Consider the following 53,257-nt stretch of genomic DNA (forward strand, 5'->3'; position numbering starts at 1 on the left):
CTCTCTCTGTCACACACAGCCAATGCAACAACTGACATACTGTACGAGACCTCTACTGAGACCTCGTTCATTACTTAGTATTATATTGTTCCAAACAGTTTTTTTTAAATTAAAGTCAAGTTTCCTAAGTGTGTCATCAATACAAACATTGAGGATGAATTTGATGACATCATGCATAAACCAGCATTTCACAAGGACATGGGCACATTTTCATTTTATAATTGGTAACAGGCAGAAAATACCGAATGTTAATATTGAAAATAAACACATAAAACACACTTAAAACCACCACTAAGGCATCTATCCTTTTATTAGTAATGTGGCAGCTCAAGAAAATATTCCCTAGTAACAAATACCTTGGCACTGAGTTTAAATAATTTCATTTCGATGACAGAAAGCAGATGGATTATATGAATGTGGGCTATTTGGTAAAAAAGGCCCTTTTCTTTCTTCCTTCATTTTCCTAGTTTTACCTAAATCAAAAGATAAACACAGAACACAAACCTTCTTCAGCAGTAACACAATATATAATACCATTACTATAATAAATAACATATAGTGTTCCTTTAATGTATCCGTTTAATTTAAAAATGACTTACTGAGATTAAGGTATATCTTCACATTTATGACTGAAAACCAAAAACATCTAATGTTGGAAATCACAAAACCACATCATTAACAATATTTAATCAAAATTCAACCAACTTTCAGTTCTTTTTGCAATGTCCGGTTGAGAGACAGGAAAACAAAGAAACACAGACACAGAGACAGAGAATCTGCTAGTTACTTCAGATTTCTCTGTGTCAAAGTGTCAAGTGTGAAGAAAATGTCACCCAGGTTAAAATTAGAGTCAGAGTTTTGGTATCGCTATAGGTTATCTGGCTTGAAACTTTTTTCTCATTAATTCCAATTTCCTTAGAAAATGTCAAAACAACAATGGCTCTTCCTGCACAGGGTCAGGCTTTGGCCTTCAATACACACACACAATTCTCCTGTGCATGCAAATTTTTAAGGTCATGTACTCATTCGCACAGAATCTCTGCCATGCACACATAGCTAATGAAAAACCCCAACTGTGCTCACAGATGAGTCTGAGTACACAATGGAGCCAGAGGACAGAGATCTCAACCGAGATTTAACAGGAAAACAGCATGCCAGCGCGTTGGCCAGCCAGTAGAGATCTTACTAAGAAAACAGTCCCGTATTATTCCAAATCAGAAGGGGCTGTATTGGCCATTTTGCCTGTTCCACAGCAAGACCCTTTTAGTCTTTGACTGATTTTACAGTAACTACTACTGTCTGTGGTCTACAATAACCACACCACCCATGCTTTCATTGGACATGAATGAAAGTAGTGACTTCACTGCATTCGACTGGACCACCCTTAAGTGAAAGCTCCCAGAGAAAAAGTGTCAGAGTTTGACGCATATATGAAACAAATCCCACTGTCAGGCACCTATGTGGAGATTTCCCATACTGGAACACTGTTTCGAGCCGAGGTGGGGAGGCGCAGCTGCAGAACATCCGAGCGCTTATGTTTATAAGTGAACCTGGAATTCCAGCAGAGTTCTGTCACTACTTTTAACAAGCCTCTGCAGAACACACCACACGTGCAAACACATAAACACACGCAGCACCACAAAAACATACACAAGCAGTATGCACACAACTATTCCAACATGCACAGAGGGACAGAAATGACGACACTGCAAAACTGTCCAAGTGACCTAGACCTGCAAATACTAGCAGTTCTCTCAACACAACACATTTATTTATGAAAAAAACTACTTATTTTCCTACTGCAGTCATTTCCTCTCAAAGAAAATTGCACTGAAATCAAAATGGAATTCATCCATCTATGTCTCAGGAGCTCTTGTTAATAAATACAGCCGGGGTATGGTTTGAGAACTGTAAAGAGAAAAGAGTGTGTGCTGGCATTAGACTGCATGTGCTTGATAGATATTAACTATAAGAGAAAATGTAATGCTTGTAGTCCTGCTTGTAATGCATGCAGCTTTGTTGTGTTTGCAGGAGTGTTTGTTGCCCAGAGGACAAGTAGAAGGCACCCAGTTCCAAATGACTCTCTCTCTCTCTCTCCCTCCCTCTCTCTCTGCGTTGGTGTGCTGGCTCAGCAGGCTTTGAGTCCGCTTCATTCTGCTCCCTGATTACATTGGCCTTCTGTCCACCTACCCATTGATTCCCATGCTCTAGCCAAGCACTTTTCTGTTTGCCTTGCTCTCCTCTCAATACCTACAACCAATGCTGCCTCAATACTGGTATTACCAGAGTCTTACCTGCATTAGTGGCTAGGTCAACGGGTTTGAGAGGGGACGGTTCATCTGTAGCGGAAGATGCATGGATCCTGGCTTAGGGAACTTGACATCATGACTTACACCCTGCTGCAATGGTAAAACAAAGAGCGGCTTGAACAATCCCAAAGGTCAGGAGGTGCTGTTTCATCATTCCGCTTAAGAGGTCTATCAGTTTGACTTAAGTTCAATTATTGGTACTTGAAGTCCTGTGAGGAAATTCTTCAAAAAAGGTTAAAGGGAATACAGGTAAAGTACATAAAAGCCATTGTCCATCTGTCCTAAACATCAAGGATGAACCCTTAGTTGCTTAAATATCTATTTCACTAAGAACCCCACATCACTCTCAGCTGCAACTGTCCCTCTCTAGCACTGGATCAAAATCATGTGAAGTGAACCTACTGTGAAACTGATATTGGCTTTAAAGCAGAGCTTTGCAGGCAGGCAAAAATACAGTGGGCACATTGTATTTTTAAATAGCTCTTTTTCTTATGAGCGTGTCTTTGATAATAATCTGTTCATTTGTACAATGAAGACATTTCAAGACTGTAATGTGCACTGTCTATGACATGGGGAGATTTGATCTGGCTCCTCCACCGGAGTTTCAGTATGAGTAACCTTGCATTAGCGCTGCCCTGTCATTCATGCTCAGCTACGAGGGAGGTTTCATAATGGATGGAAACATGAAACCGGACGCAGAGGTGGGAATGTTCGCAGACACAAAATATTCTCCAAAAACACCATGGCATGCAAGTCAAGCCTTTGAAGATTTGAAACCTAAGGAGTCTGATAATATTCTCTGACAGGTGAGTTTTCAAAGAAAAACGTTTTTTAAAACAATTGTCTCTTTTATAGGAGCAGACTGCAATCACCTGTATGATTTGATTGGAGATCACTTAATGGGCACTGACTTCCCAAATTATAAACCATGAGAAAAAGAGACAAGGAACAATACAAAGAGAGAAGGGACAGGGGAAAAAGACAGAGATGGTGTGAAAGTGCAGACAGTCTGACCTAAAGAATTCCTCTTAATGAATTCACTCTTTATGCGGCTAGGCGCTTTAATGAAAATCAATAGTGTAATTTTCTACTTAGATAACCCAATCCCTCTAAACTGATTCCCTCATTTCCTCCCGGTGCATGTTCGATTATTCAATCAAGGAGCCGACCCCAACAGCACCTTGGTACGGAGATTATAGTTTTAAAGTCAGTCAACTCCAGTCCTTGGGTCAATCTACCACAAAGTTCATGGCAATGTTTCCCGCCCACTTCAAACGCTAAAATTCAGTAGCTGTTTGTAGTATAATTCCTCTTAGTGAGACATGGCTCTATTTATGACTTAATCAATACAGACCCTCAGACCTGGAGCTGGAGGCCAATCAATATGATTACAGGGACTGTTAAAAATCTGTAAAGACTTGCCAAGTTCCAATTCAATTGTGCTGATTGGGCAGCTTGAGAAGGTGCCAAGAGGTTGTCGAGGTCCCCCACTTGTAGTGTTTAGGGATTTTGCAGAAGGCTAATCAGAGGGAACCTGACATGGTTGTACACGTTAAACCAGAATCACAAAATGTGTCTTATTGAATTCATAACTAACCAAGCCTGACTCCTCACTCTAAGTGTCTGTGTTTTCCCTTGAGAGACATTTTAAGACCTTTAGCGCTAAGCAACGCTAAACCTCTGGTTCGCCTTTTGTGTTGTATTCTTTTTCTCACATTGTGAAACTGTTTAGATTTGGGTGGGCCCAGTTGTTTTGGGCTGATTTCATTGTGCCACGCTGTTGAGTTGGCATTTCAACACTTGTTTCATGCCAGGAAAATGCTAATGCTAGTTGTAAATGCAAGGTACTGCAAACAATTATTAAATGTGTCTAGACTCATAAAATGTCATTAAAAGAGAAAAGGATAGATTGTGGAAATAGTCACACAGTGAAATGAAACCTTATACATTTTAGAATGGTGTATATGTGGTTTTAATGCCAATTCAATATGACCAATTCGAGCATATTTAGTATTTCTCGCATATTGTAGCACTGGCCATGGAAAAAAATAGATTTGCGGATGGTGAAAATAGACTAATAAACCAAATAATCTTTTAATGATATTTATGAAATCAACCCCTGTCTATATTTCTCAATCTGTACACCTGTCAAAACCTATAAATCAACTTTTTTATGTGCTGGAACTTCATAAATCTCAATATGTACATGAAAGAGGGGCCCCGGCTGATGCCGTGCCAAAAGCGATTCAGAATCTCATGAAAAGGAATCTGCATCCAGATGCAGTTAGCATGGGGTTTCTGTTTTGTATTTACTTTGTGATCCGATTTGGGACTGAGGTAAGCGTGAGCTGATCGCTACCAACAGCTGCTATGTGCTCATTTTCATTGTCTGGATCATCTGTCTCTTTTGGACAGGCAGAGAAATGGGGCTTATAAAGTGGACATGTAAAGTGTCTCACTGGGAGAAGATGGAAAGACAGAAGGTAAAACAGGAAAAGTAAGAAGGAGAGAGAACAAGTGAGAATATGGAGAAACAAAAAGAGATAAAGACAGACAGACAGAGAGGCTGGGTCTCATAATACCTGATCAAACAGCTTGACAGTGTGTCACACACATCTGGAGCTGATATGCCGCCTCCTTCCATATATGAAACTAACTCCTCCCCTCCGCCTCATTTCCTTGATACATGGTGATTCTATTAAAATGAGAAAATAAACTTGATATCAGTGCAGTCATACTTAATTAAAATAAATACTGATCAAGAAAAGGACTGACCAAGAGGACAGAAATAAAGCTAAAGTATGTTAATTACATAAGAATTTAACTTCTGGAAAGACTCCTTATAGTCTGTGAGTACTTGGCACAGATTCCACTCCTTTTATTCTCTTGTTTGGTCTTGGCAGCCCTCACTTGTTTTTATGAACTGGCCCTTTAATCCTGTTCAACCACAATTGATGCAAACAACACGGGGCATTGGAGTATACACCAGGCAATTGCACAACACAAACATGTCCTAACATTTACAGCTATGATTGAAGTCGAGGCCTGAAACCTTGGGAGAATCAGCATGAGCCCTTTTCCCAAGGGCAAGCAGAGTACATGTGCGTGGGGTTGAGGAGTGACCATGTTTGATTCGAGGCAAGTTCTGGGCATTATTCTTGGCGTGTGGACACATCGCATCTGATATTACTTACGTACCGTAATAATAAACCTCTTCATCTCTCGGAAAGGATGGATAGAGTGTTCTGGAAGGTACAGCCCTTCCTGAAATTGCATACCAGATGCTGAGGGTATCTCTCCTGATATGTACAGAAATGAAAGCCAATAGTAATGAATGTGCCCTGTGCCATATGCCTTCAGCAGCCCACTCACTTTCCCAGATACAGTGCCTCGAACTGGTTTCAAATGAGGACAAAAATTGACACAGACAGAATAAAATGTTAGTTTGTGACACATTAAAGTGGAGGGGAAAAAACACGATTTAATCAAATGAGTCATAGTCACATTGTGGATGACTAAATAATGTTTTCCTACACAGCTGTTTGCTGATTTAGTTGTACACATGGTATGAAGAATTCACAGAAACAGAAACAGATATAATTGCTCTATCGCACAGGCACACAAACACACACAAACAAACCGTCTTGAAAGCCTCTGTGACATAACCGTGTGTGTGATTATTAAGTGAGTGTGGCAGGTTGTTTTTGCCCAGACTGCCCTCTCTGCATCTGTTCCCCATAGTGCCTCATTAGTGGAATTCCTATGGGAGATGATGGGCAGGGCAGGAAGAGGGTCCCAGACCTCCGTTGTCTGTGAATCTGACAGAGCTGATAACATTCAGATCTAGACAGGACACAAAAGTGGGGGGTGCTAATCCAGAGCCCCTGACCTCTCTGCCCATGATCTGATGAGAAGGTGGGGCTGAAGAGGCCCATGGATAAGGCATCCCAGCATGAAACCTCAGCTCCTTGTTGCTTACCATCAAATGTTTGCTGCCATATCCTCAAGTCTATAGTTATTGTGAGCATAGGTAGATGATCTGGCTGAATTATTAAAGGGTCAGTTGATCCAAATAACTAAAATATTATCTTGGTTTTATGTGCTGAGACTTTGAAATATCTATGCTACCAACACAATATTATTGAGGTGAAAGGAATGTTGTTTGCAGTGTTCATAGCATTGAAAAAAATGCATTTGAATTTTAATAGCAACAAGTCTTTTACTGAAAAAAAAGCCTTTGGAAAGTCCACAGACCACACTGTCAACAGTTTTCATTGGAGGAACTGCTTTGAGCACCACAAACAACATTCCATTTAATTCCATTTTATTTGGGTTGTGGCAGAAATGCTTTGAAGGATTTCACAAAAAATCAGCAGATAAAACAAAAACTATATGGGTAATTTCCCTGAATCTGTGTTGAGCTATTTCCTTTTTTCCTTACCATTTATTTCTCCAGTCTTTACTGTTGAATACTTTTCTCTCACTGGCTCGCCCTCTATCACCGGCTCACCATTCCTTGATAGTATTCACGTAATCAGTGTGAGTAACAGATAAATATCAGTAAACACTGTTTGACGTCTCCCAGCTGTTTTTGACTTTTCTGCTGTCTTAGGAGATCAGTCAGCGTCTTACACCGGATCACAGAATCTGAACATGATACTTCTCAAATCCCAGTAGACCACTGGGGTTTGACCACCGCTGTCAATGAATTACATGCTTTCATGAATGCACATTTATGAACACTAAAACACACACCTTCATACTCACGGTCAATACCTCAGAGAAACTAATGGTGTGCATGTGCATTGAAACATATGTGCACATAAAGAGATAAAAGTGCTTCCAAACAAATCAAAAATCAACACTTATTTTGAGAGACAGTATCTGTGAATACACATATATCATATTCTTTGGTTACTCAGTACTCAGTACATGTTACAAAACATGACAGTTGTGTCAGCATATATTCTTTTCCATATTAGAAGGATGTTCACCTGAAGTCAAACCGTTTATTTAAAGTCAATGGAGTTGCATTCTTTAGCTCTCTAGTCCCAGGGTTAGAGGAAGTTCACAGCCCATCAATGCAAATGAACAGCTTTCACAAGCAATTTAACTCTGAGCTTACTCACAAAGCAAACTGAGTAGCCATAGGCTTCTGTGAGGCCGTGTGCCCCATTCTGTGAGACTTGGAGTCAAAGTAACTTTGCATCAACATAAGTTTGACCTACTGGGGGCCCAACATTACCAAATAATGAGATAATTCCATAATAAATCTGAGTATTAATGCTTATGTAAGATCATTCTACATCTAAATTTTCAGCCTAGAAAAAAAAACTACAGATGGGAAGCAGGCCCTGAAGATTGATTTGTATATTTTAAACTGGTCAGAATAAAACCTGGGCAAAACTATAATAGTAAGATTATCCTTTAGATTCTTTGCACTCTGATCACATATCAGATAATTATGCAAATACATTACAAAAAGCCTGAGTGAAATAACCTTTTTTTACTGTTATATGTGTCAGTCTACCCTATTTTTTCTCTTTTGTTCCCTCTAGTAAAATATATGAAATTGTATAGTAAAACAGTCCTCATTTGTTTAAGGTTGCAATGAAATATTTCTATTTCCATTCATAACTTGAGTTCAGTGAATAATATTATTGTTTCTCATACAAATTTGTGCAAAACATCAAATTTAATGAGGTACTTTAAACTATGCTACAAGTTACCACTAACTGCATGGTAAATGGAGTGTTTCAGATTTTTAATGGCCAAAAATATTCCCTTTTTTTTAACCCAGTTCACTTTCAACTATTGATAAAATGTGAAGCTAATAGGTCATGGCTAGCCTTACATAGCAAACAAATGCCAAGCCTTAATTGAGGATCACAGTCTGCGTTTACCGTAACCAAGCCCCATCCAGAGTGTTGCATAGAAACTAGTCAACCCTCTTACCTTATTCTTTGCATGCTGTACACATACCTTATATGTGCTGTTTCCCCATTGCATCACTCACAAAGAGTGTAGTTAACAATTGGCAGGTACTCCAAAATCTGGTTGCATTTAATGAAATGTGACTGCCTATTTTAAACAGGCTTCCAATATGAAACTGTGCTCCCTCCACCTATTCCCACAAGGTTACGAATATCCATATAAATATGTCACATTTGTCTAAATCCACAGATTTGACAGCCAACAGTACAAGCAATCGTTTACGGCTGACAGATACCATGGTGCACTCAAAAATAAATAAAGGGAGAAAATAAGTTCCATTTTACAATTTTATCTTCTTTCCATTTTGGTCACATCTCTCTGCTTCCCCCAGCCTGAGGATTTTCAGTAGAATTTCTCAGCATCAGCTTAAAGGGGAATTGCATCCAGATGTGGCCTGAGCCCAGCTCACGGTCAGTCAGGCTTGGAGACACAGAATGGATGAATGCGGTAAGGGGTACAAGGAGGCACCACGTGGTTTGTGGCACACTCCAAGATGCACTGAATAAACATGACCTGGCAGTGACCCTTACAAGCCAGCCTCGCCCTCAAGGGGCTTCTGCAGGTCCATTAAACCTGTTCAGATATCTTGAGGCTGACCTGCCCTATTTCAAACTCAATCAGTGTCCCACAGGAGATCTTTTATATTGTTGTACTGCTACAACACAGCCACTAAACCACACTAAGGCCTTCTACTGCTAGAGTGAACCCATATACCTACAGGAAAGACTCTGGCTCCTCTAAAGGAAAACAATTCAAGCGCTAAATTGGTTTTTGATTCTTTTTCCTAACAATAACCAGCACACACACAATGGAGGCGTGGAGATAGTCCCAGAGGATAACATGCATGGCTTCTAAAAGGTTATTTTTCATCTATGCATCGTACAGCCATGTCTAAAATCAGCCTCTCCTTCCCTGTAATGGATTCCTGTGGCTGCACTTGGCCGTCATGCTCAAGTTGGCAGGTTGCATCATGAAAACACTTTGAGGAATCAGACTTGAATGTCTGTGTGTTTAGCTGACATCCTGTCGCTCTGTCAAGTATAAAACAAAACAGATACATGGCATCAATGTTGAAGAGCCTAATCACAAAGTAGCCAAAATCTGCATTCACTAATACCACCCATGGGTGTGTAAACGTTGGGGAATTTTAGATGACGGCTGGCACATTGTTCAGTCCGACATCATCCCTCACCCGTGAGTCACCCACTCTGGAGGATGGAGCAGCCCATGGCCATATGAAGGATGCACATTTGACCAATTTTCTATTCAACCAAAGAGAAAACAAAAAAGGCTTTCACTGTCTTGGGCCAAAAAAACTCCCCACAATGTTCGGGCATTTTACCCCAGCAAACTACAGTTCATGAAGTCTTCATGAAGAGACAAATAAATCAGATTTAAACACTGAACAGGAAAATTAATAAGTGCAATTAAAACATTGTCTCAGTTTTTCTTCCACTCCATAATGTGGTGGAATACAGTATTATCACGGTCAGCAGCTCTTCTTCACATCTTAAGTCTGTAACCTACTTTTGTTCCAGAGCTAGCGGTGAGTCTGCAGGCATTAACAGCTCCTTTTAACACCAACACTCGCAGCACTGGAATCAGCACTGCAGGCACTCATTTTCACATGCTAAAGAGTAATTAAAGAACGCTTGCAACTCATTGGCGTTCTCCCTGTACCATACTGTAATTATCTTTTCGTGCATTGAATTCCAAGGAAAAGTGTATCGATTCCAGCTGCGAAGGGGGCTCAGAGCACTGAAGAACCAGCAGAAAAAGACAAAACGCATTTAATATTTGATTAACAGAATCCTCATTAACCATTAAACTCATAAAATAGATTTTTTATTACTTTAAGAGCCGGCTGATGAACAGAACATTTATTATATTTGTGACACTGGTAATGGGGTGACTTTAATTCATTAATTACATTCGTTAATTATTTGTCAACTATGTTATAAGAGAGTATTTGCACTGCAAATTCTATAGCACTTATTGAAGGCTGATTAGTTTATGTTATTTCTCTGAATACAAAATTAGGAAAATTAAGAGTACACTAATATAAAGTCAAAAGGCTTCACAATATGGAGACATATCACTTAATAATATTCCCACAACCATATAGTACATTTAAGGACATGGAAGTATAGCAACTTCCATTTTTCTGTAGCCTGAGAGGTACTTTTAAAAAAGTACCACAGAGGACAAATTAAACATGAGGCCTAAAACAACAATAAATTGAGACACAATTGCTTTTTAAATCTTGAAAAGACAAGTCTGCAGTCTGACAATGTCCATATTCTGCTGATGCTGTTTAACTTCTCATCTTGCATAAATTAATCATAGTGTCAAAATAATTTGCTCTTGGAATTCGATTAAAAACAACCTGACAGGAGGAAGCAATCTAAATGTTTGGTGCTTAGACGTTACATTGTTGTATAGAAGAAAATGTTTACATTTCCCATGGCTCATCACTGACTGTGATTGGTTAATCACACGAGGGGCATGAAATCAACAATTGGACATCCCTGCTTCTCCGTACCAGATTTCACCAAGTAGAGAAGTAATTCTGTGTCTGCCACAAGACTATTTGGATGCTTGTCAAGGCTTTAAATTGAAAACCACAAGCATTCGGAGAGGCTTAATCCAAACCCTTGACTAATCAGACTGGAGACTTGGAGTACAGTGAGATGTTTTCTCACAGGTACCGGAGCAGCAATGAACCCCCAGAAAGTGGGTCTTACTCATTCACAAGTGACCTTTTTCTACAAAATCCATGCATCTGCCAGAAAGTATCCCAGTCACTGGCTTTCTGCTGTTTCACATACCATTCTGTGCTGAAAAAGAAGCCCTTAAAGCTCATTGTGGATGTGTTGCAAGTTTATACTAACCACTATGGGACTGCTTAACTATGTTGAGAGAGTAATAAAAAAGAAATGGCTGGCTTTTCAATACCAGCTCTGCCCACATATAAAACATCTACAAAAATGTCACAAGGTTATTGGGTAAATGGATCTCAACAGCCTAGAAATAACTAAACTCATCATCATATTATCATCACTACTAACTTAACTTTTTGGGCACAATAAATCTGTTTGGAATGTTTTGGTTAATCAGCATTATTTAATAAGATCAAGTAAACAAAACTTGAGCACATGTTCACTCAGTGTGCTACATTTAAATGTATACTCTACTGTTTGTTCATCATTGCAGCAAAAACAAATCTGCCTTATAGGTGCAGTGTGTCGAATTTTGTGGCATCTAGCGGAACGGACTTGGTGATTGCGGGGTATTTGCTAGGAATGTTTTACACAACTCAAGTCCAAGCTCAGTGCCTACTGCCCTTCATAGTTTAAATTCTGGGTTGGAGGTGATAAGTTACCCTTTAAAGAGTTCTTGTATGTTTCTATGAGGGTGAGCCCACAAAGACCAAGCAACACAGATTAAAACAAAAAAATAGTGACTGCATCTGCACAAGGGATTGATGGATGACCTGATGGCTGAGTTGATTCCGGCTTGTCTGTTTCTGTCATTTGGGCAGATTTTCATGGCATCCAGCCCGCACTAAGCCTGCTGGACATACTGTGGCTCTTCACATAACACACTGAAAATAAGCAGAATACTATTTTAAAATGTGTCTTCATCTTTAACTGGTTATCCTGTTGTAATGTAGATGAAGAAACATGAAGCCCATTATTGTGCTCCACTAACTTAACACTGCTTCCCTGCCCCATCAGCCAAAACCACTAATTGGGCTACCACAGACACTCATGCCAGCGTCCCAAAAACCAGCAACTTGATCAACCTCTGAGAGTCATTCAGCCAAACAAGGACTACAACGAACAATGCCTAGTTGCTGTCAGAGGTCATTGAAATTATCTGTCTAGAAATTACTTTGTGGGCTCATGGTAATGTGAGGCCTAAAGCAGAGTGGGTAGGGAGCAGCAAATTCAACTCTCATGGATAATGTAGAGTTGGTCTGATCCCAGGAAAGCATCATCGCAGTTCAGATGATCTCTCTGCGATCCTAACCGCTGACATAAAGGAAAAATGCATCACGGCAAAACACCGGATACACAGCCACAGCTCTAATATCAGATTCCTTACATAGTTTGTGTTATTGAAACATAGCCAGATGGAAATGATACAGCTGGTCCTTTGTCGTGTTGTGATTTAAGGTGGATTTACACTGAATTTTTTACTTATTTTCAGGCTGTGAACATCCATCCAGCACTGACGCTAACATTTAATAGTCCTCCTACTGACAGAATTTTGTCCTTGCGGGTCTATCAAACTTTTCCTGACTGAGTCTAAATCCAAAGCTGTAGTTCTAACAAGTTTTAATATAGAAATCTACAGTGTGACGTGTTTGCTGACATGTCAACACCTGTGTCATCAGCAAGTCAGCAGGTGTTTACCCCGTCTGTTCCTTAAAAAACAAGACCAGCACTATTCTCCCACCAAAGACACTGACCTACAGTGAAAGTTCAACCATCCTCCACCCTTAAGGCACTTAAGGTCGTACAAGTAGGCCACAGGTGGCAAAGTAATAACTATTAAGTGAGGACTGAGTTGGGGCTAGGGGGAGCCAGGCGCATGAGAAGAAGAGCTGGTTTCCCCTCAGACAAACAGGGTCATTAGCACTTTCGGAGGGAGTCCCAGTAGGGGGTCAGGACTTTAGGAGTTTGATCTCAGTGAGAGTGTCTGAAGCCGTGAAATGTGGGGGCAAACCCAAACCATGGGGAAGGGCACAAATGGTAGAGCGATCACAGGGCTGCAAGCGGAGCTCCGCTTTAAAAGAGGTCAGGTGGCTTTTTCATCTCTGCTAAAGGCGCTTGGCAAAAGTGACGTGATGCACAAAGGACAGGCACTGTGTTGATTGACAGACACTAGAGGACGGGGTTAATGCTATTCTGCATACATCCATACAGCCTGAACAAAGGACAGCAAAGCAGAAATAACAAGAGAAAGTAAAGCAGCCGGACTAAGCTCTGAGTTCGCCTTGAGACAGGAGGATGAGAAATTGGACACATTAAGTGATGGATGTTAAACTGTCAGTTCTATTAGGCTGCAAGGCAGTAGCACTGTACTGCTGCTTCAGGAGTCCAGGAGAGAACAGTCCAATGATCAACACAAGGGAGCCAATTAAAAACCAGACTTTGGCAGCCAACTGCATTAAACTGACCCTCATGTGACGCTGGAAACACATCAGAATCCATGGAGAGGGTTTTTTATTTTATTTTCATTTTTGCAAAAAACCTACCCAGCATTTCCAGTCTTCACACTACAGGCTATTATCGATTTGTGGTCTCCTGTTAAATCACTGAGCCTCCACTTTAATTATTTCTAACTGACTGGCTGCAGGAGAGTCTGGTTTCACCCCTTGTTATGGTGAAAAGGGATGAGTGCTGACATCATTCCCCTCTCTGATAAGATGGAGAGCCAAATGACAAGGTCACTGAGGTGGAGGAGGTGAGGCTGCACTCCATTCTGAAGATAACACATTTCGGTGAAGGTTTCTTTATACTGTTGCCTGCAGAGATCAAACACGGAGGCTGCTTTTTTCAGGCTACGATTGAATTTGTCTCAGTTCTCTGAGTTAGGTTGTTTTTCTCTCACTAATTGGAGAGAAGACTCACAGACGGATGCAGGAGAAAGCTGGAACTGTGGAAGGTCACTGATATGAAGTTCCTCTTTTTCTTTCAAATGCTTTGAAATGTTTCAAAAGTGCCATGTTTTTTCATAAATTCCCAAGAGACAGCAAAGTGCTATTGAACTGAGAGAAATCTGCCAGGTGACCACACGTAAGCAGGAAACATGTTGGCAAAAGAAATGTGTTCTAAATACAGTGGAGTTATTTCTGTATGGGAACTTCGACACTGAAAGAGTAATTATGCAGGGAGCAACTAATTATATGTTGTGCAATCAATCTTCAGCCAATCAAAGCAAAGTTACGGCAAACAAACAGCTTTTTAACTCTTGTGATTAGAATAATTTTACAAAGCAAACAGAGTCAATAAAATTCGACTATTCAAAGCCTGCACCTTCATTAATTTATGAGAGGATACCGCACATGGAAAATACATCAGAGGAAATTCACAACATATGGACAGGCCCTTACAAGAAAATGCTTGTTGAGACATGCCAAAAGTGTGTCTTCAATGCTCTGATATCTTTCCTCTGAAATAAAGCTGAATACTGTGTGAACAAAATCTAAAATTGACTCAGTGTAACTGGACCAAATTGTAATGTCTCCACATCCTAGAAGAAACATTAGCGGACTTGGTGACAGAGATAGTGAGTGCAGAGTGTCAAAGATGTTTGAGGGTGTCCATCCGACCCTGTATCGTAACTGCCAGGGAGGGCGAGGCTGTCTGGAAATAGCACTTCTCAACAAGCCTTTGGTATCTCCTCATTTTACACTTGTATGACCGACGGTTCCACCTGACAGTCACAGTGTTAATATACAGTCACTGAATACAAATAAAAAAGCTCACTAAAATATTGAGCGGGTCACGGGTTTAAGGTCTTGTGGTTTTTACTATAAAGGTGCCACAGTCAGTCATCCTTGTCAAACAGAGGTGATTCTTTGCATTGTTGCGGTTCATCAGCCGAGGGAAGCAGCCGGTTCATCTATCACCATCCCTCCCCAGCGGACTTCCACTGTCATGCTGTAACATCTGTCGAGCACTATGTGAAATATCTTAAAGAATGATCGTATGTCACATCTGCGCCGTTCACAATAACTGTAACTCATCTGTTTGAAGATCGGTATATGAAACACATGTCTGTCATTCAAGCCTCAGAAACAGGGAGAGTTACAACCTGCTGCTGAGGGACTGGGATCAGTTGAGTTAAAAAGCAGCATCAACGAACACTTCCTGCAACCAACACACATCCTAACCCTAACCCCAAAAAGGAGGTCAATGTTACTAAACCTAGTATCCCAGATATGGGAGAGTGGGGTCAAGGTTCAAAAAGTCAAAGGGCAACTGTCAATCGACACATCTGTCAGGAAATGTTTTCTGTCCCTACATCTTCATCTGGTGTTTGGAGTTAAGAGGGTCTCTGGTACAGTGGAAATACAAACACAGCTCACATGCACTGGAATCCGAACAAAGATTTAACAGGTCATCGCACTATTAAAGAGCCTCTCAATCACCAGTCATAAAGTTCAAACACATTGGAGAGGTTCATGTTTGGTAAACATTCATGCAAATGTGTCCAACAGACCTTTTCAATTACTGACCACATTGGATTGAAATGTGGGCTTATTGTTAACTGCACTAGACTGTCTGATCCAGCTAAATCAAAAACTGTTGTCTTATGATTGGTGACCTTTTGCTTTTGGTCAAAATATTCCAACACGGTTTGAATTGTCTGTATTAATCTATGTCTTTTGGAGTTATGGCTTGTGGGTGGCGGGAAACTTCTCACCCACACTATTTTTGGATTGGTCTGGGACACTGTGCAGACAAGAGTCATCTTTCCAGTCGGGGGAATTTCAGGCCGCCTGGGTGAATTCCTTTTCCCTAGTTTGGGGATTGACTCCCTGCCCTTTGCCCCACAAATCATCAGGTCCACAGGTCCTTTACTGTTGGAGTCCAGGATGACCATCCATTGGCGTCATGCCCCATTGGAAGAGACAAAAGAGAGGCCCGCATTCCCTCAGTCATGTTCATGTGTGATTCTATAAACAGGAACCTGTTACGCTGCCATGATGCTATTTGCCATGTTGCCCCCTGCCGTTTGCGTTCGAACGTGGTCCTTTGAATGAATTACTACATTTTTAGAAAAAAAATATGATCAATTCTCAGTTTCTAAAATATAGATTGTATAGAGTACAGATTTTCCTAAAACAAACTCCAAACGCTGTTCAGCAGCAAAGGATTTATATATGTTGCTGACTTCATCTACTTAAAGTAGTAGTTTTCTCCTGGTTCTTCAGATATGTCTACTGTTTACATCAAATACATAATTGGGCTGAAACAAATTATTATTTTGATTGATCTGTTGACTAGTCTTCTAATTGAACAAGTAATCTTTAAGTCTATAAAATGTAAGAAAATGCTTCGTAAAAGTGAAAAATGCTTATCAAACCTCGTGAAAAGCAGCAAATGTTCACATTTGAGAAGATAAAACAAGAAAATGCTTACCATTTTTACTTGATAAATGATTTCAATAATTAACCAATTGTAAAAATAGTTGCTGATTAAGTTTCTGTTGATCAAATTATCAAAACATCACATATAACTATGTATCATTTCAGCTGCTTTCCATGATTCAGCTTTTGTTGCACAGTCATGAGAAGCTTAATAATTCATGTGAGACAAATAAAATACCAACAGAAAACAAGTACGGTGAAATACGTCATGCAAAGGTACATCTGTTTATAAATTTACTCTGGTCTGCTTTGTTATCCATTGCCTCCCTTCACGATTGTACACAGGGACATTCATCAAAACAAGATCTTTTGCTTTTTACCTATACCTCTCACTCTCAATTTAACTCTTGCAAACCCTCCCACCTCATTCTATCACTGTGTCTCCTCTCTCTCTGTCCTTCACAAGCTGCTGCAGTCAAGAGGATGAAATCACTCCATCGGTGAGTGGCGCCTCCACTGTCACTGGCATCAGACAGCTCCAGAGAAGGCCGTAATTAAACAACTCAAGCTCTGGTAATTACCCTACAGTGGCCCTAATTACCCCATTCTCAGGGTGATTACAGCCTACAAGGGGAGGGGACCAACTACAAAAAAGCCCTCCCTGCCTGGGAGAAGGAGGAGTAGGAATGACGGCAGGCGGGAAATCGCAGGGCTTTAATCCAGCGGTGTCACTGTGGAAATGCTGGAAATGAGCAGGTACATAGAAACAAAAGGACTATCTTGTTCTTGAAGGGACATGGACAGGAAAAGAAGCCGATTCAACATGGAGAGCAGGTAGTGTTAGAATAAGCCACATGATATACATATCCTTGAGTGAGAAAGAAGAGAAGAAGAATGCAGCTGTTTGGACTGACAGAATAAAGGTTTTGGGCCATCCATACACAGATTACAAATTGACAACAAGATTGAAATCTGTTCACACTGATGTACCTTGAAACTTTGCCAAAAGGTTACGGTCTATCGCGTCCATCATGCAGCGTTCAGGAGTGTATCTTACACAGATCAGCGCATCTCCTGTCTGTCTCAGCATTTTTGGTACAAGAGGGGCTATGCTGCTCTAAGCATATCACTCTCTCCACCCCCCACCCCCCACCCCTCCTGAGGACATGCTGACTGGGGGAGGGATCGATGCTCCGCTCCAACACACACTGCTGTGTCGATTCAGCACCTGGCCAGAGGGACATGGTAAAAGGGAATGAATAAAGTGACATCTCGACTAACTCTGATGAACTTGTGGGATCCTTTGTGAAGGTGAATCATTTTACGGCTCGCAGGAGCCCTTGGGAGCATCGCAGACAGGTCCTGTCCTTTGTTGGAACAATGCAGTAGGGTGAGCCATGCCAGGATATGTGCAGCACCGCACAGCCAAAATGCATCCAGCACTTGGAGTGTGGATGATGAGGCATTAATTCACAATTTAAGATTGTTTTGTTTGTTACTGATTGTAATCAATCTCCTTTTTTTAAAGTGGAAATACTGACATATTTACAATGCGTAATGTTTAACCACTAATCTTAATCATCCACCCACTAATTCCCATCAACAATTGAACAAACCACAGAATGCTTTTATTCTGAGTCAACACATTTAGTAATAGCAGTAACACATTAATCAATAATGACAGTGAGCTGGTTGGATAAAAAGCAGAAGAAGGCAGTCATTTATTTGAGTTTGGCCAAATCAAGGTAGATAACACCTTTTACTGTGTCATTCCTGTCCTACAGAAAATGACTATTTCCTTCTGCCCCAGTATCACAGACAGAGTTGCTCATGTTAGAGTACAACACAGGTGTCTCAGTTGTAAGGAGAAGTAGATATTTTGAACATGAACTTGCCAGTTATTTCATCTTAAAGCAAATGCATTCCCAACCCTTTCATCAAGTCTTAATCAAATAAGTTTTAATGTGCAGCGGGAGTTGCACATTAAGTTGTTCTCCTACTTGATGTAATAAAACACTCAACCCTGTCAACAACCAATTCAGTCAACCAATATCAGAAATTGTCATCAGTAACAGTTAAGTGGAGACTACACTAAAAATGTTTTAGAGGAAACAATGAAAGCTGCTCGTAAAACAGAATTGAACAGGATGCAGGAACACGCCCAACACCTTGCAGCCATTTGTAGCCATAATGGGGATTTGTTTTGCCAAAGCAACAGACCAACGTCATTAGCATGCATTTGGCATTATTTATACGTGTGCTGGAGGATCAGAGTGGGACATCTGCTATGTGTTGAGTGAGTGAGGAGGGCCATTTGAGTGAGCGTGCTGAGGACCCTGATTGATGTCGCACACAGCGGAAAGTCCCGGCGGTCCCATTAGCAGCTACAGTCTGCATTACTGTCACACCCGTCAGCCATGATGGAGGATTGCTTGGCTGATACAACCATCAGTAACCTGCCCTGTCTATGAAACAACACACTGGGACAAATGAATCGAATGCCGCACTTCCCAAATGAACGCTGGTTGAAACTCGAGACACACTGTGCTTTAATGCAGCCCTCAGCCCTTGTGAAATTGCTCCCATTTCCAGCAGCGCGCATTTGGCATTCATCAAAATCGATATCACCTTTCAAGCTCATTGTTGCCTCTGTGGCCTGTTCTCAGCCATAACCATCCACTTGGGGTTAATAACAGAAGAATACTGTCGGATTACTTGAAAATATTTACATGACAACATAATATGGTATTATATATGTGCAGCAGACACAGTGCTTTGTTTTGTTAGAATGGTCCAGATGCAGGATTTCATTACTTCCCCTTTCTCTTGGGTGAGTAATGATATTGGCCTTATTCACAGGTGCGACACGGATAAGATATGAATCACCACACAAGTGTTACTTTTAATGTCACACTAACATATATGTCTCCTGCACAAGAGTATAATACCCAAACTAAAATAAAGTTCTACAAAGAAAAGATATGTCAGTGTTGAACATTCCTGATTGCCAATTCCCATGGCCTCTGGCATGTCTGCATTACCCACAAAGCCCTAAGGACCATGCCATATGTCATACCAGTGCTCTTAAAATCACATCAAATGTCGCTGGCTGTTTAAACAGCTCAGTGTTTGACTACACATGACAACACAGTAAGACAAAAGACTTCTTGTACCCAAGTACCAAGTCTTTTTCCCCCAAAACAATTAGCTTCATACATGACAACAGCACTCTGATGGGTTTGTAGAAAAATAATTTACCCTTTCAATCTAATTACCCTGATCCCTCCTGCCCCCAAAGGCTTCCAACTCACAATGGAGCTGTTTGTAGAACGCTGAATGGGGATTTTTAGTTGACATAATTGTGATGAATATGTAACTCAACCAAGACAAACAACCATGGATATTCAACAATAACTGAATTAAGACATGACTAGATGTATCTTGTGTTCTGGCATGTTCCCTACCAGAAGCCTCAGGTACTGGGAATCAACAGACCAGGCTACGTCAGTGTGGGTTCATGTGCACAAACGTGCGTAAGTGCTTGTGTTTTGTGTGTCTTCCCTGCATCGGACTATCTGCAGGCCAAAGCACACACACATATAGGCTCATTGTACAAGCATTTTGCAATGCAAATGTACAGTATATCCATATGTTGCTGTGTGTGGTTGGACGTTTGAGCATATAAACAAATACGTGTGTATGTGTAAATCATAAGCAATTACTCACTATATGACACAGATGACTTCTTGAAATCTCTGGGGAACAGAATATAATCAGTAGGACTCTGCTTGCTTCAGACAACTTCAAAGAAGAAGGAGGAATGTTGGGGTTGATGATTATCTGAACTCCACAGGACTTGACTGAAGAAGCACAAAAGGCCACTAAAGTCATGCATTTCATGTTCCTTGCATGTTTTGGATGAAACTGCATGTCTTGACATTAATGCTTGCTCTAGTTTTCCTGCACTTTTATGAATGTAAACAGTGTTGCAGATACTGTGCAACAACTATGCAAATATGTTATTATATATATATAAACTGTAGGTTTTGCATATTAGATATTCTGTAATGGACAGACTAAATGTGAACATGTTTTAGTTTTAGTTCAAGTAAAAGGAATGTAACAGAGACTAAGTTCTAACAGCAATACTCTTGCAAATGCAACTGCACAGGTTCATCATCGCCTACTGAAGGCATGTCTCAAGTTCAGCCAAAGGCTGCACAATAAAAACACAAATTCCACTGTAGGAACATGGCAATTTAAATCCTGCTTTCAACACTATTACTAATCCACTCCTAACAACTCCTCTGACTTGTCTTCTCTGCAGTGTTTCAGCCTCTGCTGGTCAACAAGGTGAAAGCAGCGACGGCAGTGGACAGCAGTGTCAGTAATGAGAATGGATAGCAGCTTGGCTACACTGTCTCAGCCCCAATTGATCAAATGGCTGTGAAGAGTGATGGACCTCGGTGTGGGGAGAGAGCACTGTGCATGTTCTTATTCTTTTCACATCCATTCTAATTTGGCTCTGTATTGATAACTTCTCGCCCTTTGTAGCAATGTACGGTGCATGTTTGGGTGCAGAATAGAGAAAGCATTCTTTTACAGCCGTGGAGCAATATTCATCATTCTGCTGAAAGAATGAAGAATATAACTGAAGACATTTGTGGATTCATGATTGCTGTGTGTGTGTGTGTATGTTCAAGTGCAGTGATCACTTCTAACTGAAGGCTATGTCGATGCATGTATTAATGGTTGCTCTGAGCAAATAGCTGAGAGACAAATTATTTAATTAAGTTACTTTAACACTCGGCTGGCCCTGAGTTTGTCGACATCAATCAGAATGACCACTAGCATCTCCCCAGATGATGCTGAGGCGGCAGATGCGAGGCTGGCTCATTGTCATGGTGACTCCATTTTGGGTGAGGACTTCATTGTACACATACTGTAGATGTGTCTTCTTTTTCTTTCTTTCAAACATACATTGTTGTTCATTCTGTCTCTCTAAAGGCCTCCTCTGAAGTGGTGGTGTGCATCGACACAGGGTCACATTTGATCCAATACCATAACCCAGTACAATTTCCCCTTCTTCCATCTTTAACTACATTCCATGCCTCATAAATGTCATCCCAGTCTGTCTAAGCATTAATCTCTATGAAGCTGGGGCCCAGTGACTCTCCAAAACAAACCAGTCTTGTTGAACTGCTCCCCTGCTGAATAGTAGAAGCTTGGCAGAGCATGAGGAAACAGAGAAGTATGGATTGAGAGGGAGGAGGGGCGCTTCTGTCCATTTTTTTTTTTTCGGATGCAGGGGAGTGCAGCAGCAGCAGCAGCAGCAACAGTGGGGTCTCCAGTGGGAAAAATATCAGCAGCATTATGGAGTGGGGTTGAGCCTGCCATCACTATCAATGAGAGGAAGAGGCCTGTCAGAGCGCACAAAAGAGAAAAAGACACAATCCGAGACAAAGAAACGGGAGGGATGGAGGGAAGAAGAGAGGAGAAGAGGGAGAGAGAGAGGGAACACATGAGGAAGCGAGAGACAGACAAAGAGAGGGATTAAAAAGCATTCCAATTAGAAATGGAGGAGCCAGCGCAGGAAAGAGCTATAGAGAGCACTGATGAGAGACTTAGATAAACCACCACAAACAAATTGGCAAATTGAAAGAGATGGAGAAAAGATAGTGAGCGAGAGAGAGGAAGAAAAAGAGGCAAAGACAAAGAACGAGCAAGAGTGAGCAAAAAAAGGCATGGGCCAAAGAGAAATTAATTAATGACTCTGACAAGAATGAGGCGAAGAGGAACAATAGGGAAAAAATAGACAATAGGAGACAAAATTAGATGAAAGGGAGAGAAACGTCCTGTCACAATGGCACATCAGAGCCTGCATGTGGCACCACTTGATAAGAAGCGTCTTTGCCACCTTCCATGCTGGCACCCGAGTCCTCCTCCTCTCCCTTCCCCAACCATCTGTGCCATACAAACACACCAAGCTGTCCGTCAGGGCCTCTAGCTCACAACACGCCAGTTTTGTGACATCAGCCCGGAGTCCGGCTCCTGATGATAACTAGGGGCCCCCAGATCGGTGACATCATCAACCCACAAGCAGAAGGTGCCAAACAGTTAGCTACCACAGAGGGAGTTTTGAGTCATGTGAGCTGGGATTCCAACCACTTAATGGTTATTCTGGACAGGGCACAGAGACACGCAAAAAGAGGGAGAGAGTTAACGGGACTTTTGGGAAGATGATCGACTTCACGACTTTTGAGTTATGCTCTCTTCTTCCTTTACTTTCCACTCTGCCTGTGCCTTTCCATCTAAAATGTCTGTGAACAGCTGTGGGTATTTGAGTTCGGCTTACACACCACCCAGCAGGGTAGCACCCGCTGGCCAAGAATGACTGACATCTGACAAAGAAGAGATAGGCGTGGAACACAGCGTGGCAAAGTTCGACACGAGGATGAATGACAAGTAGAAATCCGCTCACCGAGAATAGAACCACATGTCCTCAATGTTGCCCATTGACACCTCGAAGGAAATGTGTGAAATTATGTTAAAGAACTAGGTTGTATTACATTAATTCTGCCCAATAGTGTTCATCTGGATCGACAATTAACAATTATTTTCAGTATAGTTTCAGTATATCTTTCAGTATTATTTTCAGTATATCTGTGACAATTATTTGATTAATTTATCAATCAATCATTCAGTAATGAAAAATGTTCATCATGTTTTCTCAGAGCTCATGGTGATGTCTATAAATGGCTTATTTTGTCCAACCAGCATTGAAAAACCAGAAGACATTTGGATAAAATAGAGTTTATAATTGTACAAAACAAATGAAATCAGCAGATTCTTATTTAAGAAGTTGGAATCAGTGAATGTTTGTGATTTTTCCTCAAGAAAAAAGGCTAAATCGAATAAATTGTTGTGAAAAAATAGTTAATGTTCTATCAATTAGTTGATTAATTAAAGGATTGTTTAAGTGCTCATGCCATCAACGTAATCATCCAAATTGAGACTCTTAATCAAGTGTGTAACTTAACCACTTTTAGTGTCTATCTGTTAATTTAACTATGTTCAAGTGATGATTTAGAATAACTACAAATAAGCAACCATCAGAAATATAGAAGCTGGCATCAAAAGTATCATTGTGCTCTACTTCTTTCCCTCCTTTGCTGTATAATCTATTCATCCTGTAAAAGTGTAGCCATATGTGTGCATGTTTGCAGTGTGCCCTCTTAAAAGTAAGAGGGGAGAAAAAGTAATATCATATCCATGGCGACAAATCAATTTTCACAGATGAAGACTGAAAGGGGTGACAAGCAATGGAAAAAGATGAAATGTCTACAAGATATCCTGAACTGGCAAGACTAGAATAATGACAGCACTTTCCATCTCTCTCTCTCACACACACACACACGACCTATTACATTCTCGATATCCGGTGAACTTGAGAGTTCCTGCACTGCCTGGCAGTATATAGCAGAAGCTATAACAGTTCTTCCTTAGCTCGGGCAGGTATCCAAACAGCCTCCGCAGGCTTTGATGAAGTGTCCTGTCATGATGTCAGCCTCCATTGGTCTCTTGCTCACCTGGGACCTCCCTCATTCTTAACAACTCATGGCTGAGAGGAAAAAAACTAAAAAAGTGAGAAGGGGGCGAGCTATAACTGGCCTCCTCATCCACAGGCTTTTCCTCTGATTCTCACTTCTCCTCACATCCTCTTTCTTCTCCTCTGAAGCCAAATAACAAAATTTAAAAACTTTAGATATGGACTAATTTTTATCTCTTTTCACTTTTCTTTTCTCTCCTTCATCTCCCTCTCCCTCTTCCTCCTGCTTGCCGGCTGTCAGCAGGTTAAAAAATGGCTCGCCACTAGCGAGGGAGAAACAATTACTCATGGTGCAGGCTGTATAGACATTAGAAGCTCTGTACTCCTCTGCGATCTCAGGCCATGTGTTTCTAATTAAACGGTGCACTGGAGGAATTATCAAAGCTTAAGATTGCATAATGATCACTGGCAGATATCTGCGGCAGGCAGTGACACTCTTTGTCTCGTGAGGCACACAGTGGTTATATTGAATTAAAATGAAAGTGTGTCAATAACTGTCTCTCAATAAGTGAGAGAAGCATTTTTGTTGTGTGAGGATTCCCTGATTGTATCATATACATGTTCGTAAAAGGTTTGTTACAACATCATTACTTTAGAGTAATTTATGATACTGCTAAAACCTGAGCGCTGATGGTAGTAAAAAAGATAAAGGAATTCATTCAAGGGATGCTTTGGCAAGGCTGTTTCTATTCATGAAGAATATTCTGCCTTAATTCCCATTTCTATGCCTCTGTGATGATCAGTAACACCTACCCTGTTTTTCTCCTCACCAGTCTTCTTCTATCATCACACAACACCAGTTGGCCAGAGACGGACATGGCCGATTTAGCTCACCAAATGGAGGCATGTTCATCCTTACACAGAGAGACACTTCTGTAATAGACATCGGGCCAGCTTCTGTGAAACATCACACATGAGCCTGCACACGCATGTGCTTACTGCACAAAGCACACACAAACACACTTAAATCCTGGTCTCCATGGTGATTGTTTTAGTGCCCATGTGAACTTGCCCTCTGCATCTGTTTCTGTGTTTGTTCCTTTCGTAAAAACAAGAAAAAAAAACCCAACAACAATTACTTATTCATAACCACATAACTATTTTCATTTTCCACACAGCATTTTTAGAGCGCCATAAATGAGCACAATAAATACTCTGACCAGAATTCAACAATAAGAAGTTAGTACAGCAAACAAATAAAGAAATCTTCATTTCTTCAAAGAGGCAAACAATATTTTGTTAAAGCTTGCTCTTGTTTTACAGAAGATTGCTGAATACATGATATGAAATGTTCACCATTGATGCACACAATCGTCACAGCCATCAGCAGACAGTCCAAGTTGAAGGTTTACACTTGTAACAAGGAGGGAGTCTAGAAAGGGTTGCCAAAATGTCCATTTGGACCTCCGAGTCCATCTAGTGGATACAAGGAGGATTGCATGTAAATTACATTCATCTCGTCACTGTTTTCATTTGATCCCAATCCCAATACTGTGTCTCACCAACACATAAGTGTAAGTAAATCCATGTTATGTGTAGCATGGATCCTATTCTGGCTGAGGAAAAGGTGTGTGTGTGTGTGTGTGTGTGCGCATATGTGCGAGTGTAATGGTATGCTCATTTAAAGTCATCCAGAGTTTCCCTTACACACAGAGACACACACTTGTGGTCACAGTATTGGTGAAAGTTTCCCTGCCACACAGAAGAAAAAGCTTACCAATGTCTGCTGAACTGTCTGAACACCAAACCACACACAAAGTTCAAACTGTCACCAATAAATCTTGTTGTCTAGAACCGTAATCACCTGAGACAGAAAACCGAAACAATAAGAAGTTGCGTAGGGGATGGACTGTTTCGCAATATCTTTGAAAATAGTTGCAAGAGCTCCAATGATTATGAGGGTCACACAAAATACAACAAAAAAACACACTAAGTAATTTTACTGTTATGTATTATCACAATCAAACCTGTGCAATATCACTATATGGCAAAATATTTTAAAACATTAATGAATCATGCTCATTTCACTTTCTAGACCAGCGGTTTTTCCTTACAAAAGGGAGATTTTTTTGCCAACTTAATATACATGTATATATACGCATTATATACTGTGTAATACTGTATATTTAATTGAATTAAGAGTATGTACAGGCTCTGACCAATCATAACAAATGCTCATCAAGTTCAAGGCAGAACACAACTCAGAAGATAACGTTATCTACATGTTTTTCTAAAAAGGTGGATAGACTCCTTTCAATTGGGGCATTCATCAACCAACTTTAATGTAATTTATAATTATAAAGCAGCTGTTTTTATTTAATCCTAGACTGAAATTACATGCAGGACAAATAATATTATTTTAGGATCACTACAAGCGTGTCAACAGTGTAGATTTCACTCACATTTGCAATATTTAATAGTGCATGCAATTGAGGGTAAGTACATTTCTTTTTTTTCTGTTCAAACTGCCAGGTGGGTAAACTCAAAGCTCATTTCTGCTCTGCAGTAGTGTATCAAGGGTATACAATATTGAGTTTCTTCATACAGGCATACTGCTTGGTTGTACCTATAAGAAAGCTACTTTACAGGAAAATCCCTGAGCCTGAAGCTATCATTGTTTATAAATCACATTTGCCTGTAATCATTTTATTCGCAGATATGTTTCACAGATGGGATGCAGCAGTCGCCAGGAACGAAAACTACAACATTCAAAATCATGTTCACTGGACAAATCTTGATTTATTGAGACACTTTCCATTCTAGCCCATGTTGAAAAGGATATCCAGATGTAAAGACTGTACAGCTTCCACAGCTGCACACCTTAAGGCCTGACACGCACCTTTCTATATGGCAAGAGGAAAATTAAGGTTGACTCTTCTAGAGCTCCAAGCATAAACACTATCAAACTCCCATGAAATACCACGCAGTGTTTATATTTCCAATCCTGCATTATTGCTCCATAAATGTCAAAATTATATGCATATCAAGGCTACGATGAAGGGAAATACCTCAAGTGTGCTGCTGCCGTGAAACTGTCAATTAAAATATTGCTCTCTGTAAACACATCATTTCCTGTGAACCCTAGCATGAGGAAATCCATATGCCTGTTTCACATGCTGCTGACTGTATGTATCAAAAGTTTTTAAAGAATTTACTTCAGTAAAGGAATGTTAAATAATTCAAGCAGTAATGGCTGATATGAGTGATGACAGATGTTGGACAAGTTGGAGAAGATAATTTAAGTTGTTGGGAAGGATGTAACAACACTCTGTACTACTGAAATGCACATATGTATTAAATGTAGGGTTGATATCAGGTTAAAAATTTAGATTTCACATGTCATGAATGATACTAAGAGATATGTCAGAAACTAAACCTGTCTGTCACGATTGACTGACTTTGACATAGAATCTATTTTAAAGCTGGAGTGTGTGATTTTTGTCTCCATCCTCTGGCAGTGAGAGTAATAACATGACCTACACCGCTACTGTTGCAGCTTTAAAACTGTGTATAAATTGTTTTGAGTGTCAAACAACCCCCACAAAATGACTTGTTCCATTATCAGAATTTGATCCAACAACATTTGGAAAGTCTAGAAGAGCTGCATCACTAAATAGTTTTAACCCCAATCAAGCTAGCAGAGCGTAAACAGGAAGTTAGCTTGCTTGGTCAGTGGAAATCTTACTACACATCAAATGTCAAATGTCAGATTAAAACCTTCAGTACAGGGCACGCAGGTGGTTGAGTGGTTAGAGCGCATGCCACGTACGCAGTGGACCCCGGTTCGAATCCCGCCCGGTGGACCTTTACTGCATGTCACACCCCCCTCTCTCTCCCATGTTTCCTGTCTGGCAACTATCAAATAAAGGTGTCTATGCCTGAAAAAAAAATCTAAAAAAAAAAAAAAAAAAAAAAAAAAAAAAAAACCTTCAGTACACTGTGAAATATAGAGAGATTTATCTGGCGGTGATAGGCTTAATCAGCATTGTGTGAACTCATTTGGCATGGGCTTGAATGTAACAGACGTTCATTTAAAAGTTCCGCACTGCAGGTTTGAAGGATAATTTTTCAATTCCTTCTAATGGTCAGTATGAACAGAATGAATAACTACAGCAAGCAAAACCCATTTTAATGTTCATATGGGCACCCAACTATTGTTTTAAGACGGAAAAAATGTGAACATATGCTTTCATCTCTGTTATCGAGTGGCACCACAGAATGAAATAAAAATAATAATTGATGCGTGATTGTGGTGAGACAAAAGACAGACTAGACCCAAAAAGTCCTGTTTCAGTGCAAAAAGTAAAGTTTTGTAGGGTAAAATTGCTTCACAAACTGCCTGCAGTTGTGCAAAAACCATTCAGTCATTCAGTAAAAGTGTGCTTTCTAAAACAAAGAATGTGCATCTCAGTATGAGGCTTGTGCTAATTTACCCTAAAACATCTGAATCTCCACTGAATTGTGTACATTCTACAAAACTAAACAGCTGTCTCTTCCCTTTAAACCAATTTGCCATTTGTCTTTATTGTCTGTATCTTAACTACTGTGCTATAATGGCAAAGTGCCTCATGTTGAAGTGTTTACTTCCCCAAGGGCACTCAATAACCTGTTTACTGAGCACAAACTCTCCCACTCAGTTTCTTTCTCTGAGCTCACACCACTCTCATGACCAAGTCAAGGTCGCTCCCATGCTCTCCTCCATGCCATCAATCTCAGAGGGAGAGGCAAAACTTCCTCTCACGCTATTTTCCTCCTGTGCCTCTTTTTGTTCCTGTATGATAAATACACTTTCCCTCCAAATATTATATCCGGTTCTTCTTCTATTTGTCTCTGAATGTAAACAAACACAGGTTGACAGACTAATCTGTTTTATACAAAAGTCTTCATCCTTTCCAGCTCGCCACTCTGTGTTTAAACCAACGCTGCCGTTCTCTATTTCTGAAAGATTGTCAGTCATGTTTTTCATTGACCAGAAAGGTAGAGATGTTATCGATATCAAGTGGAAATAACATACAAAACCACAAAAACAGTTGCATACCCACAAAAATACAATCTTTCACAAAAGACTGGATTTTAGTAATTAAAGAGTATTTTTGTACATAAATTGTTTATTGTGACTTGTTGCAGCTTTTCCCTCTACAGTTTTTTTTTATATAGACAACATTTCACAACACTGCAAAGCTGAGTATATAGTTTCCGTATGTGCAGACTAACAAACTGACAGAACAATCCATAGGGTGAAGAAACAGACTGTGGCCAGCTTGTAAAAGTTTACAGACTCCAACCCTTGCTTTTAACAGTAACACCACTCAGCCCATATGAATTTCAGTGTAACGACACCATCAGTGAATGTCAAAGAAACCAAGTCAAAGTCCAACGCTCCCGACATACTTGACGCATGAAATTCCATAGCCTTGTTGGCCTGCTTTACCACACATAAGCAACACAACATCCATCACTTTGAAGCACATGCTTTTCACCCAACAGACAGTTCTCTTTGACTCACGCTGGGAAACGAGTCCGTCAAGTAGGACCGTAATGTAAGCAAATCTGATCACATACCACAAATCACAACAATCTACTCCGTACAAAGAATGGGTGTTAAACACACTGATACACAAACCTAGATTATGTAAGCACACTAATCTAAACTGTCAGTATTTATCAAAATGGTTGAAGCTAGTCAAATACAAACAGCACATCAGTCAGATTTTTTATTGCTTCACAGGACATTTTAGTCAGAGGATACTGGCACTGGCATGAGTCTCTAATTTCCATTTCACAGGTACCACTATGGCACCTGCGGTGTAAGTGCAATAATACATCACAACATGGTTGTGTAACCCTCCAACCAACCCACCATCTGTTTGGTATCAATCAGTGCCCTCATCAACATGATGCTCATCATCATTATCAGACAGCAGGCTTTTAAAAAGCCGTCTTGAAGCACTTTCAGAAGTTTGTTTCCATCTAAATTCATTCTCCCATGGATAAAGACCCTCCCACATACACATACAACAGAAACCACAGCTTTCTCAAATGTGGGGTACTGGGAACTGAGGGGGTCTATGGTAGGAACTCATAGCCCCATTTCAAATTACTATATGACATGTTGTAGCTGTCTTAAAATACGTCTTAAGTACAAGTGTTTTGAAATGACAAAATTAAAATTGACAGATTAATAAATATGAGTGTATTCACTGCAAATGCAAAATGAATCATTTTTTTACTGTTTAGATTTAGTAACAATTCCAGTTGTAACAGTGCAAACCATAGAGCCTCAAGCTGCCACTCCCTTCCAAAGTGTTTATGGGCAATTGGGCATAGTTTGACAAGTTTCTGAGTGGACATTTTAAACCCCAAACAAGGGACCATCTTTGGCTTAGAGTTAAGGTGAGTTGAGTGGCTTCGGTCAATCGAATAAAACATAGTCTGCTTCGGAACAGTGCTTCCCAAACTTTTTGGCATGACCCCTTAAAATGAGGCTTTGTCTAATTGCAGCCTCTCGTCACAGATGGCATTTTGTCTCTGCAGGGTGATTGAAATAGTTTTAATTCAAACTTAAATAAATAAGCAAAACCAAAGATTACAAAAAGTTCAGGAAAAATAAATATGGTTTTGTGTAGGAAAATAGTGTTTTTCTGCTTTGCTAATCTGCTAATCATCTTGCAACACCTCAGATTTATTCTATGATCTCTTGGGGGTTCTAAAACCCTAGAGTCTTAAAATTCTTGCAAAACCACTAGCAAGACACACAGTAAACATTAACTACTAAAGCAATATATTGCGGAGCAAAATAATTATTGACTTTGATTGCTTTGGAGAGGCTGGGGGATTTCCTATTGATTTAATGAATTATGAGCTTTTAAAGACACCCACTTTTGTTTGCCACCCATTCTGCACGTACATAAGTAGGGCATGTCCACATTGACATCCACACTCATTTCTAAATACTAAATAAAGGAATTTTTAAGAAACTTGGGGCAGATTTATGTTCGATATATGTTGGTGTGCGGGTCTTCAGGTTCCTGATCCTTGACGTCCGGTGCTGAAGTTATCTAAACATGCCATCTCCTCCCCTACGCCTTTGATCCCTGCAGAAATCTGTCAAACACATTTATGTCCAGAACTAATATGCTGCAGGCCAGAGGCAAACTCGTTGAGAGGTGCATCAGAGTATGACGGTCAACATACAGATCGTAGATCTAGAAACCAGGAGTCATATTAACAAAACGTCCTAATGCTAAAGGACTAATTATTATCTCTTTTCACTCTTATTAGCTGAGTTTATAGTGTTTATGTAAAAGGAAAGACAGGGTACAACTAAAACAGTGCTTGCTATTGTACAACTTTTATTCTAATTTTGTAGGTTTTGGTGAACACACCTGCAGTTTGTACACAAATGACTTAGCCTATTTGGAACTGCGCTGACTGTCATGATCATTTATCAAGACACCTTTAATAGCTGACAGATGCTAACTAACGTGCAACCTAATCTGACCCACCTTTGTAGCAGAGTCTATAATTGTGACTGACTTAACTTCAAAGTATTTTTCCATGAACTATTATCATTATTTTGTCTGTACTGTACTGACACTAATCTAATTCTAGTTTCAGTTCAAGACAAGACACGTATTGTCTTCCAGATCTTAACGCAGACGTGAAGACAGGGGCGAGTTATTGAAGCACGCCAACACAATGATTCCTTAACCAGACTTCATCCACTTATTTCAACGTGCACCTTCAGGCATTTTACTGTCAACAGAAAATGCCTTACAGAAGTCCTTTCCCACACGTCTCTAATGCTAAAGGCACCAAAGCATTCGATCACCACAACTTAGCCCTTAAGTTTTTCTGCACATATTGAACACAGGTGCACTTGCTGACACAATAGCTGCGTTGTGCCAGAATAAGTTTTATGAGAGCTCAACTAAAGCCTTATAGACACAAAAAACCCATAACCGAAGTGTGTGATAGCACACTGACATGCAAGGGGAAAAAACAGAACAAGGTCAAATGCATTCATTTATAATTTAGAAATGAAATCAGGACATTTTTTGTTTTTGTTAAGAACTGGAATGCTTTGCTCTCCTTTGGGTTAAACTGCAGACATTTGTGTGTGCTACTCTTATCTGTGCACATGCAAACACACTTTCCCTGGTTGACAGATAAATGGATGTTGCAACATGTGTTCTAAGGAACTTCATTAGCTGTCTCACTGAAATATCGTCCCTCTAACTACTACAGTGTGATGAGGATAGTGGGTGTATGCAGTGTATGTATGTCTGTGTGTGCTTGTGATGCAGAGGCCTCAACTCCCAACACATGGGAGTGGTGAATCGCCAGCTGCTCCCAATTCTCCCTTATGGGTCTCTCCTGGCAAGGAGTGTAAACCGCATGCTAATCTGTACAACCTCTGGGTTGTGTGTGTGTGTTTCTATCTTGTCAGCATCAGTGTGCCCTTTTACTGCATTGTAGTATGTGTGACATCTGCAGGAAATGAGAGCCATCTTCCTATAGCTGATGAAGACGAAAGGACTGACAAACTCTATAGGCTCACAAAAGCCAAAAATGTTGGAGAATGTCCAAACTCTTAAAACTTTTTGCCCTTTTTTCCCTAAATGGGTGACAATGATATATCGCTCTGGACCAAAAGTGTCTTGTAAGTAATCTGGGGCAGAGGGGAAACAAAGGAGAAGGGAAAAGTTGTGCTTCAAAGACAAATAGCTGGGTCATATGGCAACAATATAGCACAAACAATGATGCACTAAAAATCTATGTGCATGGCTTTGTGTTTAATATATATGGAGACTTTTACACAACAGGACCCCTAAAACCACACTAGCACAGCATCGAGAATAAATGTGGTTTGAACTGGGAACACTCCATAATTTTCCAATGTGGAATTGTGGGAGACCCCACACATAACAAGTGTTTTCACAATCTTCTCTTATTGAAGCCCAGACATTACATAATAAAGTTACCAATCTCAATCTAACACAAGCTTGCGTCATCTTTTGACAGTTTGGGGTGTTTATTGTGCATAAAATATTATGCAAAAAGAAAACAGAAAAAAGGCAGATTTGACAACATTGACTCGACATTGATCTCTGGCTTGTAAAAACAGGTCGAACATTCTGCAAAGTGAATATAAAGTGTGTGTAGGATCAGCAGGCACTCTTCATGAATCACTTCTAACATGAATTAGTTCAATGACTTTGTAAATAGCATAACTGCCGTTTGGTTCTCATTAGCTAACAAAGGTGTTTGAGAATCAATCAGTAACTCCTACATACTACAAGATGTCACAGAAAGGCACTGAACAGATCAGATGTCAAAATTGATTCTTTACAAACATAACATTATATTACAATAAGGTAATAGAACTCCTTGTTATAAGGGAATGCCACCATGAGTGTCAAATGCAACCAAATTGGATTAATCAGGTCAGGTTTGGCAGAATTCATTAAATTCTTCACTAAATGGAAATTCTTTGTCTCCCTCTAGTGGTTTACCAGTCCAGCTGACATGGCTCTGAGACATACAGTAAGGATCATTCGCATGCTGCAGATTGTAAAGCCCTTTGGGATAAACTCATGACTTATTTTGGGCTATTTAAATAAACTATCTTGAGTTGACATAATAACCTGATGCTCATAATCCAATAATCTAGAGCACTGCCAAACTGCAATAATGGCATCATAGCTGCTTGTCTAAACCGAGTCTAAATATTTAACTTTCATTAACACAATGTAATTTCATAATGCAACAATATTTGGAAATGTATTTATTTATTTCTTATGAATATTTTGAATAGTACAGTCAGTAGCTGGAGCACATGCCAGTGTTTGTCATCATCTCATCAACAACCATCATCATACAGTAGCACCCGTCATTTTTAAGTCAATCATGAGAAAAATAAATCCTAAGAGGTCCCTTTCACAGTACTGAGTCATGGCAATAGTGATGTGTTCTTGCAAAAGTTTAAACAAACAAAGTCAATAGGATACTTCACTTTTTTAAACTTTGAAAGAGAAACAACTGCACCCAGACAGTATGTATTAATCTTACTTCATATGTTAGTTAGAACAGCCAAACCACTTCTATAGTGATAACAAGCATGCTCATGGTTCCAACATGATAGCTATCAGAAAAGAGATGTCAAATGATAAATAAGGCGGTAAAAAACAACTTGCTCCTTGCATTCTTTGGCTCACAGAAAGGTCAGCGTCCTTACAGTAGAGAACGAAACCTTACAATACTGCACATAGTGTGGCAGAGGACCAGTGCCAACCACTAGGTGGAGTTACAAACTCGGGGGTTCTCAAAGTCTTAAGAAGCATTTCAACCATTTAATTTTTTTTTTTTACTTATTAGACTGTGTAAATGTTAAGTTAATTTTTATAACTAACTTACAGTTCAACATTCAGTGCTATTTTCAGGAATACAGACATAAATACAAATATAAAGATAAACTATATTTAATTTGCTGCCAAATATCACAATGCATTTTCAGCTCCCTTTTATAGATTTCAGGCACAGAGTTAAGTGGATTTTCTGAACTAAATAATCATTCACCAGCAGAATTGTGATAGAGGCACATTGTGTTTACAAAAGATACAATACAGTTCCTTTCTTCATCAACAGATACACCCATGTAGAAAGTGCCCTTACTCAGCTTACTCATGAAGCGGAATGACCAATAATAACTCACCATTATATAAATCTCTGCACTGTGAAAACATGAAAAATAATTTGCATCATCATTAGTTGAGAGGAATGTAATAAGTATTTCCCTTCTTTTGTACTGCTCAAAGTAAAGCATGCATCTAAACAAAGGCAACGATGCAACGATGCAACAATGCAACAATGCGACATGCGACATGATGCTCCAGGACGCCGAGATAACGGACGAGTATCGGAAAATTTGAAGTCTGAATCAAAGCTCAAAAAGTACAACAATGTACAAGAGGAAACTAAAATCAGCCTGGTTGGTCTATGGCACCATTTGTTTTTCGCTGCGATGTGGGTGACCTGGAACATGTCTGTGCTGAGTTGAAGATAAAAAAAGGTTGAAATTAGGTGTCAGCATTGTTCCATCTGCCTGTTGAACATGTCGTAGTGGTGGCTCGGTGTGCTCAGTAAGGGTCCATCTTGATCCTTTTGTACAAGCAGCAGGTGAACACCATCCCACAGATCTGAAAACAGGAAGTGTTAGGTCAAAGATTGCTGCTCAGTCACCATGGAGGACTGCAGGAAGCTTGGCTGCTATTGACTGTGAAGGAAGAGGGGTTAAAGGTGAGTGGGTTAGAGACTGCTGGAAGGTATGTAGGTGACTATGGGGGGTGTCAAGAGACAAGCAGCCATTATTGCAGCAAAATGTGTGCACACAGGCTTGCACAATTACATCCCTAATAAAGCACTAGTGGTGTGTACAAAAGCAGATTTATGCGCATTTAATCACCTTTTAATACTCTGTTTTCTACACAGCAAAATGCTTTGGTTCATGAGCAAAAACAGCAAAAAATAAGATGATGACTAAAACAACAACCACTGAAATGTATACTAATGAAATGTGCTTACTGTATGTAATTAGATTATTATAGTTATTATTGAAAATGAAAGACAAATGTAAGAAAAAGGTTTGGTTTTGCTATCTTATTAATCTTCATAGGGGTTTTCTGTAAAACAGTAACAAACCCTGTTTCATTTTCTTCTGGAGGTCTCTACAAACACATGATCTGATGTTTTAACCGCTTGGCCCCAGAATAATAACATTCATGCATACAGAACCTTAAAAAAATACACAAGGCATGATTTACAGCAGCACCCTAATGCAGAACAGCACACAAATATGAAGTACAGAACAGCAGGAACAAATACTGGCTGAAGCCACTAGGCCTGCCAGACTTGATGGATAAGCAGGCAAGTGCTCAGTTTCCATCTTTGAGTCTAAAAGCCCTCTGAGAAAGGGTTATCGAGCGAGTCACCATTGTGTATTGACTCATCACAATCTCTCTTCAGGCAAGTTCTGTTGTTTTGTTCCTTTCTCTGCCACAAACACTGGGGACAACATACAGTATGTGATGGAGCACATAAAAAGCACAGAGGACAATGATATAAGAGGCATAAGTGAGAAAAATGCTTTCTGCTTCTTAATTTTCTTGAAGTCTAATTTGAGAGGATAGAGGATAGAGGATAGTAGTAGTAGAATATCAGTACGAAAATATTTTATTATCCTGGCTGAAGAAGGTGACAGGTATCTGTTGAAGTTACATATATGGGCACCTGAAACATAAATCTAGTCAACATCTTCCTCACTAATCAAGAAACTCAGTGTTCAGGAGAACTATTTTAGAGTGCACGTAACCATAGCAACAGCATAAATGCACACCACATGGTAACGTAACACAAAGAAAAATGAATTGTCTCTGTATTGTCACTTATGTCAATTACTTCTGCAACTATGTCTTATGGATATATGCGTCAGATCATAAATTCTGACTGTGAAATAATATAAAGTCCATATTCATCATACATTTTACCTGATGAATGTCTAAGATCCAAAACCTTGTTTTTTAAAGTGAGAACAAGTGATTATCAATGGGATTATCGAAAACAGCATCCTAAATCCATTCCTGGACCTCACTGCATCCACTATGGTGGACCCATGGCATTCTTCTCTGCGCACACATGGCATGAGACACTATAGTATGAAGGTACATAACATGACTCTTACCATCACACAGCAGCAAAGTTTTGATTAATCAAGCCATTCTCATTATGCGTTTGACCTTTCTCAAGCTATCACATCCTTATCAGCCACAACAGCCCATCATCACGAGATGAGGAATAACAATTTGCAATATAAAGCCAAAGCCAGGAAGCTGCATGCTTCATGCTCACATTAGAACATAAACATTTTTAAACAGCACACATGCAGCCTGCAGATTTCACATTTAACACAGAGAGGAGAGTCACACAAACATGCAGACAGATATCAATTTTCCACAATGCCCTCAAACCTTGTCTCGCCAGTTGATTAAACCACAAAGTTGCTCTAGAGCTAATCACAATGTACCGAAGTCCTCTTCCTCTTCTTTATAGAGCAGATAGATAAAGCAGGCTGTCAAGACTGCCCCGGCCAGCTACAGTTACACCACACATACGGACACAAAGACATACAGTACAGGGCACCATAGACAGGTTAGTTTGGTACACAAATCATACATGTAGTTATGTCATAAAACTTATGACAGCTCTCAGTCAGCTCTAGCAAGACTTTAAACAATATATAATCTTATTTTAGTCAGTTTGATTGGTATTAAGGGACGAGACAGTGGACCAGCATTAAGACAGACTGGAACAGTTGACAAAGACAAGACATACAGGAAATATATGGTAAAAGACAAAGAAAATATACAGAATGATTGGATTATTATTGGATTTGATTATAAAGTATTGAATCATACTGAACAGGCTTGCCGACAGTTTTGTATTTTACATGTATTTCTCCAGACATTCAGCACTTTGTGTATATGCTCAGGATAATCCCTTTAAATTGGGAATCAGAATGCCATTTCCACATTAAAGTGAGGGCTAATCGAAAGCTGTGCGCTTATATTCCCTTGTCACCAGTTATAAGCACCAAGAGGATACATGCCTGGTGATTTCTCATCTGTTGTTGCCGCATTCATTATTACAGCAGAAAACAGTGTCTGACATTATTCTTGGTTTCTGTGTGCCCCAATAAAAAAAACGTTTTAGACTGAACAGCATGCAGAGTAGTGGGCATGTATCAGTCTTACAGATACCACTGGAAAGCATCAAAGCAGGTTTGTTTGGTCTCACGTTTCTCTTAAGTTGATTTACAAAGAGGAGGTGCACAGCTATAAAAGGGCTGTCAGCCAGCACAACATTGTAAAAGAGCACTGTTGTATACCTCTATGGACTCTGTAAACTCTAAAAGCTTGGGTCCATCTCATACTGGGATAAATCAAATAACAGGAACGAACAAAATCTGATAATGATGACTAAAAGGCCAGGGTGAGATGAATAGAAGTGTCCATTTAGAGGTTGTTGACCTGCAATGGTACATTTTCAGAAATGAGAAGATTTAAGCCCTCTCTGTCTGGGTTTGAAAGGTTTAATTAAACAAAGATCGACCAGGCAGGGGTAACAGTGTTCTGCTCCTTCAACAACTGTCTAAACTACATATCATATTTTACTTACCTGCATACAAGCCACTCCTATTCCTACGGCACCAATGACTAACAGGTGATCTGCCAGAAACTTCTCCAGTTTAGTGATGCAACCACCCTGCAGATCCAAAGGAAGTTAAAAAAGTCATATACTAGATCATGCATATGGTTGAAGATATAACTATTAGTCTCCCAAATAGATGTAAATGTAGTAGATAATACAGATAAGTAGTTTGCAAAATTACAAAAAAATACTGATTATATTTTCATCCCAAATCGGAATTGAAAGTATATCAGCACAGCTGTCAACAGAGACAGGTACACTGTATGAATATATTCATCATGTTTTTGTTCAATTCTGAGGGTACAGTACTGTATATCCTCATGTTTATTCATCTTCACATGATGCAGGCAGTGTACTATGAGCTACAAGCAGGGGAACTCGTGGAGTTTGACACAAGAAGGTGCACATTTTCACCTGTGTAGCATGGATAAGCTGTCAAAAACCTAATGTTTTATTCATTTCCAGAGAGCTCATTCTATCAGAAAAAAAAGTGTTTTCTCTGTTTTTCTCTCCATTTTAGATCATGAAGTGATATATCAAGAGGAGAAAGTCTCTAGTATTCTAATGATCATTGCTGTGTTAGTGTCAGCAAGCCAAGTCCAGTTAACATATCGAACGTTACACTTTAATGAACTTATTCATTGGCCAATATTTCAATTTCATATATAGAATCTAAAAAAGAAATCAAGTCAGACAGAACAGAACAGCTGTTGAAGTCAGTCTTGGGAGTCAGCATAACATACTATTTCACAAAAAGGGTGTTATAAAGGGAGCACCTCCTTCAAAGTGTTAAACATCATAATTAAGCTACAGAAAAATATGCTAGAGATCAGACTTAATATGGTGCTTATCATTAAGCCATTTTATTTCCCAGACCCATGTAACCTACTGACCTCCACCTTGTAGACGTTAGAGGGATGGTCTCTCCTGCCACAGTGAGGGGTGATGGTCTTGCAGCAGCTATCAGGCACCACCCTGCCTTCTGCCTGCTTTGACGAAATGTACACGCTCATCGTCCAGTCATGGGAGTTGTTGCTGCCACAGCACTTAAACTGTACAGAGATTAAAGTGAAAGCAGGGGACATTTTTTACTCGTGATGTCACATACTGTAGAATAAAGATACAAATCACTCTTATATTTGTGATAATGGATCCAGTTTTAAGGGATTATATATATTTTTTTTTTGTTTAATGCAGTTTCTTTCAATAACTACACTGTCAGCTTTGATCAATGTTGCAGCTGAAGAGAGTGGCGTCTCCTTCTTCTCAGACATGGACAAAATTACTGCAGCTCTGGCTTTTCACTACTGATTTTTGGAACAATACTTTATGAAAATCCTAATGGATAACACAGGCCTGTGAGCAATTCCTTCTACTGAATCTCAGCATAATTTATAACAATTTAACATATGGTAGCTGCAGACAGAGTCATGGAAAATTCATTTATCACCAAGTACGTATGCACGTTGAAAGAAAGTGCAGCTTATAATTTTGTATAAACCAAATGAAACCTCAGAGGTTTTTGCAAATATAGTCCATACATCCTGTTGTAGTCTGTCCACAGCTAATGAGATGGCATCCTTCCCTGGCTGGGAGTAGTTCTCCGTCATAGTCTGGTTGAGATGTTGCTTCAGCTCCTCACTCAACTGGAAATGAATGAACAAAGACACACACACAGACACACACACACACACACACACACACACACACACACACACACACACACACACACACACACACACACACACACACACACACACACACACACACAGACACACACACACACACACACACGCACACAAACACACAACAGTGAGTATTTGTGGGAGAGAGCCAAATTTACTTTGTAACCACACGCTTTATTTATTACAAATGGAACATAAATATGTACAGAACAGAAATGCAACAATGTGTAGGAGCAAAGACAACAAGATAGACAAGTAGCATCTCCCACACATCTATGAGTGCTGTTATTGAAAAGCCAGATGAACAACACATTACAAAAATAGACTTAAAGCATAGCCTTTAATGTGTGTTTTTGTGTGCCTCCATGCAGAGGCATAAACACTCACAACAAAGAGAATCAGCGAGAGAGAGAATAAGAGCCCTTATCTTTAAAATGATTCAATCCTGTACCAAACCTTTTCCATTATAATAAATCACAGAGCTTGTCCAGATAGCGGAGTGCACTTTGCAGACCTAGCTGACTGACAGGCAGATGTTTGTGCGATAACAAGATCGTGTGTTAGATGAACTCCACATATTGAACATAATGCTCAGTGGAGGTGGCAAACGGTGACAACCTACATTAGCATATAAAAAGAAGGTGTCTACTGTAGATTCTCCAGTTCATCAACAACCTGTGATATTGAACAAAGACCACTGGGAACTTTTTTCACATAGGAAAACAAGACTTACAAGAGTTACAGCGACACTGGTGGCTCTGTGAGGCTGCACTTAAGACACATCGCTGGTTTGAGCTAAATGCTAACCTCAGCATGATGCATCCTCACAATAACAATACCAACTGTCATTTGTTAAGTCAAATATTTACGACGCTCTTCATTTTGGTTTAGTGTGTTAGCATGATAACTTATGCTAATTAGCACAAAACACAAAGTGCAGTTGAGGCTGATGGTAATGGTATTCATTTTCTGGTCAAAATGTATAATTTATGCAGAACCAAATTGTCTGAACTAAATTTCACACTCTAACTTCAGTCAAAATCACCCAGATGATACAGATAATCAAAGAGTAAATTAACATGCAGCTGAAGACAACAACAACATGAACAAAAATAATAATAATAATAATAATAATAATAATAATAATAATAACAATAACAATAATAATTGATTTTTAAGTATCTATATTGCTTTTGGGCACCTATGCCATTGTGATTTAATAAAATGTATATAGTTTTACTTTAAATTCAAATGCAGGAACATGCTTTGACAATTTGGATTTTCCTCATAAAGCACTGCTCCAGACTACTACATCTGTCAAGCACTCTATAAATAAAACGTATTGTCATATTATTATCATTATTATTCTTATTAACAACAAAAATCTATCATAAGCAGTGATTGCTTACCTTCTGGTAATAGACATAGGCCAGCACTCCAGCAACCAATTCAATCAGGAAGATGAACAGCAGGCAGAAGAAATACTGCAGATGAAAAAGTGAAGAAGAAATTCAACAGAATTAGAGAAAAACACTTAATTCAGACGTTTCAGCCTCAGAGTCATCAGAACAGTTATACCCTCGGGTAACTCATTTGAGAAAGTTGTTCACACTTGTGACGGCTCAATAAAGACATCAACTGTCACTGTGCTGCAACTGTCACTCCCAAAACAAATGGCGATGCTGCACAAAAAAAGAAACAACCAGAAGGCTATTTGTTGAGTTAGATTTCTCTCTGGCATCTTCTAAGGAGTGTTCCACGCTGATTGAAAGCGGTTCCTATTATGTATCATAATTAACTTCAAAATACAATCTTAGCAAAAACTGAATTAAGGTGATATGTTCCATCACCATGTGCTTGTATTCCTCAGGAAGACATTGAAATAATATTGTAAATGAAACTAAAACGAAATTACCTAAACCTTGAAATCAATATGTCACGTAAATGAATGACACTGATGGTTTGATTGTAACTTTCATCCTTAATGATGAGGACTATTGTACGTACTGATATGGAGAGCATAGTTATATATAACAGATCGCCCCCTCAATTAGAGAGCTCTGATACACTGTTGGGGAATAAGCAGGCTAAAAACTACAGCTTTCAAAAACTCAAATAACACAAGCACAAACTTTTGTCATTCATACAGTATATACCACAACTCCTTCTATTTTGTATTCGTTTTGAATTTAATACTAGTTTTTCTTTTCATTACCTATAACATCAGCTAAACAATTTGAGTGAAAAGTTGAATCTTTAAAGAAAAAAAATCTTAGTATTTGGTTTGTCCCTCTTTTGCTTTAATGACAGCAGCACTGAAACTGGCACGGACTCTGCAATTTTGTGCAAAACCTGATGAGCCATGTTATCCCAGCATGATTTGACAATGTTCCAAAGAGCTTTTTTTTCATGTCACAGAATCAGAATACTTTCTCAGTCTTCAAGTGCCTCCATAAATGTTCAATGGGGTCATAGTTAGGACTCCGTTGCCTCCTTTAGTCTTCAAGTAGGTCTTTCAAAGCTTTGAGGTGTGTTTGAGGTCATTATCCTGCTGCAGTATGAATACTTCTTCACAAAGATGCAAACCAGAGGGTGTAGCATGCCTCTGAAGAATGGAGTGGTACTTCTCCTTGATCAGGGTGGAGTCAATTTGGAGCAGGTTTCCAACTCCAGAGTTGGCAAAACACCCCCCACCTCCATCTTTCACTGTGGGTTTCAATTTATCTCATGTTCATCTCCTCACATACAACACTCTCTTCCTCATTAAACAGAACTTTTTTTCCCAGTCATCCAGTGTGAAATGCTGATATTTATTAGTCCACCCCAAGCGTTTGGCCTTGTTTCCCCTCCTGAGAAGTGGTTTAGAAACTCCTACTCATCCTCTGAGACCGCTTCAAGATAGCCTCCTATTGACTGTACCTTTGCTGATTGGAGTGTCGAGTTCTTTATTTAGGAACAATCTGTATCTGTGATGAAGTTGCTTTTCTATCTCTAAGGGAACTTAGCTTGATGTATTGATCTTCTGATGGTGTTTTGAACTAACTTTCTATCCAACATACAGAATACAGAGAACATACAACGTGGAGGAGATGTATATGGCCACATAAAACAAAAACACACACAAATAACTAATAAGGCCCACTTGCCACCTGTCACAGAGTGGGACACAACAGTTTGACAGCATCAACAGCTTTGCTCAAGGCCATTATAGAGAGACAGATGCTACTACCCAACTTGCACGACGTGGGAGACAAAGTGATGGCAAAATCTCGATAAAATAAACAGCTGTGGGGGAGCAATGATCTCGGCGAATTAATATTTGTGACACTTAAGCAAATGTTCACTTCTGTTTTGCAGTTATCACAGTAATTAGAATATGCAGAAACACAGCCTGCTTTGTATCTCTTGGTTACAAGATTTCAAAAAACACTCCAGTCTTTGTGTGCATGCTGCCCACACAAAATTCCAACTTCACCATACACACAAATGCAGTTACATACTGGCATCAATCATTAATCTCAACAAAACTAACCTATAAATACCACATCAATATAGTTGGTGTTCAACCAAAATGCACCACAGACTTCAAATCCTCCCAACACATCCACCTCTTCACTCCTGCAAGCCCCTTTCTTTCTCCTATTACTCCATCAATCAACAGTGGATAGATCTATAAATAGTCCTGCGGCAGCGAACGTTCACCTCCTGCCTGCTTCTCTCCCACCGGGCCCTGTCTCTGTAAAATAATGAGGACAGTAAGGGCCCTGTCAGAGTCATTTTTCAGCATCCAGTGATACACCTTAGACCAGGCAGAGGATGGACATGCGGTACGTGTGGTATAGGCTGTGTGGTATATGCCATTGTTGTATAAAGAAAGTATGGCTACGCAAAATTTAAAATGTGCAAAAGTCAATACAATGTATCCCCAAACTTGCATTTAAAAGGTTGAATTAAAAGCTACAACCTGTAGTCCCTTTGGAGACCTCTTCAGTCCAAAGTTGGTAGTTTATTACATCAAAATGAATATTTTTGGTTAAAAAAGCAAGAAATTGTTTTTGATTTGCCAAATCAAGAGTGATAGTCTAGAGAACAACACTATTCTATTTAATTTATCATTATGGGTACATGTTCTCATATGAGGTGAATTGCAAGTAATGGGTTGACTTGGTCTCAGTCATATACAAAGACACTCACATCAAGGGTACAGTGGAAGTTAACTGAACTTAGGCCTTCTCAGAGAAAACTACACTGCTTTGAATGGAAAACACTACCAGTCAAAGTTTTGGACACACTTCCTCATTAGAGTGAACAGGAAGCTGTGTCCACACTTTTGACTGCTACTGTATTTTAAACTGTTTTATTTTAAAGGCTCGAAAAAATAGCAGCTTTTAAGTAAGCACATTCCTTCATCACATACTGTACATATTATATCATGTACCCAAACCTTACAACTGAGCATATAAAGGCAAGGACCTCAGTATAACCCCCTCCATAGGTCCAGCGTCTCACCGTAGACAGACAGCTTTTCTGCTCCCGGATGACGGCACAGCAGCCCAAGAAGCCAGTGACCACCACAAGGCCACCAGCCAGGATAAGAATATATGTTGAGACAGCAAAAGTACTGGAGGCCAGCAAACTCAAATAGTCACTCTTCTCCAACAGTGTCCAGATTCCTACACCCAAAACTGCTGCTCCTCCAACCTGAAAGAGAGGGAGAGAGGAAGTGTTGGGGAGATAAAGACATTACAACGCCAGAGATCATATAAAACCAACATGTGTTATGGATATGGGTGTGTCTTCAAAGGACGGAAAAGATGAAAAGACCAGATAAAGGCTCAATAAATGCATGCTGAAAAGGTAAGGGTCATAAACTCAAGAGACAGTAATGGAGCAAGCAGAGATACTGTATGTATGACTTGAATGGAAAAAATTTGTGTAATCTAAATTCAATCTTAAAGAAAGACAAAAAAAGACCAAAGAGTAGGGAGCAGGAAGAGCAGGAAGTGATAAACAGGATGTGAGTTCAATGCCACTCAATGAGATAAAAAAAGCAACAACTTGAGAGAACGTTGAATGGGGGGGGGGGGCGCGCACAATAGAGTGCAGAAAAGAAAGAGAAAATAAGAAGGGGAAACAGAGAGAGAAGTGGTCAGGCCTTAAGGAGGGCAAGGAGCAGGAAGAATTCAGAGGTTGCAGTAGTCAGGGCATAATGACCACTTCCTTCCAAACAAGTCCTGGATAACAAACCCAGGGTGGCGTCCAGATCTGTTCCTCTCATCAGTTTCACAAGCACATGGATAGGAAATGCCTGAGTGTGTCTTTCCCCTTCATCCTCCAATCCCTTTCTATCAAAGGCCAGATCCCCCTTCTCATAACAACAGAAGCCCGACCAAGGAGGCACCACTTGGATACATGAATGACCCAGAGGAAGACAACATTTAGGACTTCTCTTTCATGTTTAACCAGCACAATAAGAAAGTGCTACTGTGTTATCATAAACTGATCAATTATAATTATAATCAAATCTTACAATCTATTTCTCAATTAATCCAAACAATTTCAAAACCTTTGTAAAGCCTGTTTAGGTTCAGATTTAAGCAGGAGTATTGCATTGTCCGCATGTACCACACAATCAAAATAGGAACCCGCTCATAAAAACATTGCTCCATTGCTTCGGCCTACTAGTGAACCAAAAATCCATCAGGCACCTTTAAGTAACTAAAGCTTTACATACTTTAATATTTAAGAACTACAACTCAAATATTGATATTCAAATGACTAAAACTCAAGTTTGACCAGATATATAATGGATTAGATATTTATCTATGACTAAATGAATGTTTTGTACATTGCTCTTTACTAATAAACAAATGGAGATGAAAATAGTCTGAATATTACAAAGCCTGGCTCTGTACTATGGCAACAAAATCTGCCAATCAACACCTCCAAAGCAAGTAACCATTCAACAGACAGCTATGAGATCGGGGTCAATGTTCTTATCAAGTCAAAAGAGTGTTTCCCAAAAGATCTAATTATTCCTTAAATCAGCTTGCAATCAAATCTAAAATTGAATCAGGCATTGGAGCCCAACCAGAGTGCTTGAAGCCGACAAGTGTCAAAGCCACTGTGTTCTTACAAAAGATGTATCCACGCCCGCCCCGCCAAAACGATTCAGTGGTGGACAAAAAAGTCTGAAAATTCATGTGTTAATGTCAGCAAAAAATATGGAATAGAGTCTGAAATTCCGCAGAGGAGAGGGAGGCTATGGGTTTCCTCGTGAGATGATTTTTAAGAAGGTGACAAGAGATTTAACCAAAGCCTGAAGATAAAGCTTGATCCTTTTTTCCTGTCTTTAACCTCTCCCACGCACACACAGATCTGTCAGTCTCTCTGATCCGTCAGCACACTGACTCTGCCTCAGATTCTGAAAATGTTTCAAAGTGACCCCAGACGGTCTGCACACTAGATGTAAGAGTTTACAGTTTTAGCAGCAAACTGCAGCATCATAAAGTGTGGTGCCAGGAAGCAGGTTTGATACACTGTTCCCCATCGTACACTGACAAGCCCTAAATAATCTATGACTCACTTTGAGCCAAGTCCACAGCTCAGCCTTTTCAGACCTAGAACTCACTTTAATCCTCTCCCTGTTTCTACATGGCTCTTTCCATCTATTACCTGCAGTGTTCAAGGAGCATTAAAGCATTTTTACTGTGTGTCATAAATAGGCCCATCACAAAAAACACTGTTGTTAGATGATATATTGTCCCAAATATAATTGCAATAAACGATGTTATCATGATTTTAAGACCATATATTGCCTCAGTTGCAGTTAATATGGTAACACCCATTTAAATACAATCATACCTGCAGCCCAAATACATCACCCACGCATCCCCAGCATTTGTTCACTAGTGGAAGTGGAAAGTTTTGGGAGAATTTGGGATTTCTAGAAATGTCAGGAGGCATTTTTATATGGTGGGACATTTTTGATGCTAACAAAAAAAAGATTAGAAGAAGAAGTTAAGTATTTCATATGAGGCTGAGATTGTAACTACAATGAGAGTGTCTGGTCTACCTTTAAGGTCAGTCAAGCTTCAGTTAGCCTGGTCAGGCTAGGCTAACCCATTGTCACTAACTTCGGGGTAACCCCCTTCATTTTAATCGGCAGGTGGCAAACAAGACCTAGGAACTTGGTTTGAGGAATTGTAGCATTTATTAACTTTAATTATTAAATAGCCTAAACTGTACACACATTACAATGCTACATTTACAGCTAAACTGCTAACTACTCTCTATTCTGGTTGCCAGCACCAACCTCACTGTCACACACATCCACATTATTTTTCTCAATAGACCACACACTCTTTGCGCACCTCTCTTATGTAAAGAAACACACATGGAAATTATCATGACAGACCTGGTATGATTCCTTTAATGCCTTTGATGCCTTTAATTTTAAAACTTTGGTTGATCATTTATACTAGCAGTCACTGTAAGACCTGTCAGTGCCAAAAAAGTTGAATTTTAAGATTATATGCTCACTGAGTTAAGAGTTGCAAATAAATACAAATGAATAGATGACAAAGAGAAATCGCTTTAAGGGTTTTAGCTTTTTGTGGTTGAAGGTATCACAAAAAGGTGATTTCCTACTTATTGCCACTTACCCAGAAGAGAAAGTTGAAAACAAAAAGCAGGTACTTGAAACACACAGTCATCCAGTCCTCCTGGTTATCTTTATAAGCACCCGTCATCTTCCTTTCTCCAGTTCAATCCTGAAATTACAGATTAATCCTCAGTACAAGAAGAGGATAGTGGGAAATATAAAACATTCTATAGCAGAAATATTGGCAGCCATGATTAAAAAGCTTTCACAAAAAACTTAAAAACATTAGGAGTCATAAATGTGTTTTTCTTCTTGTTCCTTCAATTCAATGCTTGAGCTTCAACTGTGCAGAGTTTGACACTAAAAGACTGTTTTCACATTCAGCTGCTTCAACATTAATAAACCTGCTGGTTACAAGTATTCAATTTATATGAAATTGAATGTATAATGTTTACTACTCATATAACCCCAAATAAGTCTAAGTCACAGTATAATTTAATTCCTTCGCCTCTGATAATGCACAAGTTTTGTCTCTGCAACAACAAACACACAAATACTGACACTGGCAGATAAGTGAAGCATAAGGCAAAATAAACCTAGTCGTGTCAAAACCCAGCTTATTATGCCATTAGACGATGCATAAAATGTGTGCCACAACAAGTGAGATTAATCCGAGTTGTTTTGTTTACTTAAAAAGGGATACAGGTGCCTATCAAAAGTCATAACAAAAGAATTATCTCAGCGGCAACATTACTGCAAGCCCCTTTTTAGCAGTCGCAATTTACTTGTTTGAATAGTGAGTCAAATAAAATTTCTCGGGTATAGCTCTCACATTTCTACTCCGCACAGCTCCCAGATGATCACACAGTGGGGTAAGTATTTTTTCCTCCCTTTAAGTCACTGAACTGCAACTTGAACATTTTCTATTTTAACTCCCTCTGCTATACTACTAAAATCAAGGGCTCTGTCAGTTGTTTAGTGATGTAGCATCCAAGCTGACATTATCATAATCTGTTATTATATTCACGAACCCCAACTTTAAATTATTCATAGCACTGTACAGTACATAAACCTCTGAATGATTAATTGAGCGCAAAGTTTCAGTTCTATAAATAAAAGGCCATGAGGTGGGAAGCCCTTAGACCCATAACATTGATCTACACAGTATCCATCAGTGGAAAGCACCAAAGGAAAAAAAAGTGTGGGTGTTGTTTTGACTAGAGGTTTAAACGGTAAAACAGTCAGTGCAGGTAGTATTTGTGAAGGAGGAGGAGATTACTTATGATGCTTAATCAAGCCATAAACTTACATATGGTACTTAGACAAATTAGCAGCCTTGTAGAAGGATTGCTTTATCTGTATGACATTTTTCCACTTACTTCTAGTATAAAAAAAGAGAACAGAATTTCATGGCAACATCAAAAGCGACATCTTTTTTTTACACAAAGAGTCATGTTGCTCTGGATAATCTATATCTCACTGTAAATAGTTAATAGTTTCATTGGGACGACTTCTTCGGATTTAAGTGTGCACTGTGTTTTATAGTGTAATATGACACAATTTCTCAAATGACACACAAAGTTTTGGATGATGTGATGACAACAAAATAAAATATATTTACTACTACTGTATTAGGATTATGGACAAAATCAAATATCATGATATTTTTAACCAAATACCAAATATGTCTCTATCACGAATCGATATAATATAGATATATTGCCCAGCCATAGTTAGGATGAAAACAGACTCCTAAGAAATAGACATCTCCAGAACTTGTGAAATAACATTTTTGTGGCAGGTACTGCTTTTTACTGTCATTTATAGTCGCCATCTAGCTGTTTATCTTGCTGAAACCTCCATGTGTGCAGCGCAGCAGCAGAGAGACAGCAGTGGAGAGTTGACTACAACTAAACGAGTTATGTTCACTTCAGCCATGCATGTTTATGCAGCTACACTACTTTGCTTACTTGCAGCGTGGTGAACAATGCGCTTGCGCAGTAAAGCCCAAAACTGATCTATAAACTATCAACGCAGAGTAACGTGTCACTTTGATAGCTTGTACATCAGTTGTTTTAGATGCATGGTAGTGATTGAATGAACACTCAAAGCGGATATAGATTGTTATTGGCTAAGTGAGGGATATATACTTGATGACATCAACCAGCACATCGTTACAACAACAATTAAGATATGACCGTAGACGATATATCACACACACCCTTATGGGATTATGATATGTTATAGTTTGATAATTAACTGTAGTGCATAAAATGACATCAGTGCAAATAACTACAAATTAAAAAAACAAAGCAAAATCATATGTACACATATTTAACTTGAGTTGAGAAAAAGTATCAGATAAACATAAAATGCTGCCTATATAACTTTAAAAAACAATATCAGCACATTTTGGATAACATGGTTGATAATATCAGCTGACTAATGTATCAGCATGGCTCTATAATAAAGTCATGGTGGTAACTGTTTTCCACTGCTATAATTAGAAAAAATGCTGATTAATTGTCCTATTATGGTATTAAAGAAAGAAAATAAAAAATATACTCAATGTTGTACAGGACTTCACATTTATAAATTCTGATAATAACTTTAATGCAAGTACAACATAGTTCCCTCCCTGTATTCACCTGAAGTCACCTATGGCCGCCCAACTTTAAATATGAATGCGCCGTTTTTGACATGAGTGTCATGAGCCAAGACATTGCACTCTATTTCTCAATTTATAGTTTAACTGTAGTATTTTAGGAGGCACCTATTTCCAACGTGGTTAGTTATGTTTGAACACCCAAGGTAACCAGGCCCACCACTGTTGTTAAATGACCATTGTTAGTCCAGATGCGTTCACTTTCCCACTAATAAGGTGGTTTCTTCTAGGACGGATGTGCCCTGCCTCGGTGATTTCGGACTTTAACCACTGCAGGTGTCCTTCAGCGTCACACGTAGCCCATAAATCAAGATAATATAAAGCCTTTCACGGTTTAACAGCGTATTTTCAAACTTTCTTAGCTACAGGATGGGATGTAAACTCGAGCATCCTGGAAAAACAAAAAACAAAAAACAAAAAACATCCCTCTACCTGCGTCGTTGATGCCCAGGACAAAGTTTAACCAAATTATATCGCTGTTACATCCACAAACTAACCTTTGTCGCCTCATAGCCGACAACATACTCACCAGACCGACGTTGAGTGAGGAATAATGTCCCTGTTTTGTTGCTCTTCCCGTCAAATCACAGAGCACGACACTGCAGCAGTGAACGTGTAGTCCAGCCAAGCTTGTTGCTCAGGCTGTCCGACAGCAGGTTTGCGCGGATGCTGCATTCAGGTGCACCTCGTTTTTGAGTATTACAAGACTTTTACAGTCTGCTCAGAAGTAGCAGTCCAACATTTAAGAGCCAGGTCATTGAGACAATCGGAGCTTTTTTGTACTTCAGTGACAACACAAAATGTGGAGGGGGAAAAAAACATATTTTATACAAACAGAAGAGGTGCTTTCTGTACTAGATTTAGCTATTAGTGTGTTTTTTGTGTAGTCTCTGTGTAAATGGACACAAACACTACAAAATGTAATCAATAAATCTACATATAAATTCAACATAGTGTAATGCTAACTGCAATAAACACATAAACATATGCAATAGAAACACACATATGCAATAACAACTATTAAGCTCATGTATAAGCTTACAATATGTTGTGGATACTAAGACTGTATTACACTTAAGGTGTCAAATTATTTCCGACAAGACTAGTTATTCAAATGGTGTATTACACATGCTGCATTAAATTCTCAGAATATAAATATTTATTCAATTTTATTTTCACTATAATTGTTTCTATTCTGACAGTCCTTGAAGGCAGCACAGTGTGAACAGGGTCAATGTGAAGTGACAAAGAAGGAAATGGAGTTGCTGCCCTCCACCTTATACCCGATAGGCTGAATACCAACGTGCTGTTAACAACATAACCTTGGTTACAATGTAACCACATAACACCTTGAGTATTTCACAATGAGTTGTACATGAATAAACAAAGATAAAGCCAGGGGGAAAGCACAGAGTAAAGTAAACACAGCATCAAAAGTGGTGTGTAGGAGCTTTTTGCAAGGCCATTGTTGCATAAATTAAAGTATATATTAATACATGTAAAGTAGAAATATGAATTATGAAACCAAATCAAGCCAGGAAGACTAACAAATAATCGTCAAATTGCTCTTAATCATATAAAGCAGACTACAAAATGCTTCAACCATACCCAAAGGGAGAGATGGTAATTTGGTATTTTAGCAATGAGCTAATCAACACTGATTTACGTGTTTAGAATTAGTTGCCTTTTTAAATTCATTAATGATACAAAATCTAAAAGACAATAATAGAAAATAATTTTTAAAAGGATGGAAAAGGAGAAAAGGACACAGAACACTTCACAAGTAATACATCATGATTGTATTTGGCAGGTACTTGTAACCATTATCATGACAAAAATGTCAATAATAAAAAGCAACTGACGGCAAGACTTCTTTGACTAAAACAGACTCTTCAGTATGTATTTTCTTCTTTTTCCACCTTACTAATTCAATAAGCTTGCAAGCTATTAGGAGGAGATGATGGCTGCAGGGGGAGGACTACTGCAGTGGTCACCTGCACTGGCGACAATCAGTCTACCAAAACAACATTACTTAGCACAGGATGTCATCCATCAGGTCAAGCTTTCCCCCAATAAACATCATCCAACCAGAACATGAAAAAATACAGTATGTCATCAATTTGTGGGTAGGAATTTGGAGCATGTCTGTTTTCCATTTCTTCATATTTGCATTAGTGACACATGGTCGAACAAGCAGAAATGTGGTTTCACCCCTAATGCCAGCTCATTTCTATGCTGAGCCAGTGCTCCTCTGTCCAGTCTCATTCTGCTGTTAGTTTATCGCCTCTCGTGCTTTGTGGCCTGCTAAGCTCGCTAATGCCTTCTCCCATACGGGGGGTAGGAACAGGGCATGACTGAGCATGCAAGTAAATACAAACTGGTTAAGGGGAAAGCAAACATGATGCATGGGTGTGTGCGTGTGTTTGCATGAGAGACAAAGAGAAAATAGGTATGTGTCTAACAAAAAACAAAAATAAGAGAGAGAGATGAGCCAGAATTGCACAATGATGAATACAATGCCTAGCTTAAACTGAAATGCTGAATTATATTAAATTATACAGGGAAATGCTGTTGTGAAACATTGTTTGCATTGTTAAATCACAATTTTTTTGGCTTTCTTTCAAGCCCTATGTAAACGTAATAAATTCAGTAAATCTTATTGAGAAAGAAAATTCTAAACCATTTTTTCAGTTTCCTGTTCTGTCCTTTGTATTATATCAATATATTTCCCAGTCTACCCACATTCCAATCAATTATTTTATTCTAGAGATGGACGTCCAGTTCCAAAAGCATTAATCCAAACCCATCTCCACTCCGCTGCCGCTTGTTGTGCCTGACCTCTTGTGGTCAGAGTCACCTGGAAGCCACATGACGGCATGGCATAGCTCAAGTTTGACAAAGTTATGAAGAGATGGTCATATCTGCAACAGGCAGATGATGAGTGTAAGATTTCAGTAAAGATAACATAAATGTTTACACACAGGTCAGTGAAGAAATACAAACATATCTGGACTGTGCTATAT

The 53,257-nt window shown here is 39.4% G+C and overlaps 1 protein-coding gene across 2 annotated transcripts; it reads right to left on the bottom strand.

The window, feature by feature from the left end:
• Window positions 1–34,348: 34,348 nt before the first annotated feature.
• Window positions 34,349–50,877, bottom strand: tspan11 (tetraspanin 11). 2 transcript variants are annotated; one of them, XM_062443973.1, is made up of 8 exons: window positions 50,764–50,877; window positions 47,631–47,738; window positions 44,476–44,667; window positions 41,376–41,450; window positions 39,823–39,927; window positions 39,175–39,333; window positions 38,249–38,335; window positions 34,349–35,214 (listed from the first exon to the last, which is right to left on the bottom strand). In XM_062443973.1, exons 2-8 carry the CDS (start codon window positions 47,715–47,717, stop codon window positions 35,155–35,157), a joined length of 765 nt encoding a protein of 254 aa, XP_062299957.1. In that variant the 5' UTR covers window positions 47,718–47,738; window positions 50,764–50,877; the 3' UTR covers window positions 34,349–35,154. The 2 variants fall into 2 exon arrangements, with proteins under 2 accessions (XP_062299957.1, XP_062299958.1); XM_062443974.1 differs by lacking the exon at window positions 50,764–50,877 and adding an exon at window positions 48,879–48,927.
• Between the last annotated feature and the right edge of the window lie 2,380 nt (window positions 50,878–53,257).

The sequence above is a fragment of the Scomber scombrus genome, chromosome 22 (genome assembly GCF_963691925.1).
Source record: "Scomber scombrus chromosome 22, fScoSco1.1, whole genome shotgun sequence".
Lineage (NCBI taxonomy): Eukaryota > Metazoa > Chordata > Actinopteri > Scombriformes > Scombridae > Scomber > Scomber scombrus.

Excerpts from the sequence above, each read along its gene's own strand:
- tspan11 (XM_062443973.1), bottom strand. The coding sequence starts at position 47,717 with ATGACGGGTGCTTATAAAGATAACCAGGAGGACTGGATGACTGTGTGT. Across the intron at positions 41,451-44,475 it reads AGAAAAGCTGTCTGTCTACG|TATTTCTTCTGCCTGCTGTT; the intron begins GTGAGACGCTGG and ends TTTCATCTGCAG. Across the intron at positions 38,336-39,174 it reads CTAACGTCTACAAGGTGGAG|GGTGGTTGCATCACTAAACT; the intron begins GTCAGTAGGTTA and ends TTGGATCTGCAG.